Below are 72089 nucleotides of genomic sequence, written 5' to 3' on the forward strand. Positions count from 1 at the left end.
GTCCCCCTTAGGACCTCTTCTAGGGCTGATTTAGTGGTAATGAATTCCTTCAGTTTTTTTTTTTGTTGTTGTTTGGGAAAACCTTTATCTCTCCTTTTATTCTGAATGACAGACTTGTTGGATAAAGGATTTTTGGCTGCATATTTTTCCTGTTCATCACATTGAAAATTTCCTGCCATTCCTTTCCGGCATGCCAAGTTTCAGTAGATAGGTCTGCTACTACCCTTATGCTTCTACCGTTGTGTGTTAAAGACTGTTTATCCCTAGCTTCTTTCAGAATTCTCTCTTTATCCTTGTATTTTGCCAGTTTCAGTATGATAGGTCCTGCAGAAGATCGATTCAAGTTATGTGTGAAGGGAGTTCTTTGTGCCTCTTGGATTTCAATATCTGTTTCCTTCCTCAGATTGGGGAAGTTCTCAGTTATGATTTGTTCAAGTACAACTTCAGCCCCTTTCTCTCTCTTCTTCTTCTTTTGGAACCCTTATGATACAAATATTGTTCCATTTGATTGCATCACTTAGTTCTCTAATTCTCCCTCTTGTTCCTGTATTTTTTTTATCTCTCTTTTACTCAGCTTCCTTTTTCCATAATTTTATCTCCTAATTCACCTATTCTCCCCTCTGCCTCTTCAATCTGCACTGTGGCCACCTCCATTTTATTTTGTACCTCATTCATATAATTTCTTAATTCATCATGACTACTTTTTAGTTCTTTGATCTCTACAGTAATAGATTCTCTTCTGTCTTCCATGCCTTTTTCAAGCTCAGCTATTAATCTTATGACTATTATTCTAAATTCTTGTTCAGTTATATTGCTTATATCTGTTTTGTTCAATTTTTTAGCTGTCATTTCTTTCTAAAATTTCATTTGAGGGGAATTCTTTCATTTCATCATTTTAGCTAGTTTTCTGTCCCTTATGAGTGTTAAAAGTTTGTTATGTGCTCTGCACCTGTGAACACTGCTATATTAAATGAGGGTCATACACTTTCCAGGGCCTGTCCCTTTAGGAGGTGTTTTGTGGAGAGTGTTACTTGCTGTCTGTTGTGACTTTGGTTATTTTATTTGTGTACTCATAGTGATGTTTTGGACGCCTCACTGGGTGTGTTTTGATTTATTCCTTGAAGTAGCCCTGGAAAGGAAAACAAACAGACAAACAAACAGGAAACAATGACACACAAACACACAGACAAATAACGCAGTCAAACACACACACACACTCCAAAAGCAAAACACCAGAAACACCAGCTACAAGTAAAGAGCAGAGTGGAGGCGGTACTGATGGAAGAGCACATACAAAGAGAGAAATGACAGGGGCAGGGACAAAGAGAAAATAAACATTGACTAGGCTTACAGACTAAATGGCTTAATCCGAGGGAGAGGAAGGAAAATAAGGAAAGAGGTGGGAAAAAGGAAACAAAAAGTTACCCAGAGAGAGAAACTGTACATTTTAATTATTCCAGAGACAGAAAGTAAAGTAAAAAAGGAGGTGTAGAACATGTATCAAGAGAATGGATGAAATGTGTCTGCTTAAACAAACCAAAAACCAGAGTAAGCAGTCTAGAGGAGGGAAGAGATAAAAAGGGAGAATATATCTAAATAACAAGAATTGTTCTGGAATTAATCCAGGCTATGCAGCAGCACTGGTCTGAATGATGGAGCCGTCTGGTTCCACAGCATCTATCCCACTCCAGCAGATATACAGTTAGCCGGCAGGGAGGGGCACAGTTTGGTGTAGGCTGGTCCCACCTTCATTATTGGCCCCAGGGAACAATCTCTGAGGTCCCGCCTTGGTGGTGGTGGTGGGGGGGGGGGGGAATGGCAATCCTTCAGTCTCTTTTCCACAGACCCAGTGGACTCCTTTTGAGTTGTCCTCACTGTGTTGCGAGTGCAGACGGGGTGGTCCTTCCCACTCCACTCACTCCCCTGACTCAGCACTTGGCTAGGATTCAAAGTCCTGCTCTGTGAGCTCTGGCACTGGGGAAACACCTCTCTGTGCATCCCAGCTGGCTTTGTCTGTGTCTCAGCTCTTCAGGGAGGACCGCCTATTCCTGCTATGGACTGCTCAGCTGACCTTGCCACTGAGTCCAGGGGTGGCTGACACAGGCGAGTTTTGTCTTGTCCTGTTTGAGAAGTAAATGGAGTAGGCCAAAGACGGCTGATGGAGTTAAAACAGACTCTGGTCTCTAGCTTAGAGACCCCTCCTCCTGGTTCTTCTTCCTTTGCTGTGCACGCAGAAACTCCCACAGATATGGAAGCTGACGACTATAAATTACCCTCCCCACTTGCATTCTGGGCTCAGACCTTTGGAGAAACAGTCTCTTCCGAGCCCGCCAGTGTTAAATAAATCTCCAATCCACCAAGATCTCTGAGTGCCTCTTGGTTTTTCCGCCAGCATTCCAGCCTGGTTCTGTAACAGTCCCACAGCACAGGGAGGGAGACTCTTTCTCCTTACCGAGGACTGCGCTCTCGACACAGCCAGTGAGCCCAGGGGTGGCAGGTGCAGGCAGGCTTTGTTCTATCATGTAGCACTCCAAGGAAAGGACTGTGTTCTCCTACTGTGGACTTGCCCTTGACCTACCATCAAACCAGGGGCTGGCTCCCCTCCTCCCCAGGGGCGTGAATGGGGCAGCTGGCCCCAGTCCAAAGTGAGCCCCACAGTTAGAGATGGGATCCCTTTCAGTCCCAGTCTGAGGTTTATCTCTTGTCCAGATACTTGTCCAGGAGTCTTGCACTTCTCCAGCCTCTTTTTCTCTTCCCTTTATCTCTCTGCAAAAGGGGATCCCTCCCCTCTGTGACTATGCAGCCTGTTTTCTTTCCCCCAGTTCTCAATCACCCACCTATAACCCATCAAGGATATCCCAGTGTCTCCCTTTTAGACTCAGTCTCTTTTCTTCCCAGACTCTTGGGGTTCAAAGTCCTTTGGCTTCAGCACTTCTTTGTTTGAGAGACATGGGAAGTATAGATCCCCCTACTTCTCAGCCATGTTGGCCTGCCTCCAGATCATAATAGAATTGAATGAGACATCAATAACAGAAAGGAAACTGAAAAAGCACAAAATACTCAATGAGTAAACAATATACTTCTAAATAACATATGGCTCAAAGAAGAAATTTCAAGAGAAATTAAAAATATGTAAAACAAAATGAAAATAAAAATACAACTTATCAAAATGTGTGGGATGCGCAGAAGCAATGCTCAAAAGTAAGTTAACAGTGAATACAGGTATTAGGAAAGAAGAAGGACATAAAATCAATAAAAGGTGGAGACATCACCAAGATAATGAAGCAGGAGATTCCATCTTCTATCCTCTCACAGAGATCAACAATTAGACAGCTACTCATAAATAAGGTGGCCTGGGAGAGCTCAGGAGCCCACTTAAGAAACTTCAGAAACACAGTAGGGAAAAACAAAATAAAACAAAATAAAAACAAAACAAAAACAAAAACAAAAACCTTGAGAATAATTTCAAAGAAAGAGAAGAATAAAAAGCTTTATTTTGCCTGGATTCTGTCATCCCCCAAACCGTACTTCTTTGAGCCAAGAAGGAATTTCCCAGCTAGAAAGAGGTGCCCTTGCCAGGGAATGAAGAGCTATGTGAGCATCCAGCTTCCCCAGCGTTTTAGAATGCTTCATAAAAAACCCACTTTGATTTCACCCCTGCCAGAGATGAGTAAACCTGAAATATATAGAGATAGCTCAGAACAAGGAAGAAGAGTCAGAGCTACCAGCATTGGCCACACAGAGTGACAATGGTTCCCAGTGACCTGCTTTTCAGATGACCCCAGGAATTTTTGCCACTGAAGAAACTAAAGGCCAGCATAGTTGACACAAACTCCCTACAGATTTCACTGATTTTCACACCACAGATATTTGTCTTTGAAAGTGCCAGCTGCCTAAGTCCCTCCTTAATCCCTCCTGCCTCCTATCCTTTACTCCACCAGGATTCTGAGATTTGCACTGGCAGTAAGCCCAGGTCTCTGAATCTGTAAAAGTGTAAGGCACCTGTCTGCCCTGTGGCTGACCCCACCATTGTGCATGTATTTGGCACTAACCCCTTCAACTGTGCACTTGCATACTACCAGCCTAACCCTGACCTTCTAATACCATAGACATGAGTGTGGTGAGATCTTACAGCCACAGAAGTGCATGGCAACAGCCAAGATCCCCACAGCTTCTTGTAAGCTCAGATTCTCCTCTGTCTCCTGTCACTGGTCTGTACCACTGGGCTGATATGCAGGTAGCCCTCGAGCTATGCATATGTATGCTCTTGATCCAACCATATCACTGGATTCCACTGCCATATAGTCATAGCAAAATCCTTCAGCCACAAAAGAGCACACTGTGACTAAGGCCACCACAGTTTTTTGCAGGCCCAGTTTTGCCCTGCAACCAATTTTGCCACTACACAGACAAATGTTGCCCGTCTTTACAGTTGAGTGTGTGTAGACCACTGGCTCTGGTCACCACTGCTGTCTATCCTTATCCATAGCCATAGAATCTGGAATACTGCTGAGTACTTCAAAGTTCTTGTAGCCTTTGCAAATCATAAAACTGACAAAGGACAATGCAGTTATCAATGCTGTGGATTCCAGCAACCTGAGCAGAAAAGAAATCACGAGTTTGGACATAGAGATGCTACATGCCCCTGAATTTGGGGCCCTTCACCATTATACCTAGGAACACATAATGCTCCAGTTTACCTCCAACTGCATATACAAATCTTTTCTCACTGAAGTCAGTCCATAAAGTTTGAAAGAAGTGATTGCTACCTCAAATTTGCAGAAACTTCCACAAGGCTACCAGGATCACAATCACAGAAACATGACACTACCAAAGGAACACAGTAAAATTCCAGTGACCTCAAAGAAATGGAAATATATGAATTGCCCAACATGAATTCAAACCAAATTTTCTAAATATGCTATGAGAAGACAATTAAACAATAAAACAAGAAGACAATACAACAACCAAAATAAAAAAATTCAACACAAAGATAGAAACGATTAAAAAGAACCAAATTGAAATTTTGGAGCAGGAGAGTACACTGAACTGAAAAATTCAATAGAGAATATCAACAGCAGACTTGGCCAAGTTAAAAAGAATTAATGATATAGAAGACAGATCAAGCAACATTATCAATTAGAGGAAAGAAAGAAGAAAGAAAGAAAGAAAGAAAGAAAGAAAGAAAGAAAGAAAGAAAGAAAGAAGAAAGAAAGAAAAGGAAGGAGAGAAGGAGGGAGGAAGGAAAAAAGAAAACTAGAGCCAATGTCTTCATGAATATGGATGCAAAAATTCTTAACAAAATACTAGTAAACAAAATTCAACAGCACATTAAAGGGATCATATACCATGGTGAAATGGGATTTATCCCTGGGATGAAAGGATATTTCAATATATGCAACTCAATAAATGTGACACACCACAGTAATAGAATGAAAGACAAAAGTTATGTGACCATCTCAATAGATGTACAAAAAGCATTGACAAAATAAGCATTCCTTTGTAATAAAAAGTTGAGAAATTGGGTGAAAAAGGAAGATACCTTGATATAATAAAAAACATGACATAATAAAAGACATACTCAATGCTGAAAGATTGAGAGTTTTTCTTTTAAGACCAGGCACAAGACATTCTCATTTGTATTCAAAATACCCTGGAAGTCTAGCTGGAACAATTTGGAAAGAAAAATAATTAAAAGGCATCTAAATTGGAAAGGAATAAGTAAAACTGTTTCTGTTGATGACATGATTTTCTGTGTAAAAATTCTAAATCACCCAAAAAACGGTCAGAAGTAAAGTTTCAGGATATAAAATCAACATCCAAAATTTATTTGCAATTCTGTACTCTAACAATAAACCAAGTAAGAATAAATTAAAAATTCCATTTACAACAATATCAAAAAGAATAAAATACTTAGGAACAAAATGAACCAAGGAGGTAAAAATATCTGTATACTAAAATTTTCAGAGGGGTGATTGGGTGGCTCAGTGATAAATGTCTGACTCTTGATCTCAGATCAAAATTTGATATCAGGGGTTGGGCCCCACATTGTGTTCCACGCTGAGCATAGAGCTAGCTTAAATAAATAAATAAATAAATAGACATTGATTTAAAAGTATTGAGAAAAAAAGAAATAAATGCAGAGTTATCCTATGTGCATGAATCAGAAGAGTTAATATTGTTAAAATGTTCATACTATCAAAAGCCAAGTATAGATTCAATGCAATCCCTATCAAAATTCTAACTGCACTTTTCACAAAAATAGAAAATCAATCCTAAAATTTTATGAACTAAAAAAGACCTTGAATAACCACAGCAATCCTGAGAAAGAAGAACAAAGCAGGAGCATCACACTTCCTGATTTTAAACTATACTGCACTATATACGGTAATAAAAACTGAACTGCCATAAAAATGTACACATAAACCAAATGAACACAGTTGAGAGCCCAGAAATAAACCTTCAGATATATGATCTACTAATATTTGACAAGGGACACATGAATATTCAGTGGGGAAATGATAGTCTCTTCAATACATGCTGTTCGGAAAATTTGATAACCACATGCAAAAAGAATGAAGTTGGACCCCGGTATTATACAACTCAAAAACATTAACTCAAAATGAATTAAACCTTAAACATAAGACTCAAATTTTAAAACACCTTGAAGAAAACATAGGAGAAAAGCTGGACATTGGTCTTGGCCATAATTTTTTGGAGGTACAACATGAAAAGCACAGTAAGAAAGCAAAAGTAAGTAAATGGTACTATATCAATCTAGGAACGTGCACACAGCACAAGGAACAATCAACAAAATTAAACAGCAACCTACAGTATGGGAGAAAATATTTACAAAACATATATCGTTTAAGAAGTTAATATTCAAAGTAAATAAGGAATTTTTTTGAGAGAGAGAATGAACAGGGGAGGGGCACAGGGAAAGGGAAAGAGCAAATCTCAAGCAGGCTCCATACCCAGTGCAGAGCCTGACTTGGGGCTTGATCTCACAACCATGAGATCATGACCTGAGCCAAAATCAAGAGTTGGATGCTTAACTAAGCCACACTCTCACCCCATAAAATATATAGGAGTTTATACAACTCAGTAGAGAAAAGAAACAAACAAAATCTGATTAAACAGTAGGTAGAGGAGCTGAATAGACAATTTTCCAAAGACACCATACTAAAAACCAACAGACACAGGGTGGGAAATTTAACATCAGTAATTATCTGGGAACTGCAAATCAAAGCCATAAATATGACATCATCTTACAACTGTTGTTTGGCTATCATCAAAACCACAAGAGAATGAAGTGTTGGAAAGGTTGTGGAGAAGAGGGAAACTTATTCCACACTGGTTGTGGGAATGTAATTTGTATAGCCGTTTTGGAAAACAGTATGTAGGATATCATTTATATGTGGTATCTAAAAATATAAAACTGATGGAACCAGAGAGTGGAATTGAGGTTGTAAGAGGCTGAATGGTGGAAGAAATTGGGAGATATTTTTCAATCAGTAAAAACTTTAAGTTATGATATGATAAAATTCCAAAGATCAAATGTACACTATGATGACTATAGTTAACAATGCTGTATTGTCTATTTGAAAGTTGCTACTGAAGTAGAGCTTTACCATTCTCATCATAACAAGAATAAAATGATAATTATTAGGTGAAGGATGTGTTAGCTAATATAACTGTGCAAACATTTTTCAATATATTGTGTATCTAATTATTTCATTGTATATTTTAAGTTTACATAATATTATATGGTGATTATGTGTCAATATACATGAATTTAAAAATATATCGATGATGTAAGCTTCCACCATAAGAAATTAGAAAAAAATAACAAATTAAAACCAAAGTAAGAAGAAAACATCTATTTGAATAACCAAAATCCAGAACACTGATTGGTGAGGATATGAAGCAATAAGACTTCTAACACTCGTAGGAATGCAAAATGGTACACTACTTTAAAAAATTGGGTTGGTGAGTTTTTACAAATATAGACATATTCTTACTGTACAATTCAGGAATTACACTCCTTGGTAATTATCCAAAGAAGTTGGAAACTTATGTCCACACAAAACCCTGCACATGGATGTTTATAGCAACTTTGTTTATAAATGCCAAAACTTGGAAACAACCAAGATGTCCTTCCTTGGTTGGTGAATTGATAAGTAAACTGTAGTGCATCCAGTGCTGAGAAGAAATGAGCTATCAAGCCATGAAAAAATATTGAAGACACTTAAATGATTATTAAGTAAAATAAGGCAGCCAAGAAAGACTACATACTGGAAACCAATTTGACAATAAATTTCATATATTAAAAAAATAAAAAAATAAAAAAAAAGAAAGACTACATACTGCATAATACCAACTATATGAAAGTCTGGAAAAGGCAAAACTATGAAAACAGTAAAAAGATCCATGGTTGTCAAGAGTTTGGGAGGAGGGAAGATGGATAAATAGGTGAGTATGGATGGTTTACAGGGCAGTAAAAATATTCTGTAAGATACTATAATGGTGGATACATGTCATTACACATTTTCTCATGCATGAATGTGCAACAAAAACAGTAAGTCATGATGTAAACTATGGACTTAGGACGATTATGATGTGTCAGTGTAGATTCATCAATTGCAACAAATGTACCACTCTGGTGGAGGATGTTGATAATAGAAGAGAGTGTGCATGTTTGGGATCAGGAAGTAATGGGAAATATGTACTTCCTCCTCAATTTTACTGAGAACCTAAAACAACTATAAAAACAAGACAGCCTTAAATTTAAAGAAAAAAATAAAGAAAAATAAATGGAAAGAAAATAAATTATCATGAGAATGAGAACACTTAAGCTCTTACATAACAATAAATACATTAGCTATAAATGGTCTAGATACATTAACAGAAAGAAATGGGCAGAATGGATTTTAAAAATCATGGCTCAACTCTATGCCACCTATAGGAAACTCAATTCAAATTAACAATTTAGGTAGGCAGATTGAAATGCAATGAAAGAATATATTATACACACACACACACACACACACACACACACACACATAATAAGTAAACATTCATTAATGAAAAGAAAGCAGAAGTGGGGTGCCTGGGTGGCTGAGTCAATTAAGCGTTGACTTCAACTCAGGTCAGGATCTCATGGTTCATGGGTCTGAGCCCCACATCGGGTTCTGTGCTGACAGCTCAGAGACTGAAGCCTGCTTTGGATTCTGTGTCTCCCTCTGTCTCTCTATGCCCCTCTCCTACTCACATTCTGTCTCCCTCTGTCTCTCAAAAGTGAATAAATGTTAAAAAAATTTTTAAAAAGAAAAGAAAGCAGAAGCAGCTATATTAACATCAGATAAAGTAGACAACAACAACAAATAACAAAGACAAAAAGGAACATTTTGTTCTGATAAAAATGTCAATCCATAAAGAAGATATAACAATCATAAATACATGGAACTAAACAACCAAGATGCAAAATTACAAAAGGCAAAAATTAATAGAATTGGTAATAGAAAAAACAAAAACACAATTATTCTTGGATACTTCAATAATCCTCTCTCAATAATTGATAGACCAACTACAGAAAAACATCAAGAGACTAAAGAAACTCGATAATACCATCAAACAACATGTTCTAAAGACATTTATAGAAAACTCCTACCAACAGCAGCAGAATACATATAGTTTTCAAATACCAAAAAACACACTGAAATAGACCATATTCTGGGCCATAAAACCAATCTTAGCGACTTTAAAAGAACTGAAATCATAGAGTGCATTCAAAGAGCAAACTAGAACTAAGTAACAGTAAGATACCAGAAAATCTCTACACAGTAGGAAACTAAACAGTACATTTGTACATAATCCATTGGTAAAATAACTCTCAAAGGAAAATTATAAGTGCATTAAATTAAATGAAAATGAAAATACAATAAATTAAAACTTGTAGCATACACCCAAGTAGTGCTGAGGGCAATACCTATAACATTAAATGCATGCATTGAAAGGAGAAAAAGTCTCGGCAATCAAAAAGAATGAAATCTTGCCATTTGCAACTACATGGATGGAATTGGACGGTATTATGCTAGGTGAAATTAGTCAGTCAGAGAGACAAATATCATATGACTTCACTCATATGAGGACTTTAAGAGACAAAACAGATGAACATAAGGGAAGGGAAACAAAAATAGTATAAAAACAGGGAGGGAGACAAAACATAAGAGACTCATAAATACTGGAGGGGGTGTGGGGGGGATGGGCTAAATGGGTAAAGGGCATTAAGGAATCTACTCCTGAAATCATTCTTGCACTATATGCTAACTAATTTTGATATAAATCTTAAAAAAAGAAAAAGAAAGAGAAAAGAAAAGAAAAGTATGGTATCACTATATTGTACACCCTAAATTAATACTACACTATATTAATCAACTGGAATTTGAATAAAAAGTTTTAAAAAAGATTAACCCCAATTATACACAATTTATCCTATTGAAAATTGAAAAGAATTAAACTCTTCCTACTGCACTTTATGAAGTCATTAGTACCCTGATACTTAAGTCAGGCAAAGTCAGCACAAACACACACAAAAAGAAAAAGATAAATTTAGAATAATATCACTCATAAATATAGATGTAAAAATCCATAACAAAAATTATAAAATTTAATATAGCAATATATAAAAATAATTATACATCATAACCCAAGATAGCTTATTCCAGGAATGCAAGACTTGTGCAATATTTGAAAAATCAATCAATGCACTTCACTTTAATAACAATTTAAAGAATTGATCACATGATCACACCAATTATTGCAGAAAAAAAATTGACAAAATTTGAAATCCATTCGTAATAAAAACTCCAACATAGTAATAAAGGGGAATTTCTTCAATGTTATAAAGAAAATATGTAACAACAAAAAATTATAGCTAACATAACACTTAATGATGACAGACTGGATGCTTTTCCACTATGATTAGAAGAAAGAGAAGAATTTCTACTCCTAACACTCTTTCAAATTAGTGGTGGAAGTTCTACTCAATGCAATAGGCAAGATAAGAACATAAAAGGCATACGTATTGGAAAGGGAGAAATAAAACTATAAATATATTTATATACACTGACTCTATTTACAGAAGACATGATAGTCTCCATTGAAAGTCCCATGAACTCTGCAGAAAAACCCAAAGAAATGAATTCAGCAAGGTCACAGAATACAAGATAAACCTACAGAAAAAATTATATTTCTACATATAGAAGAACAGTGGACACTGAAATTTAAAATATATTATTTACAACTTCACAAAGTGATTTACTTAAGAACAAATATAATAAAATATATACAGGACTTGTGTGCTAAAAGCTACAAAATGATGGTCTAAATCCAGAAATATACTATGTTTACATATTGTAAGATCAACATAGTAAAGATGCAATTCCCTCAAAATTAATATATAGAGTTAAAACAATTCCTGTCAAAACCCCAGAAATATTTTATTTTGGATATAGACAAGATGATTCTAAAAATATATGAAAAGGTGAAAGAACTAGTATAGCTGTAAAAATTCTGATAAAAAGGAACAAGATAATAAAACATAGTCTACTCAGTTTCAAGGCATGAAGTAACTACTATAATGAATGTGGTTTTGGCAGAGTGACTGACATATAGATCAATGTAAATGAATAGACAAAAGAATCCAGAAATAGAACCACAAGTATGCCCAAATATTTCCTTGTTCAGGTACAAAAGTTATTTAGAATCAAAAAGAATTGGGGCACCTGTGTGGTTCAGTCTGTTGAGTGTCCTCCTAATTTCAGCTCAGGTCATGACCTCAAGATTCATGGGTTTGAGCCCCACTTAGGGCTCTGCACTGACAGTGAGGAGCCTCCTTGGGATTCTCTCTCTCCTTTCTCTCTGCCCCTCTCCCATGCATGTTCTCTCTCTCTCTCTTTTTCTCTCTTCCTCTCTCCATCTCTATCAAAACAAATAAATAAAAATTAAAGACTATAATAAAAAAGAATAAATAGTCTTATGAACAAATAGTTCTGGAGCATTTGGACACACATAGGCAATTATCTTTTAAGATAATCTGACATAAGTTTCATGTCTTATACAAAAATTAATATAAAATATAAGTGTAAAATTGTAAAATGTTGGGAAAAAACAAGAGAAAAACATTAGTATATATGGATAGACATAGAGAGACTTGACACCACAAAACCATAATCAATAAAAAGAAAAATTGATAAACTGGACTTCATCAAAATTAAAATATTTTGCTCTAAGAAAGAACATGTGAAAAGGATAATCAAGCTACAGAATAAGAAAATATATTTACCAACCCCATATCTGAGAAACAGCTATTATTTATAATATAAAAAGAATTTTCAACATTCAACAACATTCAACATTCAACAACTCAACATCCATTGATGAGGATATACAAATGAAAATATGTTCAACATCATCAGCCATAAGGGGAATGCAAATTAAACACACAATGAGCTATCTGGATGCATACCTATATGGATGACTAGAACAAAACAACAAAACAAAACAAAACAAAACAAATCGTAAGAACATTAATTCCTGGTAAGAAAGTAGAGAACCTGGATCACTCATAAATTTCTGGTGGAATGTAAAATGTATAACCACTTGGGAAAACAATTTTGCCAGTCTTTAAAAAAATACAACTATGATATCCCCAGTAATTGCATTCTCTAGGCACTTGCCAAGAATTTTTGCTTACACAGAAACCTATGAACTAATAATTATGGCAGGTTTTATTCATGGGAACCCAAACCTGGAAACAACCCAGATGTCCTTCAACAAATGAATGGTTACATCAACTATGGTAGTATACCATATTATGGAATACTATTCAGCAATTAAGGAATTAAGGAAAAATATAAATATAACAACATGATGAATACCCAGTAAATTATAGTGAATGAAAACACTCAATCCAAAAAGACAACATGCTGTATTATTCCATTTATATTACACTCAATTTAACAAAATATAGAAATGGAGAAGAAAATAGTGGTTTCCAGAGATTACAGAGGTCATGGGGCCCTACAGAATGTGGGTATTGCTATAAGAGTGCAACATTATAACTTCTTGTGGCTGGATGGATGTGTTTTATATTTTGACTGCAGGAATGTCAGTATTCTGATTGTAATATTACATTATAGTTGTGTGGACATTACAACTGGGAGAACCAAATAAAAGAATCATTTTGTGCTATTCCTTAGAACTGGATGTGAATCTATAGTTATATCAAAATTAAATTTTAATTACAGGGCACTTGGGTGGCTCAGTCAGTTGAGTGCTCAACTCTTCATTTTGACTCAGGTCATGATCTCACAGTTCATGAGATCAAGTCCCATGTCAGGCTCCACGCTGAGTGTGGCTCCTGCTTGGGATTCTCTAACTCCCTCTCTCTGTCTCTCTCTCTCTTTCTCAAAATAAATAAATAAGCATTTTAAAATAAAAAAATTACAGAAAACAATAAAGAGATATAGATTTTCTCATACAAACAAAAAAAGATAATTTATTGCCAGTAGATATAGATAAATAAGGATGATGGAGATAGAGATAGAGATGATAGGGATAGAGATAGAGGTAGAGAGGATAGAGGCATAGTGATAGCTAGATAGAGATAGAGATAGAGACAGATAGAGATAATAGAAATAGAGATAGAGATGATAGAGATAGAGATAGATTAAATATAGATATATAGATATAGATATAACAAGAATTTGTTCAGAAGATATATTTTACCAGGCAGAAACTTAGATATAAGTAAAATAATAAAGAATAAATGTTAGTAAAAGTATTTTTTTTCTTATTTTTTGTTGATCTAAAGATAATTGAATGTCTATGTGATATAAAGAATGTTCTCTTAGTATAATGGAATTAAACTAGAAGTCAAAATAGGGAAGATATCTAGAATATCACCAAATATTTTAAAATTAAACAACATATTACTACATAACCTGTGGTTCCAATAGTTTGTCTTAATAAAAATTTTTCTAAAACCCTATTTTGTTTGGAATGTCACTGAAAATATATGTCAAACTTTATGAGATTCAGGCAAAGTAGTATTTAGAGAGAAATTTACAGTTTGATATGTTTTTATTATATAATATGAAAGATCTTGAATGAGTAAGGAAATTTCCCACTTAAAACACCTAGTAAAGGGGAAAGTAATTAAAACTAAAACAAGCTGAGAACAGAAGTATGGTCAACAATCGATAAACTGAAATCAATTAAATTTTCAAAAGATAAAAGACAAATTCAATGAAATAAAAATCTGGTTCTCTGAAAAAGAAATCAACAAAATTGATAAAAATTTAGCCAAGCTAATTAGTGAAAAATGAAATGAGAGAAGACACAAATGACCAGTATCAGAAATAAAAGAGGGACGGGCGCGTGGTTGGCTCAGTTGGGTAAGCATCCGACTTCGGCTCAGGTCATGATCTCATGGTTTGTGAGTTCAAGCCCACGTGGGGCTCTGTGCTAACAGCTCAGAGCCTGGAGCCTCCTTCAGATTCCGTGTCTCCCTCTCTATCCCTCCCCCACTCATACTGTCTCTATCTCTCATAAATAAATAAACTTTAAAAATTTTTTAAAAAGGAATAAAAGAGGAAGCATCACTATACACCACAAAGAAATTAAAAGGATATTATGTATTACTTTATACCCAGAAATTCAACAACTTAAATAAAAAGCATGAAGTCCTTGAAAAGTACAAATTACTAAAACTCAATCAAGAAGGGATAAGTTAAATAGACCTGTATTTCGTAGAGTAAATGAATTTGTAGGTAAAAACATTTCAACAAAGATATCTCCAGAGCCAGATAGTTTCATTGGTGAATTCTACAAGACATTTAAGAAAAGAAAAATATATATAATACCAGCAATACACAGTCTCTTTAGGAGGAAGAAGAAAAGGGAATATTTCCAACTCATTCATCACTTTATACTAAAAACAGACAAACATATTACAAGAAAAAAAGAAACTACAGACTGATATCCTTCATGAACCTAATTACAAAAGTTCTCCACAAAATATTAGCAATTCAAATCTAGTAATACATAGAAACTACCATGAATAATTACCAAGTGGGTTTTATGTGAACAATGGAAGGCTGGTTCAACATTTGAAAACTGATCAGTGTGATTCACCATATTGAAAGACTTTGTTAAAAAACAAACATATGGTCATACAATAAATAAAGCATTTGAAAAAATTTAATATCTACTCATGTTAAATTTTTTTTTTTGCAAATTAGGGATCGAAGGAAAATGTCATGTGATCCTGCAAAGGGGACTGCATCTTACCTCTATCCAGGACCCAACCTACTAGTGCAAGGTAATAATAAAAGACCTAGGTAAGTACACTAAAACCTTGGACTGTGAGTAACTGGTTCTGCAAGTGTTCCACAAGATGAACATTTCTAGTAAATTTTAATTTTATAAATGAGTGATGTCTTGCAATACAAGTAATACCTGGTGCCAAATATCACATGATCACAACCGAGCCAATGGTTCTTGAAATTCACTTTGATATACAAGTGATTTGGATTACAAGCATGTTTCTGGAACAAATTATGCTTGCAAACCAAGGTTTTATTCAGTGATCCAGGAAGAGAGAGGACCTCTGCATTTCTCCCTGGATACCAAGACTCCACGCTTTGCCTATGACCTGAAGTGATACCAGGAACATTGAAAAAAAAAAAATAGAGAACTTTATGAATGTTTCCAATCAACAGGTTTATGACAGCACATGCTACAAAGTTCTACACCCAAATAAGATGTGAGAATAGTAGAATATTTAATTTCCTCAAAGTGGAGATGGAAATTGTTAAGTATCTTGGATAGTCTCTCTCAGTCTTACAGCCTACAAAATAATTCTGAAAGAGTATAAATGTCTCCAGTGAGCACAGAAAGTGGTGGAGGGGGTAGAAAAAGAACCAAAGTCTGAGAATGTTGAACAAGGAGTGATATTGCAGCACAAGACTGGATTCATGACTGAGAACCAGATGGAGCAATGTACATCTTAGTGGGATCAGATACACTGGGGATGTTGTGGGTTATGGGGACCCTGTAACAAATTATCACAAAGTAATAACTGCTTTGAGCACAGCCATGCTAGTAATGTTGAGACTCCATTTATATTGTTACCAAGATTCTGGGTCTTTCTCTCTCCATGTTGTTATGCCAGTTGTCACTGCTTCTTACACCTGTAATATAAGATTTTGCATTCTTGTAGTATTTAAGATGGTGTAATATTGTAGCAAATATATCCAAAATGTATAATAGCTTAAGCACAGTAGAGTTTTATTTCTCACTAATGTTGATAGTCCAAGTGGTTCCAAGTTAGCAAGGCTCTGTTTCACATGGTTCTTTAGGAACCCAGGCAATGGAGGCTCTGCCACCTTGAAGGCATGCATCACCCATCTTATTTGGGTGTAGAACTTTTCCTGGGTAAAGATGCCTATTTGGGGAAACCTCTTATGATCTCATTTAACATTTATTACTTTTTTTGTGACTGGTTATCTTTTTTTATTGTTATTATTTTATTTTTATGGAGGTATAATGGACATTATTAAAATTAGATGTTCAATGTAATGAGTCAACATACTCATGTATATTGTAAAATAATCATCACAATAAGTTCAGTTAATACCCATCATCATACATAGTTACATTTGTGTGTGTGTGTGACGAGAACTTTCAAGATCCACTTTCCTAGCTGTTTTCAAGTATTTTATACAATATTATTAAATATATTTATCATGCTGTATATTATATTCCTATGACTTAATTTTACAACTGGAAGTTTATACCTTTGATCTGTTAATTACTCTTAAAATAACTTTAATTAATTCACCTCAGTTTAGTTGCTCCTTAAAGACCCAGTCTCCAAATACAGTCACACAGAGAATTAAGACTTTGATGTATAAATTTTAGAGGGATGCTGTTCAGTGCATAAGTCCAGTAAAGGGTTAATTTTAGTACTTAGGTATCATCACATCTTTTCCTAAGATCTCTTTACTTGGCTCACCTCTCTGAATCTTCATGTAAGCAATGATTTTGCAAATATTTTGCAGGAAGTCAATTTTGCAAAATATTTTGCCGGAAGTCAATTCCCAAACTAGTTCCATTCAGCTGAGGCCTGGTTTCCTCCTCATTCCTTTTAATAAGATGTAATTCAAAGGAAATGTAAAAAAGATCCATTACCAACTAGAGTTAATAATCAAGATTCACAAGTATGGTGATACTAAGAAACAAATTAATTTCAAGGAGGTCTGTCTCATCTAAATGATGGTCTTTAGCCAATGGTTCTGGACACGTAATTAGAGAAAAGACTACAGGAAGGTGAACAATTGTTAGGACCCTAATGACATGGCCAGAATTTCAGAGTATCTCATTATTATTTGGAAGTTCATGGAATGGAAACCAGAATCTTCCAAATAAAATTTAAGGGGAAAGCTATGGCCTGCTGGGGTCTTGAAGCCCCAGCTTTTCTCTAGCAATTACCAGGATTAGGCAAGTGAACTATTTCTATTCACTGACCTTTAGTTGAGTGAAGCTCTTAACCTAAGGCAAGGCTTCATTTTCATTTTCTTGGAAATTGAATAGATTTAAGTATTTTAAATACAGTTGGCCCTTTTAACAATGTGGCAGTTAGGAGAACTTACCTCCCACACAATAAAAAAATCAATGAAAAAAATCTATGAATAACTATGACTCCCCCAAAACTTCTCTACTAATAGCCTACTGTTGAACAGAAGCCTTACCAATAACATGTTGATTAACACATATTTTGTATGTTATATACACTTGTATTATTATAATATAGAAGAAAGAAAATTTTATTAAGAAAATAATGAGAAAATACTTTTGCAGCTCAGTACTGTATTTATTTTAAAAATCTGGTTTTAAATGGAGTAGCACCATTCAAATCCTTGTTGCTCAAGGGTTCACTGAATTTCTAAATGGATGGGTTAAGGGGCTCAAGACTTGAAATAATTATATCTGCTACTCTATTCTCCAGGGCTCTTGCTTCTCCAGCTACATTAGGATCTGAACAAGAGGATGACATTTGTTTAGTGATAGGATCTGTCCATTTGCCATTCAGCTCTCTTTTAATGTTGCAGCTTTCCTTTATTTAAAAAAAAATAGAAAGCTTTTGTGTTTTAAGCCAGGAAAGGCTTAAGGGAAGCCATTCTCTAATGTATCAGAAATATTTCTTAACCCAAAATCTCTAATGTAGGCAAAGAATATGTACTCTAACTAATCCCTGTTTTCCTGTGTCAGACTCTCCCTCAGGTATTTGAGATGCTTTCTCCTTTGGGTCTGAAGTATGCACTCCTTTTTACTCATAAATTAATTCAGCAAATATTTATTGAATACCTATGATGTGATTAGGGATATAGCAATGAAGAAAAAACAAGACAATTTTTTGTGGATGCTTTCACATTCTCTAGTGTAGGACTACTGACATGCATTGTACACTAGATAGTGGTCAGGAGAAACAATAAGACAGGAAATAGGAATAACAAGTGGCAGGAGAAGACATTTGATTTTGATAAGACCACCTGACATTCTCATAAGACTGCAAGCAGGCCAATGTCACATGAAATGTGGAATATTGCAGTATGAAATCAAAGACGTAATGGAGGACCATATGTCATGGAGGACCCTATCGGCTTTTCTAAGAACTAGAGCTTTCACTGAGGATGTAAAAGGACAACTGTAAAATAACAAGAAATATATACATACTTTCCCTTTTTTCCTGGCACAGGGATCCTAAAACCCTCATTTCCTATATTTCCTGAACTGATAAAAACACCAGGAGCATCTTCTGTTCTAATATTTGATCATTGCCCCTGGTTTCTGACAAAGACCTTTTAAATCCTTTGGAATTTCTAGGGTGATAGGACTGTCTTTTGGACTGTGATAGGACTGTGATTCTGGGTAGTGTCCTGAATGGCTCCTAGATGGGGGCTAGTGAAAGATCAAGACATAATTTTCTCTCACCCCTGTCTTCTCCAGAGAGAGGAGAGAGGCTAGAAATAAAATTATTAATTGATTCTGCCTTCTTGATGAAGCCTCCATATGATACCCAACAGCACAGGATTTGGACAGCTTCCAAGTTGATGAACATATCCATTTGCCAGGAGGGTGGTGTACCCCAACACCATGAGACAGAAGCTCCTGTAACTTTGGATACTTCCAGATTTTTTTCTTTTCATCTAGCTGTTTAACTATATCTTTTATCATATTTTTTTAGTATAATAAACTGGTATACCTAAGTGTTTCCCTGAGTTCTCTGAGTTGTTTGAACAAATGATTGAATCCAAGGTAGGAGCCTCTCATTTGTAGTCAAGTCAGACAGAAGTTGTGGGTAGTCTGGAGACCTACTATTTGTGATTGGCATCTGACGTGGCAGGCAGTATCATGGAAATGTCAGAATTAAATTGGATTCTAGGACACTTAGTTGATGTTGCAGAAAATTGTTTAGTGGGAAAAACTAGTGCCAGAAATGTTGCGGGTTGGATAATTTCTGTATAGATTTTAGATACTAACCCTTTATTAGATATGTCATTTGCAAATATCTTCTACCATTCTGAAGACTGCCTTTTACTTTTGTTGATTATTTCCTTCACTGTGCAGAAGCTTTTTATCTGGATGAAGTCCCAATAGTGCTTTTGTTTCCCTTGCCTCAGTAGATATACCTAGAAAGAAGTTGCTATGGCTGATGTCAAAGAGTTTATTGCCTGTATTCTCCTCTAGGATTTTCATGGTTTCCTGTCTCACATTTAGGTCTTACACCCATTTTGAATTTATTTTCCTGTATGGTGTAAGAAAGTGGTCATTCTTTTGCATGTTGCTGCCTAGTTTTCCCAACACCATTTGTGGAAGAGGCTGCCTTTTCTGCATTGGATATTCTTCCTGCTTTGTTGAAAATTACTTGACTATATAGATGTGGGTCTATTTCTGGGTTCTCTATTCTGGTCCATTGATCTACGTGTCTATTTTTATGCTAATACCATACTGTCTTGATCACTACAACTTTGTAATATAATTTGAATTCCATAACTATGTTGCCTCCGGTTTCGCTTTTATTCTTCATGATTGCTTTGGCTATTCAGCAACTTTTGTGTTTCCATATAAATTTTAGGTTTGATTGTTCTAGCTCTGTGAAACATGCTGATGGTATTTTGATAGCACTGCATTAAATGTGTAGATGGTTTTTGGTAGTATAGACTTTAACAACATTTTTTCTTCCAACCTTGAACGTGGAATATGTTTTCCATTTCTTTGTGTCTTCTCCAATTTTTTTTTCATAAGTGTTCTATAGTTTTCAGAGTACTTGTACCTGTTTGGTTAGGTTTATTCCTAGGTATCTTATGGTTTTTGGTGCAATTGTAAATGGGAGCAACTCTTTGATTTCTCTTTCTGTTGCTTCATTATTGGTGTAAGGAATGCAGTAGATTTCTATAGGTTGAATTTCTATCCTGAAACTTTACTGAATTCATGTATCAGTTCTAGGCATTTTTTGGTGGAATCTTTTCGGTTTTTTGTATATACTCTCATGTCATCTGCAAATAGTGAAAGTTGACTTCTTCTTCACTGACTTGAATGTGTTTAGGGGTGCCTGGATGGCTCAGTAAGTTAAGCATCCAACTCCCTGTTTTGGCTCAGGTCATGATCTCATGGTTTCATGAGTTCAAGCCCTGCATTAGGCAGGGCTCTGCACTGGCAGTGTGGAGCCTGCTTGGGATTCTCTCTCCCTTTCTCTCTGACTGTCCCCTGCTCACACTGTCTCTATCTCCTTCAAAATAAATAAACTTACAAAAATACATAAAATCTTTAAAAATAAATTAATAAATAAAATCTGAATGCCTTTAGTTCTTTTGTTGTCTGGCTGCTGAAGATAGGACTTCCAGTGCTATGCTGAACAACAGTGGTGAAAGTGGACATCCCTGTCTTGTGTTCCTGATCTTGGGCAAATCTTTCAATTTTTCCCCAATGAAGGTGATATTAGCTGAGAGTTTTTTGTATATGGCCTATATGATGCTGAGGTATGTTCCATCTATCCCCACTTTGTTGAAGGTTTTTATCAAGAATGGAAGCTGTATTTTGTCAAATGCTTTTTCTGCATTTATTGACAGGATCATAGGGTTTTTATCCTTTTTTTATTAATGTGATGTATCATGTTGATTGATTTGCAAATATTGAACCACCCTTAGAATGCAGAAATAAATCTCAGTGGATCACAGTGAATGATTTTTTAATGTTCTTTTGGATTCGATTTGCAAGTATTTTGTTGGGAACTTTTGCATCCAAGTTCATCAGGGATATTGGCCTCTAGTACACTTTTTTACTGGGCTCTTTGTCTGGTTTTGGAATGATGGTACTGCTGGCCTTGTAGAATAAGTTTAGAAGTTTTCCTTCCATTTCTATTTTTGGAACAGTTTGAGAAGAGTCGGTATTAACTCTTTTTTAAATGTCTGGTAGGATTCCCTGGGGAAGTCATTTGCCCCTGGACTTCTGTTTGTTGGGAGATTTTTAATTACTGATTCTGTTTTTTTTCTGGTTATCAGTTTGTTCAAGTTTTCTATTTCTTCCTTCTTCAGTTTTGGTAGTTTATATGTTTCTAGGAATTTATTCATTCCTTCCAGATTGTCCAATTTGTTGGCATATAACTTTTCATAACATTCTCTCATAATTGTTTGTATTTCAGTGGTGTTGGTTGTGATCGCTCTGCTCTCATTCATGATTTTATTTATTTGGATCCTTTCCACTTTCTTTTTGGTAAGTTTGGTTAGGGGTTTACTAATTTTATTAATTTTTTCAAAGAACCAGCTCCTGGTTTCACTGATATATTTTACTAGAGTTTTTTGTTTGTATGTATCATTTATTTCTGCTTTAATCTTTATTATTTCCCTTCTTCTTCTGGCTTTGGCTTCATTTGTTGTTCTTTTTCTGGTTCCTTCAGGTGCAAGGTTAGGTTGTGTATTTGAGATTTTCTTGTTTTTTTAGGTAGGCCTGTGTTGCTATATACTTCCCTCTTATGACTGCATCCACTGCATTCCAAAGGTTCTGGTGTTTCCATTTTCATTTGTTTCCATGTACTTTTTTTTTATGTCTTCTTCAATTTCCTGGTTGCCCATTTACTCTTTAGTAAAAAGTTCTTTAACCTGCATGTATTAGTGGTGTGTTTGACTTAATTTTTTCTTGTGCTTGACTTCAAGCTTCATAGTGTTGTTGTTGGAAAGTATGCATGGTATGATCTCATTCTTTTTGTACTTTTGAGGCCTGATTTGTGACCTAGTATGTAATCTATTCTGGAAAATGTCCCATGTGCACTCAAAAAGAGTGTGTATTCTATTGCATTAGGATGAAAAGTTCTGAATACATTTGTTTAGTTCATCTGGACTTGTGTGTCATTCAAAGCTATGGAGTGTAATAGTAATGTGAAAGTAAAGGAGAAAAACACACAGGAGTGCAGTGGGTTTGTTTTTTTTCCCCTACTTATTACAATTGGAAGTTTTTGTTTGTTTGTTCTTTTCTCCCCTAAATGATTTTTCTTACAATGGTAAAATACACATACCAAAGTTACCATTTTATCAATATTAAAATGTATGGTTGGGTGCTATTTTATAAATTTACTACATTTGGCAACCATCACCACTATCTTGTTTCAGAATTTTTAATAGGCAGTTTTTAGAGCTGTTTTAAGTTCATGGTAAAATTGAGAAATAGTGATAGATATCATACATAACCCCTGCCCCACACATGCCTCCTCCTTTAACAACTTCCTCCTCCAGAATGGTACATTGGTTATAACTCATGAACCTATATTGATACAACATCACCCATAGTTCATTGTTTATGTCAGGGTTCACTATTGTTATACAGTGTGTGGATGGACAAATTTTTAATAACATGTGTCTACCATTATAGTATCATACAGAATAGTTTCACTTCCTTCAAAATCCTCTGTGCTTAACTATTCATCTCATTTTCCCCCATAACCCCTGATCACCATTGATCTTTGTAGTTTTGTCTTTCCAGGAATAGCATATATTAGAATCATAAGTGCACAGCATTTTCAGACTGGCCTCTTTCACTTAGCAATATGCATTTAAGTGTCCTTCATGTCTTTTGATAGATTATTTCTTTTTAACATTGAATAATATTCCATTATCTGAATATATCACTATTTATTTGTCCCACTGGAAGTTTTTTTTGTTTTGTTTTTTGCTTTTTTTTTTAAATAGAGGAATAACATGATCTATCTCTTGTTTTAACAGAATAATTTCTGTTTTATGCTGAGAACAGACAAGGGGACAAAGGCAGATGCTGGAACATGAATTGCACAATCCACGCAGGAGAAGGTGGTGGATTGGACCAGAAAGCTAGTACTAGGGTTGATATAAATAATAATATTCTCTATTTTTTACAATAAAGCCAACATGATTTGATAATTAATTAGAACTAAGATGTAAGTAAAACCATTCAACTGAATTGTCCCTAAGTAAAAGTTACTGCTTTCTTCAGTTACTGCTTTTCTTGTAGCTAAAACTGGCTTTTCCTTTTAATAACAAAATTCTATACTTTTGTATACAAGGTGAGCATGTTCTTAGGCTCCATCTAATACCTTTGCTAAAATGGATCTATATCCCATTATCTGAAATTTTAATATTTAGTACATAAATTGTCTTAATGCATACCCATATATTAGTAGGAAAGAATGAAGAAAGAAAGGGTAATACATTATAAGGTAAAATTTATTTGGGTTAGTGGCATAGTCCTACATTGCATTTATCATTGTCTAATCCAACCTGGTCCTCTCTTTTAGCACTTCATTCTTTTTTTTTTAAGTTTATTTATTTATTTTGAGAGAGAGAGAGAGAGAGCATAAGAAAAGAGAGAGGGAGAGAATCCCAAGCAGGATCCACATCATCAGCGCAGAGCCTGACATGGGGCCCAAATTCAGGAACCATGAGAACAAGACCTGAGTTAAAACCAAGAGTCGGATGCTTAACTGAGCTACCCAGGCACTCCAGAAGTTCACTCTTGTAGGCTGGAAAGGTCAGTGAGAGTGTTTGAGTCTAAGTCAGCTATGTGAAGTATGGGCACACTTTAAAAAATCAGTTAACTCTTTTAGGTGTTTATTTCTTTACATTATTAATTCAAGGAATTAAACTCGGTACAATTAAGTTTCATTGATTCTTCTCATGTTTTTGAAAGTGGATTAGAATGCCCCCAACCAGCTCTGAGAGAAGTGACAAAAAAAAATAAGTAAATAAGTAAAAGGAGGAGGGGCGCCTGGGTTGAACGACCAACTTCGGCTCAGATCATGATCTCACAGCTTGTGAGTTCCAGCCCCGCGTCCGGCTCTGTGCTGACAGCTTGGAGCCTGGAGCCTACTTCAGAATCTGTGTCTCCCTCTCTCTCTGCCCCTAACCCACTCACATTCTGTCTCTGTCTCTCTCAAAAATAAATAAACATTAAAAAAATTTAAAAAAATAAAAGTGGGAAATCATAGAATAAGATGTCACTACTGGAGGTAACCTTCTGGCTTATCCAATATAAACTATTCTCTCACAACGTTAAGTACTTTGCCTGGTCTAGCCAGCTCATAGCAGATCCAGGCTTTCTGACTCTGACTTTGGTAACTTTCCAATGCTAGGAAGAATAAGCAAGCTGTCAGATGGAGCTCTGAGAAGTCAGAAATGAGAAAAGAAATCCAGATCATTTTTTCCATCTTAAAAAAATGAATGTACTACCATACTCTGACTTCTCTAACAGAAATCCCTTATGCCATTAATTTGAGCAGTCTTATATAATGCCTTACTATTATGAAATATGAGGTCTTTAAAATTAAATGAGCTGCAGTCTTTGTTAAAATGCGTGTCTCTATGATAATTAGCCTTCATTAGAAATGTAACAAAATAAAACAGTGAGTTCCAACTTCTTTCTTCTTTCTGAATACACAGAAGAGTAAAATTCAAATAGATTTTTAGAATATATCACTAGAAGTTAATCATATTGTATTTTACTTACAAATAAAATCAGGGTGAATCCTATCTACTTTTCACTACCATATTTTTTAAGTTATGCTTTTAAACTGTGTAATCCAAAAGATTTTGTGGGAGAATTAAGCAAAGACACAAATTGATATCCATTTCTCTCATTTTCCATGTGTTTCCTTTGGTTAAATAAATATTCTAAAAATATAATATGCTTCATGTGATATGAAAACTCTCTGAAAGGCATTCATATTGTTTGTACTCAATTATTTCACCAACAGATTTATAGTAGTGACTTCTGAGTTTAAAAATTCTGCCTCAATCCAAAATTACTTGTCAGACTATAATTTGATTATAAAATGGCAATCACAAAAGTAAATTGATAAGAAATTCTTTTACTTAGCAAACATGAGTTTAATGGCAGACATGAATAATCAATTCCTTTAACCCTTATACCTCTGAACATTTCCACAGGAAGTGATGGGGGCAGTGGATGGCTATTTTGCATGGTAGATATTTTCTCAAGTATTGAGACATTTGAATCCCTATTACTGCAATGGGTAAATAAGATACTTAAAAGGAAAAAAATGTAGTGACCTGTAAAAATAATTTTCTTACTCATCTAGCAGCATGCTGCCTTTACTAGTTTTAAGAGTCCAATTTGTACATCACATTGAGACAAATTGCTGTCATTAGAGATTTTTTTATACCACAAATCACCTCTGAAGATGAAATTGTAATCATAGGTATAATCAAATGTATATTTGACCTTTAATAATAAACTCTTTACCCAAATGCATCAATAGAAATATCATACATAACATCCCTTAGTAACAAAACTCTACTCAGCAAGTTAGTTTGGCTATGTTTAATGGATAATGTTCTAATAGCTTACAAGGTATTTAAGATGTTTACTTACATAAATCTCTGAGACACTAGGATTTATTAAAGTTAATTGCTTGGTTATAACCATAGGCATCTTCTAAGATGGTGCCACTGAAATCCAAGTCTGTTGGAGTTTTTTGTGTCCTTATCACCTAAGAAACTGAACTTATAGAATTTAAAATAGTCTCTTTCTTAGATGAACAGGATAATGGCCTTCATCTTGTCTCATTTAATAACCATATGTAAATTCTCTCATTTAGAAGCATTAATTGAGAACTTTCTAAGAGCCAGTTGTTTTAATAGCCCTGGTAACACAAATATATTTCAGCCTTGTTGCAGGAGAGGGAGGGAATAAGGGAGAAAGGTAAACAGAGAGATTAGACAAAGAGAGAAAATGCCTTGCCCTAACACATAGGGGAGAAAATCGATGTCCTGAAAATTATCTTTGTTAATTCTACTTATTTTTAGATGTGGTAATGAAGTAACAGGGAAAACAATAAATAATTTTAATTCATTTACTTAATGAAGACATTAGGATATTTTAAAAAAGGAAACCAGGATAATCAGGTATTTATCTGCCTTTTTAAAATTATAGTCACTTCTTCATGTTTTATATATTTTAATTCAACTTAACAGACAATATATAATTGAACTATTTTTTGTGTTTTTAAAGAAAGCTATTATTAGCTTGTATTATAACAATAATATAATGATAACAATGACAACATCTATCATGTGCTGGCCAATAGACTAAAACACTCTTCTATATTTTCTCAGTTTATTTTCACTGAAATCTTGTGTTCATATAATATATTCTTCATTTATATGGTTGAGAAAAGTGAGAGGGTTATTGGCTGGGAGAGCTAGGGCAAAAACCCAAATCTGCTTGACTCCAAAACCATGCTGGTAATCACTGCACCATAACATCTTTCTATAGTTGTGTAGCATTCTATCTGCAAAGATATTGAGTTCACAGAAAGTGCTTAAGTCTCATAGTGACCTATATTCCAGATTGTAAAGTCAGCAATGACTTTACACTTCATTTAACCTGATCTATTCCAGTTACTACACATATACTCACTTACTTAAGCTAGAAACTTAAGGCTCTTACCCTAATTTTGTTCCTCTCCATCTAATCTATCACCAATCTTGCTAATTTGACCTACAGAATATTTTCCAATCTGCTTATATTTCTTTATTTTCATGTTCATTGCCTTAGTCAAAAGTAACATTGTGATATCCAATCTGAATATTCTAATAGCCATTTAACTTTCTCTTCATTCACTCTCCGTAACTCTGTCACTCAGAATGTGGTTTCTGGACCAAAATCAATGTCACCCAGAAGCTTGTAAAAATGCAGAATCTCAGGTCTCATTTCAAACATGTGGACCTAAAATCTGTATTTTCCTATCCCCAGTTGATACCTCTGCATTTCACAGTTCGTGAGTTCAAGCCCCACATCAGGCTCTGTGCTGACAGTGCAGAGCCTTCTTAGGATTCTCTTTCTCTCTTTTTCACTCTGTCCTTCTCTCTCTCTCTCTCTCTCTCTCAAAATAAATAAACATTAAAAAAATTTTTAATGTCTTTGGACTCTCATACTTCCCTACCTCAAACTCTTCCATTGCATCACATTGTGCTTATTTTTTAAACATTTTCACATGGATCATAAGCTTTTCAGGAATTTATCCTCCTCTCCAGCATTTTTTTTGCATTGTTCTCCTCTCTCACTAACTACTCTCCCAACACAAAGGTCTCTTTTGTTTCCTCAAACTGACCAATATATATACTCCTCTAGCCCTCATCTCCTATACCTCTCTGCCTGTTTTGTCCCCCCTCATATTTCTGTTTAGCCATTACCTCTTGAAAGACAGCTCACTTTGTTGTGTCTTCATCTCTTACCATATATGTAGCTGTTGCTTTGTTTAGATTTTGGCCCCTATGAAAATAGTCTATTTCTGTTTTGTTCATGATTGTATACTGTCATGTAGGTTGTGATTGATCGATCTATTTATTTATCTATTTTTCTTCTAAGAATGGATCCAATCCAATTCCTTCATTTGACAGATGAGAAAACTTAATCCTAGAAGGGTTAAGTTGATTTGGAAAAGGCCACAGTTTTGTTAGCAGTGGAGCTAGATATTCTGACTCTCAATGTAGTAGGCTTTTTGTTACATCTCTACTATATATACATATACATATACATCATATACATATACATATTTTAGGAAATGATCTGGGAGATGTCAATCACATAGTTCATTTTACCACTTTGCTGTAATCATGTGTACTGAACTCCCCCAGCTATCAAAGCCAACAGTGTGAAAATGGCTGTTTTTCAATGATTAAAGCCAGCAGCTCTAAGATAAATAAAGAATGAACACTTTGCACTGACTCATGAATTTACTCCAGCAAAGTTGGTAGAAGTGAAAGGAATATTGGTAAACCAAACTATGACTCACTGGCTACCATGTCTGATTCCTCTTACTGGGGAATATATCCTCTCAGTCTCACTGGGTTCATTTCTCATCAAGTTAAGAGATCCAGGTTGTCACACCCTGTCAACCTCAATTGCCTTCAGTGATGGGTGTGAATGTGGTGCAATTAGGAATGTGCCTCATTCTCCACATGCAAGAGAGACAAATCCAATATAGCAGGAAAATGGGGTTTAAGGGGAAATTCTCTTAAGAACAAAAAATAAAATAATTTTTAAATTCCAAACTGTGGGATGCACTTAATCTTACCTATGCATTTGGAAATCAAATTAAGAAACTTAGTTCTGATAGCATGGTTTAGGTCAGGTCAACATATGTCTATTTCTCCAACAACAAACACCAAGAAAAAAATCAAATGGAATAAGACAGGTACTATGCTCAGTTGTTATAATACCAATCACAACTAAGCATAATCCTAAAAACAGAAAAAATATTCTCATAAAAGAAGCAATTTTATGATTTGGCAAAAGGAGGTAAAAGTTCAGAATAGAACCAGTTATATTGCTAATCTAATTCACCTAGGGCATCTTATGTTCCTCCTGTGTAGAGTTGAAATTTTGGGGGTGGAGTAGAGTGGGGTCTGACTTGGCATTCTAGGGTACAGTGGTTAAGTGGTTGCAGCTGTGAGGGTCAGTACATTGCCACGAACGCAGCAAAGCTGGAAATCACATTAATTGTATATGGTGTACCTCTATTGTTTATCTTCTGTTACTGAAAATTCTGCTCAATTGAATTAGGCAACTACCTTTTCTCTAACCAAAGCATATATGGTAGGCATATCCTCTTCAGCCATGATAATGTCTGTTTATATAATGAGATTGGCCATTAACAAATTGAACACATTCTGGGGGTGCACCTGCACTGAGCATGCCATGGAATCAGAGTTAATTCTGGAATTAATAGAATGATAAACTTTGTTTTCCTCAGCACCTGCATCTAATATTGCAGCAAAATTATGCAACTTATTTAGGGCTACTGAAAACCTAGACCTTTAAGAATTAGTAATAGGGAGCACATAATTGTATATGTTGTATAAATAGCCCTTAATTATAAATCCAAAAAGCCCTTCTTCCTGCTACTGATGCAAAGCTTCACGGTTGTCCAGTATGTGATTTCTGAGGAATTAAAACTGAATCAGGAAAAACTATTACAGCCAATCATGCTCTTCTGATAAAGCTTTGGGTTAGTGAGGGTTAACCCGCCTGTTCACATTTGTACAAACTGTGAGCAGTAGCATTTGTTCCATCAAAGAGAAAACATTATGCTGTGGTCAAAAGAATAGTAGACTCAGCCAAACTCAGTCCACCCCCTACTTCCTATGTGAATTTGGCAAATCACTTGAGCTTTTCATACTTTAGTTTAGCTATCTATAACATCGTTCTTTAGACGGATTGATTATGTTATGCAAAAACTCTCCCATATTTTCAAGAAATTTTTTAGTCCTTTACTTCACTGTCAGTCATAAAGTTTGAGGCAAAGGAATGAAGGCTCTTAAGACTCTCCAAAAGAAAAGGAATCTTTTTTTTTCCATAGTGAGAATGCCACTGAGTGTTAAGTGATGTGTGTATATGTGTGTGTGTATGTGTGTGTCATAGGTGAGAGAAGGTTAAGACAGCTCTTGAAAAATCCCAGCCAAATATATATTGTGGTGTTTCATTTGGAAAGATGACACCATTGATAGAGATGACCAACTAAGCATCTGTGCTGACCAATGCAAGAATGGTAGTTTTCATTACACAGCAAGGAAGTAAAACATGAAATAAAGATTCAATTAAATTTGTTTTCAAAGATATTGAAGCCAAGAAATAAACAATAGTGAGGAGAAGCAGCTTTTCTTGGCACTTTCATGACTGTCACTATCAAGATGGTAAAGAGATGGGATGGGAAGAGTAGCCATGGAAAGTGGTTTCCTAATTGTATATCACGATTATTTATTTTTCCAAATGTCACAGGTTGGAAGAAAGAGATGAAGTATGTGGCTGTGCTTCTAGAGTTGTGAAACATTTTGTGCAAACTGTGAGTTCCATCAAAGAGAAAATACTATTCTGTGGTCAAAAGACTCAGTCCACTCCCTACTTCCTATGTAAATTTGGCAAATCACTTGAGCTTTTTATATTTTTATTTAGCTATCTATAATATCAGGGGCTCAAACCCATGAACCGAGAGAGCATGACCTGAGCAGAAATCAAGAGTCAGCTGCTTAATGGACTAAGCTGCCCCTATGCCCCAGGACATTTTTTAAAGCAATTACCTTGAATTAACATTGGCAGCTAAAGCCTAAAGATAGCTAAAGGCTCTCTTTCAACCATATTCAATAAACACATAACACCTACTCTTTCTAAATTAATCCAATATCTAAACTGAGTCACCATTCCTTGTGTCTTTGGTTTTAAATCTTACAACAGCATCTAGAAATCTTAAATAATTTTTGAACTTCTATACTCAGACAATCTTTCCAATACACACATAAACTAATTTGTTTACTGACTTATCTGTTAATTCATTATATATGATATATATACAATGTATATCACATATAATGCATATATTGTTTTTTCCTTACTGTGTGCTAGGCATTATTCCAGGAGCTAGGTGACTCAGAAGAGCACAAAACAAAGTTTATTAGAATTAAGCTTTCTTTCTGGTGGTTGGGGATAGGGAATGTTGGGAAAAGAGATTATATACATAACAATATGTGTAATTTTTATATAGAAATAGGTATATATATTTCATATATATGTATGCTTACATATTTGTGTGTATATATGTGTCTATGTATGGATGTGTCTACCTATATCTACCTAACTTCAGATTTGTAGCTACTGCTAGGCCTTTTTTGGTGTTTTTTAAAGGTTCCCATTTTCAGCAAAAAAAAAAAAAAACTTTAAAAAGGTGTTCTTCCTCTGGGTGACTTATCATGGAGCTAGAGAATAGGGCTTGGCCAACAGAACAGGAGCAGGCCTTAGTCCTGGCTTGCTTCCCATCTGTTAGGCACAACTGGCACCACCAAATATGGTAGTCTTGCTGAGAATAATCTACAAAAAGTACTATTTAATTAATATAGTGTGGTCAGGAAAGGGCTCTTCAACAAGGTGACATTTAAGAAGAGACCTAACTGGTATGAGGAGGCAGGCCTTGTACATATTTGGAGGGGATGCATTTGAGGCCTAGGAAGAGGTGTTCTTGGAAGAACAAGGAAGCCAGCAAGTCTGGGTCAGACTGAGTGAGAGCAGAAAATTCAAGACATTAAGAGACATTGAAAAGTCTTTGGATTTTATTTTATGTGAAATGGAAAAAAATGACAAGTTTGGGGCAGAGAAATTATATACTTTCTGACTTTTTTACAGCCTCTATTTGAATGGATATGCCTCTTACTATGCTGTGTCTTTTTAAGTCTGACCTCATCTGCAAGAAAACAGATGGCCTAACATGGACTCAATAACATGGACCTATATAACCTCCAGCCTTGCAGAGATGTTATTTATGCTATAATATAAGTAAAATGCATTGCACATTACTACAGTGTCTCAATAAGTGGTGTATATAATTTTGTGACTATGTACATACAATTATATTGACTCCTTTAATATTTTTATGAATCTCATCTGATTTACCCATTTTTACTATAACATATCATATAATAGGATCTATGGGCATATTATGTAATTGAATGAAATTACTCACATGTTGTTAGAAGAATTAAAAATGAATAACTAAAAGAGAGACTATTTTGAAGTAAGAAAATATATTTTTTTGAAACAGCAACGTGGCAAATTTTGAAGACTCACCAATTTGAAAAATTTCACATTATATCCTCCCCCAAAATAAATAAATAAATAGTACAAGTAAAAGCATTCTAAAAATTAATCTTCTTAAGGCTTTTGCAGAAATAGTAGCCAAACTTGCATTTTTTTTAATTAGTAAGAACACACACACACACACACACAGTACAGCAAACTCTAGATGGTTAAAAACTACATTTTGTCAAATTAAAAAGAAAAGCAAAATTGGAAGCTAAATATTATTTTTCCTAAATGACTGGTAAAATGAATTTTCCTTCCTCAAATAAGAAAAACAAGGTAATTCTAGTAAATTTTCTTTTATAGTATATCAAGACATTTATACTGACCTTCAAAAAAAGCCAGACTTAAAATAACCTAAACCCAAGTGCATTTTCCTCAGAGCTATGCTACTCTATTACCTTAACCACCATACATCATGTATGTCAAACAGTTTATGGAGAGAGAACATAAATTCTTACCCCAAGTCAGGAATGCTATCAATGAGTTTGGAAGTTTACATTCCGCTGGTGTAAGGTCACCATTTGCTGTCACTGTTGATCAATGAGCCAGCAAGTGTCTGTAGCCTTGGGCTGTCTTACTGGGTTTAGCAAGTTTCCTAGTTTTAACAGGTCTACTTACAGAGCCTAGAAAATGATTTTCTATTGAAATTCACCAAGATGAACTTTGGTGATTTAAAATAACAATGTATCTTAAAAAGCAGTAGTAATCTAAATTGTCATTCAAATGGTTAGTGTTTTAGAAACAGTGATTGATGAAACACAGGAGAAAGGATTATTTCTATAAATAAACAGAGGTTTAAAACCTTTTAGCAAGATAATTTATATCACTCAGTTTAATCTCTTATGAAATAGTTCTAGTCTCCTAGCAATTTCACAATCTCTTTCAGTAATTATGAAGTTATCACTTTCCTCCCTGTATTAATACATGAAGAACTGGGGGGTAGTATCGTTGATATTTTACTGACTTGTTAAAAAGTAGTAGTTTTTTTCTCTGTGTCTGTGGGCACTGACATTTTAACCCACTTGTCTCTGATTTATTCAAGTTCTTGACAGTGCCGAAAGAATGGTGCATTTTGCCTGAAAGATCTACAGTTAAGACAATTTGACATATGCTTTTCTTCTCTCTGAAGGGGGTATTTCTTAAAGTGCATTTATTTGTTTTGAGAGAGAGAGCAGGGGAGGGGCAGAGAAACAGGGAGAGAGAATCTCAAGCAGACTGCACTGTGCAGAGCCTGACACAGGGCTTGATCTCACAATGAGGTCATGACCTGAGCTGAAATCAAGAGTCAGACTCAAATGACTAAGCCACTCAGGTGCCCCAGTCATCAATATTATTTCTTAGATGAAGTTTTTTATCACCAGGATTTTGAAAATCTATAGAAAAATTAAAATGACATTTTACATTAAATTCCAAATTTTATGGAAAAACACTCAAATACTTTAACCTACAATTATAGAGATTATCCAAAGGATAAATTGGGGGGAAATGCCCAACACATGATAAGGTAAATACAATAACTAAGATGCTTATAAATATTAATCTTTTTGTCAATGCATTTCTCCTATTGATTGAATTTCTTCTATAAATTGCAAGTATAAGAATGGATACTACCAAGGAATTTCTTATCTTTTTGTAAGAAATAAAGTACTAATTCATGATTACATGGCTTATATGAATTTATGAACTCATGATTTACATGATTAACCTAGATATCCCTCCATTAAAGGGTGATAGATTTTTCCTCTCTCACTCTCCTATTTGGTCATCAGAGTAGTATCCCACAAGGGCAAACTGTTGCATGTAATCTTACTGAAGAGTGGTGGACTTTGTTCTCAAATAGGAATTACAGATATTCTAATAGAAATTTAGTACCAAACTGTTGCATGATACTGTGTAGTTCAATTTGCTATGCATAGGCACATGTTCAACAGCTCTTTGGAAAATGTGCGCCGTAGTTCATAAAGAGACAGGGCAGGTTATCAAAGGTCTGGGGTAAATTCATCATTGATGCTAGAAAAACAACAGAAAGACCAAACCTTATTGACAAGAGAGTTAGCACCATCAATTTTGTGCATGAAAGGACCAGTCTATGGTAATCTTAGTCTCTGAGTTATCCTTAGGAGGTGTTTTTAAAAGTTCCTAACAGCTAGTATCCAAAATCTATAAAGAGCTCACCAAACTCCACACCCGAAAAACAAACAACCCAGTGAAGAAATGGGCAGAAAACATGAATAGACACTTCTCTAAAGAAGACCTCCGGATGGCCAACAGGCACATGAAAAGATGCTCAACGTCGCTCCTTATCAGGGAAATACAAATCAAAACCACACTCAGATATCACCTCACACCAGTCCAAGTGGCCAAAATGAACAAATCAGGAAACTATAGATGCTGGAGAGGATGTGGAGAAACAGGAACCCTCTTGCACTGTTGGTGGGAATACAAATTGGTGCAGCCACTCTGGAAAGCAGTGGGGAGGTTCCTCAGAAAATTAAAAATAGACCTACCCTATGACCCAGCAGTAGCACTGCTAGGAATTTATCCAAGGGATACAGGAGTACTGATGCATAGGGGCACTTGTACCCCAATGTTTATAGCAGCACTCTCAATAGTAGCCAAATTATGGAAAGAGCCTAAATGTCCATCAACTGATGAAAGGATAAAGAAATCGTGGTTTATATACACAATGGAGTACCACATGGCAATGAGAAAGAACAAAATATGGCCCTTTGTAGCAACGTGGATGGAACTGGAGAGTGTGATGCTAAGTGAAATAAGCCATACAGAGAAAGACAGATACCATATGGTTTCACTCTTATGTGGATCCTGAGAAACTTAACAGAAACCCATGGGGGAGGGGAAGGAAAAAAAAAAAGAGGTTAGAGTGGGAGAGAGCCAAAGCATAAGAGACTCTTAAAAACTGAGAACAAACTGAGGATTGATGGGGGATAGGAGGGAGGGGAGGGTGGGTGATGGGTACTGAGGAGGGCACCTTTTGGGATGAGCACTGGGTGTTGTATGGAAACCAATGTGACAATAAATTTCATATATTGAAAAATAAAATAAAATAAAATAAAATAAAATAAAATAAAAGTTCCTAACATGATTTTTTACAACCTCACCTGGCAAATGAATGGAACATGCTAAGGGTTTAAACAAATAGATTTTTTTTTTTGCATCAGCTTATTCATTTGATTTATAATGAGGAGAATTACAAATACAATGTTTTGTCTATTTTATTCATCACCTTCAGGACCTTCAGGAAATATCACATGGCTGAATTGTTTTTCTTTTGAATTGTGATACTAAAATGAATTGACTACATATAGTCACTTTACACACATACTAAAATAAATGTTTTAATACATACAGAAGATGTGTATCCACCGCCTGATGTTATTGACTAATTTCAATACTGATACTGCATCTTGATCAACTCATAGTGGCAATTATTTTAATTGCCATTTTACAAGCCATAGTTACTACATAATTATTTATAAAATTTAAAAAATTTACTTGAAAATTATAAGACATTACTTGAACTTTGATTTGACTGTCTTAAAAATAAAGCTATTTCCTACACAATAAGACATCTCTAAGTGTAAGAAAATTATCTTGAGGAACACTGCAAAAATAAAATCTAGGAAATATTTCAAGTAGTAGCAATACTACTATAATTGCAAAACCTTTCTAAATGGTTAATTTAAAAAGAAAAATTTTATTTGAATGTGTAAATTCTACTACATTTGTTGAAAACCAAGTTCTATATTCCTATAAACCACCCTACATTTTCAGAGTGGGACGTCCCCAATATAGATGCAAAACCTACAGCTTTTCAAAAGGTGACATACATGCCACTTGTAAACATAAAGCATGTAAATATGAATGGACGAGAGATTTTCCCAGAAACCACTAAGACTACACTTATTATCAATATCATTTCTACTTGCAAGTAAGACATACCTTCTCTTACTCTTCCTACTTGCCTGGAGTGAGTCAACCACTCACTCGCTCACCAAAACACCTTTTGTTTCTATGGAATAACACATGTTTTTAAGGGGCTGGTCTCTTCACCAACTAAAATCCAAAGTTTTTTCTTCTTGTATCCCCACATGGTATGAACATATGGTCATGAGTTTGGGTTCACATGGCTTTGATTGTATTGAAGCAGATGTTGGAGGGAGGTAAATAAGAAGTAATGTGAATGTAACTCATTCAGTAATGAAAACTGTGAGGAGGCTAACAGATGTGTAGGACAAGAAAAAGGTCAAAGTGTTCTCTGTATTATAGGGCTTGTCTACACTGGCTCACCGTTATTTTTCTCCATCTCATTTGTGATTAAAAAATAATACATAAAAAGTGAGTTGTTTTTTATCTCCCCACTATCAATACCACTTTCCAATAATTTGTGTTTTTTTATTTGATACAAACTAGGAAATCTAAGAGTTCCCAGCCATTCTCATTATATATCACTGCCCCTTTTCTGCCTATTTCATCACAATACTTTTCACAATAACCTTTTCATAGACCTCAAAGAAAATCAAGGTTTCATTAAATGTTAGTGTCCTTTTCTTTTCAAAATATAACATTGGAGTCCATGAAAATTACTTATTTTAATCCCTAATACATATAATCATTTTCAATACACCAGAAGTGGGGGGTGGGTGGGGGGGAACCTTCATTCAATACTCTTTTGAGTGAATTGTGAGGGAAGAAATGAGAAGGAAGATTAGAAAGAAAGTGTTTATATCCCCATCTATTTTATCTCTATATTATGTTTGACTCCTTGGTTAAAATATAATTAGTTTAAGTCATTACAAATTAAGTTATATTCTAAAGAAAGAAATGGTATTGATCTTTTTTTATCATAATATACACGTACATTTATTTTTTCTTTTAAACCAGATTTATTTGACACATTTATTTTTCAGGAAAAAATAATACCTTTTTATTAATTCATAGTCATGAAAACTCAATCTGGAATTTTTAATTTCCTTATTCTAACTTAATTTTTAAATCTCTGATATTGGTGAATCATAATCATTTAGTTAATACAAATGGAAATATTTTCTCATATTTTCTAATATTTTGATATTTTTAAAAATGAGTTTATCTTTTAAAAATATTTTATACTTTGTAAAAGTCTTAACTATTTTATTTTTGTATTTTATTTTATTTTACTTTATTTTATCTTATTATTTTATTTTATTATTTTATAGTTCAGGGATAGGTGATGGCCCAGTAGGTAACATAATAACTATTTACCTCTGACTAGCTATCCTCAAATACTATTGGTCACTACAGAAAGTGAGTGTAATGACCTTTTCTAGATATTATTTTATCACATCACACTTGAACTTCTGCCTTCTGCAATCAAGCTTGTTAGAATAAAGGTTTATTTTAAAGGGCTACTGATTGCAACATCTAATGAATTACATTTACAGGAAGGCAGGAACAACACTTTGTGAAGAGTAATTGAACATAAAACTGGACAAAACCCTACACACCTGAACAGGTGCCTCTGCCAGCTCATAAGAGAGAGCCAGAACCAGAGCTGGAATGTATATCTTGACCTTACTAGAAACTATTCACTAGAAACTATATATTTATAAAAATTATCAAATGTCTATCTGTGCTGGGCAATGTTCTTGGCACTGGTAATGCAAACAAATGAAAGCAAATAATCTCTAAGAAACACCAAGAAAATGAGATAGATACAAAAGACAAGAGAGAAGAAATTAACAAGGATAAGGGATAAGTCATTTCCATGAGCAAAGTGGAGACATTGAGTGAGATAAGCTTCAAGAAGTGTATGTGGGATTTGAAAATAAGAAGGTGACCTCGACAAGCAGATTTAGTATAGTACGTAGAAGGGAACTTAGATTGTAGGTAGGTTGAAAAATGTATAATTAGCTCCTAAAAAATAAAAGCATGAGGAAGAGGGACCAACATGGTAGGGAAGTAGGGGGACCCAAACTTCCCTCGTCTCTCAAACAAAGAAGTGTTGAAGCCAAAAAACTTTGAACCCCAAGAGTCCAGGAGGAAAAGAGACAGTCATTCTTCCAGGGACCCACCTGGACACCCTGATGGGCCATAGGTGTCTGATTGCTAACTGGGAGAGATAAAACGAATGGAGGGGAGGGATCCTCTTATGCAGGCAAAGGGAAGAGAAAGAGCTGATGGGGAAGCATAGGACTGTATCTGAACAGAAGAAAAACCTCAGACCAGGACAGAGAAAGATCCAATCTGTAACTGAGGGGCATTTTCTGGACTGGGGTTGGCTGCCTGAATGGCACACCTGGGGAGGAAGAGAGCCAGCCCCAGGCTTGATGGCTAGGTCAAGGGTGCAGTCCGCAGTAAGAGAAACTGATCCCCTCCATGAAGTGCTGTGGGACATGACAAAGCCTGCCTGCGTTCACCAGCCAGAGATCACTTATCGGTGGTAGGGAGTGGTGATTTCCCTATACTGGGGCACGCAGAGTGAGAGTCTGTATCCCAGGCAAGTGCTAGGCATGGGAGTCAGTGGAGCGAGAAAAACCACCTCATTTGCTCCCAAGGCATAGTGAGGATGGCTTAAACAGAGTGGTTTGGGAGCCTGGGTCTGTAAAGGAGAAACTAGTGGGGGGGGGGGGGTCGCCATTTTTCTCCCTACCACCACCAAGCATTGGACAGCAGGGTCCACAGTGGAGGCAGGACCCACCTACACCAAACCACACCCCTCTGTGCCTGGTAATTGCATATCTACAGGAACCAGATTGATGCTGATGAACCAGACTCCAGACCAGCACTACTGCATTGCCTGATTTAATTCTCAGATAGTTCTTATTATATAGCTATATTCTTCCTTCTTTTTTTCCTTCTTATCTCTTCCCTCCTCTATTCTGGTTACCCTGGTTGTTGGTTTGTTTAAGCAGACACAGTTAATCCATTCTCTTGATACATGTTCCACACCTCCTTTATTCTCCATTCTTTCTCTCTGGATTAAGCTGTATAGTTTCTCTGTATGGATAACTTTATTTTCCTTTTCCCCTGCCACCTTCTTTATTTTCCTTTCTCTCTCTCTGGATTAGTTTCTCTGGTCAATATTTATTCTTCTTTTTCCCCATGCCTGTCATTTCTCTCTTTGTATGTGATAAGGCCTCTTCCATCAGCACCACCTCCACCCTGTTGTTTACATGCAGCTGGTGGTCCTGGTTTTTTGGTTTTGGTTTTGGTTTGTGTGTGTGTGTTTGCATGTTTTTGTTTTTGCTTGTTTTTTGTCCATTGTCTGTTTGTTTTCCTTTCCGGGGCTATGTCAAGGAACATTCAAAACACACCTCGTGGAGGGTCCAAACCATCATTATGAGTAGGGAGATAAAGTAACCAAAGTCACAACAATGGAGAACAAGTAACACTCTCCAAAAAACACTTCCAGAAGGGCTAGGCCCTGGACAGTGTATGACCTCTCTTTAATAAAGTAGTGCTCGTAGCTGCAGGGCACATAACAAGCTTTAAAAACACATAAGGAACAGAAAACTAGCCAAAATGATTAAACGGAAGAATTCTCCTCAAAAAAAAAATCTAGAAAGAAATGAAAGCTAAGGAATTGATCAAAACAGATATAAATAATATAGCTGAACAAGAATTTAGAATAATAGTCATAAGATTAATCTCTGAGCTTGAAAAAAGCGTGGAAGACAGCAGGGAATTTATTGTTGCGGAGATCAAGGATCTAACACATATTAATGATGAATTTAAAAATGCTATAAATGAGGTGCAAAATAAGCTAGATGTGGTCACAGCAAGTATTGAAGGAACAGAGGGGAAAATAAGTGAAATAGAAGACAAAATTATGGAAAAAGAGGAAGCTGAGATCTCCTGCACAACATATCATAGTGAAACTGGCAAAATACAAAGAATTCTGAAAGCAGCTAAGGATAAAGGGGACTTAACATACAAGGGTAGACGCAGAAGGGTAGTAGCAGATCTATCTACTGAAACCTGGCAGGCCAGAAAGAAGTGACAGGAAATTTTCAATGTGATGAACAGGAAAAATATGCAGCCAAGAATCCTTTATTCAGCAAGCTTGCCATTAAGAATAGGAGAGATAAAGGTTTTCCCAAACAAACAGAAATTGAAGGAATTCATCACCAATAAACCAGCCCTACAAGAGATCCTATGGGGGATTCTGTGAGTGAAATGTTGCAAAGACCGCAAAAGACAAGAGATATCACTGCAAGCATCAAACCTACAGATAACACAATGACTCTAAACCCATATTTTTCAATAATAACACTGAATGTAAATGGACTAAATGTTGTAATGAAACGACATAGGGTATCAGAAGGGATTAAAAAACAAGACCCATCTATTTGCTGTCTACAAGAGACCCATTTTAGACCTGAGGACACCTTCAGATTTTTAAAAATTTTTTTAACATTTATTTATTTTTGAGAGACAGAACACAGCATGAATGGGGAAGGGGCAGAGAGAGAGAAGGAGACAGAATCTGAAGCAGGCTGCAGGCTCTGAGCAAGCTGTCAGCACAAAGCCTGATGCGGGATTTGAACCCACAAACTGTGAGATCATGACCTGAGCCGAAGTTGGAGCTCAACCGACTGAGCCACCCAGGTGCCCCAGGACACCTTCAGATTTAAAGTGAGGGGATGGAGAACTATCTGTCATGCTACTGGAAGTCAAAATAAAGCTGGAGTAGCCATACTTATTTTAGACAAACTAGATTTTAAACTAAAGGTTGTAACAAGAGATGAAGAAGAGATGAAGAATATAATAATTACACAGTCTATCCATCAAGAAGAGCTAACAATTAGAAATATCTATGCACCAAATTCAGAATCAAACAAATACATAAAACAATTAATCACAAACATAAGCAACCTTATTGATAAGAATGTGGTAATTGCAGGGGACTTTGGTCCATATAGAGCAATGGACAGATCATCTAGACAGAAAAGCAATAAACAATGGCTTTGAATGATACACTTGACCAGATGGACTTGACAGACATATTTAGAACTTTTCATCCAAAAGCAACACAATATACATTCTTCTTTATGCATAAGTGCACACAGACATTCTCCAAGATAGATCACATACTGAGTCACAAAACAACCCTCAATAAATATAAAAGAATTGAGATCTTACCATGCACACTTTCAGATCACAATGCTATGAAACTTGAAATCAACCACAGGAAAAAGTTTGGAAAACTTCCAAATGCATGGAGGTTAAAGAACATCCTACTAAAGAATGAATGGGTCAACCAGGCAATTAGAGACGAAATTGAAAAATATATGGAAACAAATGGAAATGAAAACACAACAATCAAAAACTTTTGGGATGAAGCAAAGGCAGTCCTGAGAATAAAATACATTGCAATCCAGGTCTATCTCAAGAAACAAGAAAAATCCCAAATATAAAATCTAACAGCACACCTAAAGGAACTAGAAGCAGAACAGCAAAGACACCCCAAACCCACCAGAAGAAGAGAAATAATGATCAGAGCAGAATTAAACAATATAGAATCCAAAAAAACAAAAAACAGTAGAGGAGATAACTGAAACCAAGAGTTGTTTTGTTTGGTTTTTTTTTTTAATTGATAGACCTCTAGCCAGGCTTCTCAAAAAGAAAAGGGAGAGGACCCAAATAGATAAAATCACGAATGAAATTGGACATATCACAACTAACCCTCATAAATATAAGCAATTATCAGGGAATACTATGAAAAATTATATGCCAACAAACTGGACAACATGGAAGAAATGGACAAATTCCTAAACACCCACACACTACCATAACTCAAATGGTAAGAAATAGAAAATTTTAACAGAACCATAACTAGTAAAGAAATTGAATCAGTTATGAAAACTCTCCCAACAAATAAGGGTCCTGGATCAGATGGCTTGCCTGAGGAATTCTACCAGACATTTAAAGCAGAGTTAATACTTATCCTTCTGAAGCTGTTTCAAAAAATAGAAATGGAAGGAAAACTCTGGACTCAATCTATGAAGCCAGCATTACTTTGATTTCCAAACCAGAAAGACACCCAGAAAAGGGCAGAACTATAGGCCAATATACTTGGTGAACATGGATGGAAAAATTCTCAACAAGACACTAGCAAATCGAATTCAACAACATAAAAAAAAAGAATTATTCACGATGATCAACTGGGATTCATTCCTGGACTTCAGGGCTCGGTCAATATTTGCAGATAAACCAATGTGATACATCACATTAATAAAAGAAAGGATAAGAACTATACGATCCTGCCATAGATGAAGAAAAAGCATTTGACAAAATATAGCATCCTTTCTTAATAAAAACCCTCCAGAAAGACGGGATAAAAGGAATATACTTAAACATCATAAAAGCCATTTATGAAAAGCCCACAGCTAATATCATCCTCAATGGGGAAAAACAGAGCTTTCCGCCTGAGATCAGGAACATGACAGGGATGTCCACTCTCACCACCGTTGTTTAACACAGTGTGGAATGTCCTAGCTTCAGCAATCAGACAACAAAATGAAATAAAAGGCATCAAAATTGGCAAAGAAGAAGTTTAACTTTCACTTTTCCAGACAGCATGATACTCTACAGAGAAAACCCAAATGACTCCACCAAAGACTGCTAGAACTGATAACATGAATTCAGCAAAGTCACAGGGTATAAAATCAATGTACATAAATCAGTTGCATTTCTATACACCAATAAAGAAGCAGCAGAAAGAGAAATAAAGAAACTTATCACATTTAAAATTGCATCAAAAACCATAAAGTACCTAGGAATGAACCTAACCAAAGATGTAAAAGATTTGTATGCTAGAAAACTTATGAAGGAAATTGAAGAAGATACAAAGAAATGGAAAAACATTCTATGCTCATGGACTGGGAGAATAAATATTGTTAAAATGTCAAAACTACCCAAAGCTATCTACACATTCAGTGCAATCCCAATCACCAGCACTCTTCTCGAAGCTAGAACAAGCAATCCTAAAATTTGTATGGAACCACAAAAGACCCCGAATAGCCAAAGTAATATTGAAGAAGACCAAAGCATGAGGCATCACAATCCCAGATTTTAGCCTCTACTACAAAACTATAATCATTAAGACAGCATGGTATTGGCACAAAAACAGACACATAGACCAATGGAATAGAATAGAGACTCCAGAATTGGACCAACAAAAGTATGGCCAACTGATCTTTGACAAAGCAGGAAAGAATATCCAATGGAAAAAAAGACAGTGTCTTTAACAAATGGTGCTGGCAGAATGGACAGCAACATGCAGAAGAATGAAACTAGATTCTTACACCATACACAAAAATAAACTCAAAATGGATAAAGGACCTGAATGTGAGACAGGAAACCATCAAAACCCTAGAGGAGAAAGCAGGAAAAAAACCTCTTTGACCTTGGCCTCAGCAATATCTTATTTGACACATCTCCAAAGGCAAGGGAATTAAAAGTAAAAATTAACTATTGGGACCTCATCAAGATAAAAATCTTCTTCACTGCAAAGAAACAATCAACAAAACTAAAGGCAACCGATGGAATGGGAAAAGATATTTGCAAATGACATATCAGATAAAGGGCTAGTATCTAAAACCTATAAAGAACTCACCAAACTCCACACCTGAAAAATAAATAATCCAGTGAAGAATTGGGCAGAACACATGAATAGACACTTCTCCAAAGAAGACATCCAGATGGCCAACAGACACATGAAAAGATGTTCAACGTCACTCATCATCAGGGAAATACAAATCAAAACCACACTCAGATATCACCTCACGCTGGGCAGAGTGGCTAAAATGAACAACTCAGGAGGCTATCGATGCTGGCAAGGATGTGGAGAAATGGGAACCCACTTGCACTGTTGGTGGGAATGCAAACTGGTGCAGCTGCTCTGGAAAACAGTGTGGAGTTTCCTCAAAACATTAAAAATAGAACTACCCTATGACCCAGCAATAGCACTGGTAGGAATTTACCCAAGGGATACAGGAGTGCTGATGCATAGGGGCACATGTACCCCAATGTTTATAGCAGCACTTTCAACAATAGCCAAATTATGGAAAGAGCCTAAATGTCCATCAACTGACGACTGGATAAAGAAGAATGGAATACTGCATGGCAATGAGAAAGAATGAAATCCGGCCATTTGCAGCAACATGGATGGAACTGGAGATTATTATGCTAAGCGAAATAAGTCAGTCAGACAAAGTCAGATATCATATGTTTTCACTCATATGTGGGTCTTGAGAAACTTAACAGAAGACCATGGGGGAGGGGAAGGGGAAAAAATTACAGAGAGGGAAAAAGGCAAACCATAAGAGACTCTTAAACTGAGGGCTGATGGGGGGTGTGGGAGAAGGGAAAGTGTGTGATGGGTATGGAGGAGGACACTTGTTGGGATGAGCACTGGGCATTGTATGTAAGCCAATTTGACAATAAATTATATTTTTAAAAAGTTAAAAAATTAAAAACATGAAACAAACCAATAGAAAAATTAACAACACATATAACTAGGCAATTTTACAAATGAAGCCCAAAATACCTATTTAAAAATGAAATATGGTTCATCCTCAGTTATTAATGACACACAAATGAAAATAATGAAATACCACATTATTTCCATTAGCTGTAGTAGTTGGGAGCAGGGAGGGCAGTATCTGACAACTGATATTGGGAGAACATGGAGAAATAAAAAATTCTCCTAAATGTAGTAGGAGGAGGGGCGCCTGGGTGGCTTGGTCGGTTAAGCATCTGACTTCGGCTCAGGTCATGATCTCACGGTCCGTGAGTTCGAGCCCCGCGTCGGGCTCTGTGCTGACAGCTCAGAGCCTGGAGCCTGTTTCAGATTCTGTGTCTCCCTCTCTCTCTGCCCCTCCCCTGTTTACGCTCTGTCTCTCTCTGTCTCAAAAATAAATAAACGTTAAAAAAAAATTTTTTTAATTAAATAAAATAAATGTAGTAGGAGGAGCTTAAATTGCTACAATTTTAAAACCAATGTGACAATGCCTAGAAAAATGTGTCTTGTCCCCACAACCCAGCAATTTTTCTGCTAGCTATATTCCCTACAGAAATTCTTGCACAAATGCACCTGGATGCATGTATAAAGATGTTTGCTGAAGCACTGTAATAACACACATTAAACAGCAATCTTTGGGATAACAGATATTTATAGTGTCACTGCCTGATTCTGGTCCGAAACTCAGGAAGGCAGACACTTCAGCGCTTTAACCAGTTTTTTGCTTTGGATTAATTTCTTTGCAATGGAGATATTTGCCTTTCATTGGAGTGTGCTTATATCCTTTCCATTCTCTATTTCTATATTGTATTCAATGTTGCTAGTTTTTATCTCTATTTTGAAGCACCAAAGCTCTATTTTAAATATGTATTTCCAGGGGCACCTGGGTGGCTCAATCGGTTAAGCATCCGACTTCAGCTCAGTTCATGATCTCATGGTTCATGGGTTCAAGCCCCAGGCTGGGGTCTGTGCTGACAGCTCAGAGCCTGGAGTCTGCTTCATATTCTGTGTCTCCTTTTTTTCTGCCCCTCCTCTGCTCATGCTCTGTCTCTCTGTCTCTAAAAAATAAATAAACATTAAAACATTTTAATAAATATATAAATAAATAAATAAATAAATAGTTCCATTCAAAAATTGGGTAAGCATCTCTGTGGACTAGAAACGGAATTGAAAAACCCAGCAGAAAGGAGGTTGAAGATACAGATACTATACTGCAGGTCTAGAAATAGGAACACATGGCCTGGAACTCAGTTTTTGTGGGAATGTATGACTGTGTATACCTCACATATCCTGTATGTTTAAAACCTGGCTCGCTGTGTGAAATTGTAGTTTAAAGAAAAAACACCCCAACAATAAATGGAGTTTAAAAATTTTGCTCAGGCTGGGACCAGCAAAGACCTTGTCCCTGGTAAAATAAAAAGAAACATAAACATGTACATACATGTACACATGAATGAATAGTTAGAATTTAGTCTAATGTGACAAGACTGTGTTCAGAGATTCAGAAGTGAAGAAAAGAATATCACTTTTCAGAAATTTCAAAGTCTTTGCTGGACGCAAATATAGAGTTTATAATGGGCATAAATTGATGGCTTTAAATTAAAATGGGTCTTAAATATAACTTATTTTTATCTTAGTGACCTAGTTAGCTTTAGCTGCCATAACAGAATATCATAAGCTGAGTGGCTTAAACAACAAATTTATTTTTCATAGTGTGGAAGCTGGGAGGCTCTGGTGAAAACTCTCCTTGTAGCTTGTAAATCATGCCCTTCTCACTGTGTTCTCACACAGGGGAAAGAGAGTGTAGATTCTTTGGTGTCTTTTTATAAACACACCAATCACACCATATCAGGGACCTACTATTATAATTCATATAACCCTAATCACTTCCCAAAGGCCCTATCTCCAAATATCATCACAGTGGTGGTTAGAACATCAACATACAAATATTAGAGGGACACAAATATTCACTTCATAACACCGAGTTTGATTTTATTTTATATCTCAATTCTGTAATATAGTGGGAGTTTAATTTCAATCAATTTTAGGTAATTTCTGCCTACTCATGGTATATACCCCTTGTTCTCTATGATGGGTCTAAATACCAAGGACTAACAGAACACCAGGGCATTAGAGAGGTGAGCAGATCTCTCTCTATATATATATTCCTCCTCCCTCCCTCTCACCCCTATTCTGCTCAGTAACATCTACTTCCTCTTTACTATACATCATCATCTGGCTACTCTCCATTTAATGTTAGATATAAAGAACAGTAACACCCTTCCAGGCCTTTCTGCCTGGACACTCCCTGCAGTCATCTCTGCACTACCACTCTCAATGTTTTGGGCTTCTTGTAATTTTCTGAAGTTTGCCTCCATCTGGAGACCATCTCAGGAATCAAGTTCCCTGACTCATATTTTTTAGGACCGGCTGCACAATTTGTAAAAGCCCAGCTCAAAATTAAAATGCAGTCTTGCTTTTTAAAAATTATTAGAAATTTCAAGACAGCAAAAACAATTCATTAAATTAACTGTGGAGTCCTGAAAGCATGGCCCTGTGCTACTGCATGCCTGTAAAGACAGGAAGATGCCAAAAAAATCAGAGAAACAAGAAACAGAACAAACAGAAAACAAAAATTAAAATGTGAAATTTGAGCATTAAAATATCACTAATCACATAATTACATAAATGTAAAAAATTTAAATGGTCTAAATATAGCAATTAAAATACATAATTTGTCATAGTAGTTAAAAGTATGAGTGAACTAAAACAAAAGTGACTGAACTGTTTACTGCTTAAAAGAAACATTTTTTTCAAAAGTAATGGTAAAGGCAGATAGAAAATAAAAGAATAAAAAAAGACTTATGCAAAAATTAATAAAAAATTCAAGGTAGTTATATTCATATCATATAAGATATTAATAAACTAGGGTAAATAAACTTACTAGAGACAGAGGAGATTATATAAAGATAAAATGGTCAATATGCAAGGAAGACATAGCAATCTTAAACATGTATGCACCAAATAAAAATATACATGAAATATATGAAGAAAAAAACTGATAGACAAAAAGGAAAAATAGACAAATTCACAATTATACTTGGAGGCTTCAGTACCCTATTTCCAACAATTGCTAAAATAGCTACACAGAAAGTCATCAAGAATATAACAAAAGTCAACAACTCCATCAATAAACAGGATCTAATCAAAGTTTATTGAACACATCAACTGACAACAAAAACACTCATGAAATAGTAGTAAGATAAACCAGCATATTTACAAAGATGTGCATTTATCACCATAATCAATGTTATAATATTTTTATTACTACCCAAAAAACCTGCACCCCTCAACCATTAAACAACACTCCCAAATCCTCATCTCCTCTGTCTCTATGTATTTACTTTTAACATTTCATGTAAATGTAATAATACAATATATTGTCTTTTGTGACTATATATGAGTCACTTAGCATATTGTATTCAAGTCTCATCTATTTAGTAGTAGAACTTAATATTTCATTTTTATGGCTTAATAATATTTCATTGTATAAATATATCACAACTTTTTCCAATTGTATTGAGAAAAAATTTACAAGCATGATTGTGTAAGTTTAAGGCATGCAGTATGGTGGTTTGACATACATATACTATGAAATGATACCACGATGGATTTACCCAGTATTCATCTTTTTTAGATACAATAAAAAAAAAAAACGAAGCAAAGAAGAAAAAGAAATCTCCTTGTGATGACAGCTCCTAGGATTTACTGTCTTAACAATTTTCCAGTATGTTACACAGCAGTGTCAGCTATAGTTATCATGTTGTACATAGCATCCCTACTACTTATTTACCTTGAAGTCTGTATGTTTTGAGTAGCTTCCTTGAATTCTTTCTACCATCCATCTCTGATAGTCACAGGTCTGATCTCTTTTTGTATGAGTTTGTGGGTTTCTTTGATTATATTTGTTTATTTTTAGATTCCACATATAAAGTGAGGTAAAATAGTATTTTTCTTTCTCTGTCTTATTTCACTTATAACGCATCTAGGATTCATCCGTAGTCACAAATGGTAGGATTTCCTAAGTTTTTATTGCTAGATAAGATCCCATTCTTTATGCATACTACAACTTCTTTATCCATTCACCCATTAATAGACAAATAGGTTTTTCCATATTTTGGGCATTGTAAATAATGCTGCTATAAACATGGGTGTGCAGCTATCGTCTCAAATTAGTGGTTCCTTTTCCTTTGGATATATTCCCAAAAGTCTAATTCCTGGATAGGTGTTACTTCTATTTTTTTTGAGGGTCCTCCATTTTATTTTCCATAGTGGTTTTACCAATTAACAATCCCACCAACAATGCAGACACGTTTCCTTTTCTTGACATCCAGCCAGAATTTGCTGTCTCTTAATTTTTTGGTGATGGCAATTCTAATGGTGTGAGATCATATCTCATTGCAGTTTGAATTTTCATTTCCCTAATGGCTAGTAATATTGAACATTTATCATATACTTATTGGCCTTTTGTATATCTTCTTTGGAGAAATATCTATTTAGATCAGCCACTTTTAAATTGGGTTATTTGGAAAATTTTTGCTAAGTTATATGAGTTCTTTGTATATTTTGGATATTAACCATTATCAGATATGGGGTTTGCAATATTTTTTCTAATTATTTAGGTTGTCTTTTCACTTTTTTTATTTTTCCATTTGCTATACAGAAGCTTTTTTGTTTTTATTTATTAAAATGCTCATTTATTTTATGGAGGGGAGGGGCAGATAGAGGGAGAGAGAGAATCCCAAGCAGTCTCTGTGCTGTCAGCAGAGAGCCCTATGTGGGGCTTGATCTAAGGAACCTGAGCTGAAATCAAGAGTTGGATGCTTAACTGACTGAGCCACGCAGGCACCCCTGGAAGCATTTTAATTTGATAGTTCCACCTGATTCTTTTGTATTATGTTGTTTGTGCTTTAGGAGTCATCCAAAAAAAATCATGACCAAGGCACATGTTATAGTTATTATGTTTTCTTTCAGATGTTTCACATTTTCATTTCAAATGTCTTACATTTAAGTCTTTAAATCCACTTTGAATTAATTTTCATGAGTGGAGTAAGATACAGGCTCATTTCATTTATTTGCATGTAAATATCCAAAACTATACATTCAGAGATCATTTCTATAGTTTGTTACATGTACATATCCAATTATCCCAGCACCATTTATTAAAGAGACTATCTTTTCTCCATTGAATGTACAAGTACTTGTATGTGCACTCTCTCTCTCTCTCTCTCTCTAAAATAATAATAATAGTAATAAAGAATTAGAAATGAAGAAGATGAGGCAGAGGAAGAGAAAGAATCTTAAGCAGACTCCACACTCAGCATGAAGTCCAAGGCAGGGCTCAGTCCCAGGACCCTGGGATCATGACCTGAGTCAAAATCAAGTCAGTCACTCAACCAACCGAGTTACCCAGGTGCCTCAACATAGTTGAAACCCCCTTCCTTTCCAATTCTGATATTTTTAAATTATTTTTCTTATGCAATTGCTCTAGCTAGGACTTCTAGTACTATGTGGGAATCCTTGTCTTGTTCCTGATCTTAGAGGAAATGCTTTCAATCTTTACCATTGAGAGTAATATTAGCTGTGGGTTTGTCTTACATGGCCTTTATTATGTTTTTGTCATGAATAGATGTTGAATACTGTCAAAAGTATTTTTTTACATTTATTGAGAAAATAATGATTCTTTTCTTGCATTCTATTAATGTGATATGTCACATTGATTTGCATATGTTGAACCATCCCTGAATACTTGGGATAAATCCCACTTGATCATAGTGAATGATCCTGTTCTGCTTGCTTTGCTGCCAAATTTGTTTGTCAGCATTTTTTTGAGAATTTTTGCATCTATATTCAACAGAGATATTGGCTGTAGTTTGTTTGTTTTTGTTTTGTTTGTTTTTGTTTTGTTTGTTTTGTTTTTCCTTTAGTAGTATCCTCTTTGAATATCAGGATAATGCTAGCCTGGTAAATTAAGACTGGGAGGGTTTCTTATCCTTCAAAAATTTTTAGAAGAGTTTGAAAAAGATTATTGTTAATTCTTCCTTAAGTGTTTGGTTAAGTCCACCAGTGAAGCCATCAAGTCCCATGCTTTGCGTCATTGGGATATTTTTGTTAACTGATTCAGACTCCTTACTAATAATCAGCCTATTCAGATTTTCTATTTCTTCCTGATTCAGTCTTGGTGACTTGTAGGTTTCCAAGATTTTTTCCATTTCTTCTCAGTTGTCTAATTTGTTGGTGTACATTTGTTCATAATAGCCTCTTATGATCCTTCAAATTTCTGTGGTATTAGTTGTAATGTGTCTTTTTCATTTATAGTTTTGTTGATTTGGGTCTTTTCTTGGTTGATCTCCATAAGGGTTTGCCAATTTTGTTTACCTTTTCATAGAATCAACTCCTACATTAGTTAAGATTTTTCTTTGTTTTTCTGTTCATTATTTCACTTTTTTCGTTTCTTTTATTATTTACTTTCTTCTTCTAACTTGGGGATTAGTTTGTTTCTCTTTTTGTAGGTCCTTAAGGCATAGAGTTAAGATTGCTAATTTGGGATCTGTTTTTGCTTTTTAATGTAGGCTTTTATTGCTATAAACATTCCTCTTAAAACTTTTTACTTCATCTCATAAGTTCTGGTAATATTGTGTTTCTACTTTTTTTAATAAAAAAATTTCCTTTAATTTTCCTTTGATTTATTGATTATTCAGGAAAGTATTGTTTAATTTCATGTACTTGTAATTTTTTTTAAGTTTGCTCTTAATTATTTCTAGTTTCATGTGATTGTGAGCAGAGAACATATTTGGTATGGTTTCAATCTTCCGAATTTACTGATTTGATTTGTGGTATAACATATGATGTATCCTAGAAAATGTTCCATGTGAGCTTGAGAAAAACTGAATTCTACTCTCACTGGACAGAATGTTTTGCATATGTTGAGGCACCTGGGTGGCTCAGTCATTTGGGCATCTATCGATTTTGGCTCAGGTCATGATCTCACAGTTTGTGAGATTGAGCCCCATGTCGGAGTCTGTGTTGACAGTGTGGAGCCTGCTTGGGATCCTCTCTCTCCCTCTCTCAATTCTCCTACTCCATTCACTCTCTTTATCTCTCTCTCTCAAAATAAATAAGTAAACATTAAAAAAAAAAAAAGTATGTTCTACATATGTCTACAGGTCCATTTTGTCTACAGTGCTGTCCAAATTTCTGTTTTCATATTGATTATCTGACTGAATGATCTATCCATTGCTGAGAGTTCTCCTTTCAGTTGTTATTTTTTGCTCTATATATTTAACTGCTCTAATGTTGGTTGCAAAAATATTTATAAATGCTATATTTTCTTGATATTTTGTCTCTTTTATTATTACATCGTGACCTTTTTGGTTCCTCTTTTTTTTTTCCATTTTTAGTTTACAGTCTATTTTGTCTGACATAGGTATAACTATCCCTGTTTTTTCGGTGTGTTTTTGTTTTTGTTGTTACCATTTGTTTGAAATATCCTTTTCAGTCCCTTTATTCTCAGTCTATGTGTGTTTTTAAGGCTAAGTAAATCTCTTGTAGATAGCATATTGTCAGATCTTTTTTTTTTAAATCTATTAAGCCATTCTTTGCCTTTCCGTAGCAAAGTTAATCCATTTATGTTTAAAGCTATTATTGATAAAGACCTACTATTGTCATTTTGTTAATTGTTTCTTAGTTGTGTTGTAGACCCATTGATCCTTGTTTCTGTTCCTGCTGGGTTATTATGTATGTTTTGATGTCTTTAGTATTAGTATGCTTTGATTCCTTTATCATTTTTTCTTTTTTTGTAATTAGTATAGGATTTTCCTTTTGTTGACCATGAAGCTTTCATAAAATATCTTAAAATTATCCTATTTTTTATTGATAAAAACTTTACTTCAATAGAATTTGTAAACTTTACACCTTACTCTCCACATTTTAGACTATTGCTTTTACAATTTATGTGTTTTTTTGTATTGTGTAACTTAATAGATCATTGTAGTTATGACTCTTTTCATTATTTTTTTTCCTTTTTTTTTTTGTTTTTACTTTTGAACTAATTTTAAGTGAATTACACACCTTATTACAATGTTGTAGAATCTAACCATGTCTATATATTTACCATTACCAGTTTGATTGGTGCTACCTCTTTATGTTTTTATGTTAATTAGTGTTCTTTTACTTCCAAAGAACTCTGTTTAGCACTTATTATAAGGCAGACCTAGTGGCAATAAACTCCTTCAGTTTTGTTTTTTTTTTTATTGGAAGATTTATCCCTTCTTTTGTTTCTCAAAGACAGCTTCACCAGGTGTAGAACACTTGGGTGAGTTATTTTCTTTCAATGTTTTGATTATGTCATTCCATTCTTTCTTGATCTGAAAAGATTCTGTCGAGAAATCCACCAACAGTCTTATGACAGTTCTTTTGTATGTAATGTCTCTTTTTTCTCTTGTTGCTCTTCAAATTATTTTTAATTTTTATTTTTTTTACATTTACAGTCTTTAATTGAACACATAAAACTATACTATTTAATATATTTTTCCAGAACTTTTTGTGAAATTCAGATCACAGTGTATCATTTACAAATACCTTGTCTTTTTTTTTTTTTTTATCATCTACAACTGGTGCACAGTTCTTGAAAATAACATCTTCATCCTACCTTATTTTACCTTTGAAGTTGGCCTGAGGCGATTAAGGAGAGGGTTTCCATTCAAAATGTTCTCCATATGTATTCTTCCTTCTTCAGGTTTCTGTTCTTGTTCCTCTGTAGACTGCTTTTCAGCTCTTTCTTCTATAACGTTTTCTAGTTTTGCAAGAAGTACTGCAGAATCATCATCATCACTCTTCCCTTCAAAATCTTCATCTTCATCTCCTCATCAGTTAGAGAATCATCTGCATCAAGGTTGGCAGCAGGAATCTGGTCTAACCAAGGCTTCTTTGATACTGAGAAGGAGGTGGTATGTTCTCGTATTGGACAATCTCTATTTTTTTTTTCTCTCTCGCAGCAGCTCACTCTCTTTTTCAGCTCTCTCCTGAAGTCATGGTTCCACACTTCTTCAGGGGCATCCTGAATAGTTTGTCTATATTTTCTCCTTGGATGAAAAAGTAGGTCTCTACTTGAATATTGTCTTGAGAGTTGGCTCAAATCACCTCTCCTTTTCATCTCTCACTTCTCACAAGTTAAAGAGTTGACCTAGCAATTGCTGCCATGTATTATGCAACCAGAAACTTCTGTGCCTGTTTTTAACTTTTGACAATTTAATTATAATGTGCCTTTGGGTATCCTTGCTCAAGTGCCACCTATTTGAGGTCTTTTGGGTCTCATCAATCTAGATGACCATGTCACTCCCCATGATTTGAGAAGTTTTCAACTCTTATTGCTTTAAATATATTTTCTTTTACTTTCTCTTTCTCTTCTCCTTCTGAAATTCCTATAATGTGAATACTGTTTCTTTACATTGTGTCTCATAATTCCCATAGGCTTTCTTCACTCTTTAATACTTTCTTCTTTTTTCTCTTCTGATTGGGTAATTTCCAATGTTCTATCCTCAATGGCACTGGCTCTTTATCTTCTGTATGGTCAAGTCTATTTTGAAACTCTGCTGAATTCTTCAGTTCAGCTATTGTATTTTTCAACTATGGGATTCTATGTTTGTTTGTTTAATGGTTGCTATTTCCTTTTTGAACTTCTCATTTTGTTCATGCATTATTTTCTTAGTTTTTTTTAGTTGTCTATGTTTTCTTATAGTTCACTAGACTTTTTAAAGATTATTATTCTGAATACTTTGTCTGACTTTTCATATATATCCACTTTTTATGGTCAGGTATTAGCACTTTTAAATTTTCCTTTGGTGGTGTAATATTCCCTTGATTTTTCATAATCTTTAATTCCTTGAATTGGTATCTTCTCATTTGAATAATCAGACTCATCTTCTAGAGTTTACAGGTTTGTTTTGACAGAGAGGCTCTTTACCAGTCAGCTCAGTTTGGGTCTCTGGATGTGTCTGCTAGTTATGTCCTTGCACATTTGAGCCCAGCTCTCATTATATATATTTGAGTAAAGCATCTGTTTGGGCTCTGAAGATAATAAAGATAATAATAAGTGGCTCTGCTGTACCACTAAAAACAACTGGATAGGATTGCTGACTAGCTTTCCTACTAGTGAAGCTGCAGGATGGGCTCCATGTCTGTCTAGATTCTCTGATTAGGCTTACTAGATGGTTGGGATTAGGTACTACATTCAGTAATATATGGGGCTATGAGACAGCTTCCTTGCCCTGGCCAGGAAGTAGGATGTGTCCCAGGGTCTACATGGTTCATTATTTGTGGATGCAAAGCAAGCCAGAGTATGTACTCTGTTCCCTAGTCAACTGAAGTTACTGGTTTTGCTCTACAAATGAGGAAAGTCATGTGCTGTGCTCTCTCTCTCTCTCCCCCTCTCTCTCTCTCTCCCTCTCTCTCTCTCTCTCTGTTCAAGTGCCACTGTATATAGATTGGTTGAACAGCTTCCTATGTGCTCTAGGTAGTCTCTCTGAGTGGACATGCTGATAGCTGTATTCAGTGAAAAACCTGCCTACGGATTAGATTTCTTGCCTGTGTACAGTAAGATAAGCAACTCTAATGCTGACAAAGCTCTTTGCTGTCTCAATTCAAGCTGACCTACACTCCAAATATTCTGGTCAAACAGGACCATTGGCTTTGTTTTGTAAACTATCTGCTCCACCTGCCCTTCTCTAGGCTTGAGCACTGCTAGACCACACAACTTACAGCAGTTTTTACCAGCCTTCTGGTTACGAATTTGGAAGACTCTTTTCACAGAAGATGAGGCTAGGTTTCAGTTTCTTTGTCAGAGTTGGAGGGGAAGAAACCCCTCTAGGTCACTCTCAATTTCCAAAACAGATTCTCTACTTGGGAGGAGCCAGTAGCTACCATCATCACTGGTTATGAATTATTCTACCATGGTGGATTGCCTGCCTCTACATAGTATAAGAACGCACTATGTCCTGTACTGGCTTTCCTCTGGGTGAAATTAATTCTGCCTGACCACCTCTTGGTGGAAATGTTACTGGGTTGTTCAGCTTCCAGGAGTTGTTGTCACCTCTTTTGGTCTGTGAGGTCAGAAGACACTGTCACAGCAAGTGAGTTCTGTGACTAATAAAAGACATCCAAATTGGCAAGAAGGGAGTCAAACTTTCACTCTTCACAGACAACATGATACTCTATGTAGAAAACTCAAAAGACTCCACCAAAAACTGCTAGAACTGATCCATGAATTCAGCAGGGTCACAGGATATAAAATCAATGTACAGAAATAAGTTACATTTCTATATACCAATAATGAAGCAGCAGAGGGAGTAATCAAGGAATCAATCCCATTTACAACTGCACCAAAACCATAAAATACTTAGGGATAAACCTAACCAAAGAGATAAAAAATCTATATACTGAAAACTATAGAAAGCTTATGAAAGAAATTTAAGAGGACAGTTTAAAAAATGGAAAACATTCCATGTTCATGGATTGGAAGAACAAATTGTTAAAATGTCAACACTTCACAAAGCAATCAACATATTCAATGCAATCCCTATCAAAAAAAACACCAGCAGTCTTCACAGAGCTAGAACAATCCTAAAATTTGTATGGAACCAGAAAAGACCCCGAATAGCCAAAGCAATCATGAAAAAGAAAACCAAAGCTGTAAACATCACAATTCTGGGCTTCAAGCTTCATTAAAAAGCTGTAAACATCAAGACATTATGGTACTGGCACAAAAACAGACACATAGATCTGTGGAACACAATAGAGTACCTAGAAGTGGACGTACAAACATATGACCAACTAATGTTTGAAAAAGCAATAAAGAATACCAAATGGAAAAAAAAACATTCTCCTTAACAAATGGTATTGGGAAAACTGAACGGCAACATGCAGAAGAATGAACCTAGACCACTTTTTTACACCATACACAGAAATAAACTCAAAATGGATGAAAGACGTAAATGTAAGATAGCAAGCCATCAAAATCCTAGAGGGGAAAACAGGCAACAACCTCTTTGATCTCAGGCATGGCAACTTCTTACTTGATGTGTCTCTGGAGGCAAGGGAAACAAAAGTAAAAATGAACTATTGGGACCTCATCAAGATAAAAAGCTTCTTCACAGTGAAGGATACAATCAGCAAAACTAAAAGGCAACTGATTGAAGGGAGGGGATATTTGCAAATGAAATATCAAATAAAAAGTTAGTATCCAAAATCTATTAAGAACTTATCAAACTCAACACCCCAAAAAACAAATAATCCAGTGAAGAAATGGGCAAAAGAATAGACATCTTTCCAAAGAAGATATCCAGATGGCTGATAGACACATGAAAAGATGCTCAATATCACTTATCATCAGGGAAATACAAATCAAAACCACAATGAGATACCACCTCACCCCTGTCCGAATGGCTAAAATTAACAACTCAGGCAACAACAGATGTTGGTAAGGATATGGAGAAAAAGGAACACTTTTGCCCTGCTGGTGGAAATGAAAACTGGTGCAGCCACTCTGGAAAACAGTATAGAAGTCTCTCAAAAAATTAAAAATAGAACTACCCTATGACCCAGCAATTGTACTACTAGGTAATTATCCAAAGGATACGGGAGTGCTGTTTCAAAGTGACACTTGCACCGCAATGTTTATAACAGCACTATCAACAATAGCCAAAATGTAGACAGCCCAAATATCCATCTATTAATGAATGGATAAAGAAGATGTGGTACATATATACAATGGAATATTAGTTAAAAAAAAAGAATGAATTTTGCCATTTGCAACAACATGGATGGAACTAGAATGTATTATGCTAAGTGAAATAAGTCAGTCAGAGAAAGACAAATATCATATGGCTTCACTCATATGTGGAACTTAAAATAAAAAACAGATGAGCATAATGGAGGGCAAGAAAATATAAACACAGGGAGGAAGACAAACCGTAAGAGACTGTTAAATACAAAGAAGAAACTGAGGGTTGCTGGAGGGGTTTGGGTGAGGGATGGGTTACATGGACAAGGGGAATTAAGTAAGACACTTGTTGGGATGAGCACTGGATGTTATATGTAAGTGATAAATCACTGAATTCTATTCCTGAAACCATTATTACACTACGTGTTAACTAATTTGGATGTAATTTTTTTAAAAAATTAAAAAATTAAAAAAAATCCACTCTGGCAGATCTGCACTCTGCCAAGTTTTCTGGTCAGAATGTGCCCCCCTGACTTAGTTCTCCAGATTAATAAAACCACTAGTTGGGATTACTATTTGGGCACTGCAGGTATGAACTCAGGTTACCAAGATCCACATCCTAGTTGTTTCAATTCCACTCCCCCTTCTCTGTCACAGTCAAATTCTCAGTGGTTGTGAGGTTTCCCTACAATCACTTTAGAGCTAGAGCAGAATAGGGACCCCCACAAAGTGACCCCATTGCTGGAGCACCAGGGAAATTGTCCCCTCTTTATTCTCCTTTCCCACTGTAAAAACAAGATTCAGGGGATACTTCTTGATATAGTGGTTCACTGTCCTGGAGAGAGGCATTGTGGTCAATGTGTAGTTGCTTCTGTTAACATCTAAAGCAGTCTATATTGAGGGAGGGTGCCTCAGCCTCAACCCCATGATCCACAATTTTCTCAGTGTTGTTTTGTCTTGAATAGTTGTTAGTTGTTCCTCTTATGAGGGGGAGAACTTTCAGGAACAATCTTTTTCATTATATTGTTAATATCCATATAATACTCTTTGAATGACAAGTTTAGTATTTTTAAAACTATATTTGTACCTACTAATTATATTTAAAAAGTCAAGGTTTCAAGAAAATAGTTTGGGAAACTTGAGACCAGGTAAGGTAAAAGGAAGCAAAGGGAAAAAATATACACCACTACAGAAATTCTTATGCAAGTCACAGTACTAATACCTGGGCTCAACAATACTATTTCATTTATTATAGAAAATTTATAATTACTTCATAATAATTATTGTTTATTATAATTAATTTGTTATAAAATTATTGAATAATCTTCCTCTCTCCACCTTGCCAGTATAACAACAAAGCTCCATAGTGGATTATAGCTGGAAGAACAATAAAATGCAGACTGTTTCTGAGTAAGCATATTTAGGGTATCTTAAGGACAAGAGGAGAGACAAAATGGACACAAGAATTTGAAGCCTCTTGTATCAACAGCCTCAGCAAATACTAAGTGCAACCCAACTCCCAGCCAAATTAATATTTATCTTTATGCTAAGTACCTATATACCTTTATGCTAAATACCTATGTATTACCAAATACAAAATGTCTGGATGTTGACAACAACAACAAAATTATAAGACATGCCCACAGTCAAGAAAAAACGCATTCTGAATAGATAAATTAATCATCAGAACCAGACTCCAAACTCAGATATGACACAGATGTTAGAATTATCAGACAACAAATTTAAACTATAATAATAAAATGTCTTAAGTCTATAATGAAAAAAGAAAACGTGTGTGTGTGTGTGTGTGTGTGTGTGTGTATAATGAAAGCATAGAGATGGAAACTCTAAGAATAAATTAAAAATTTTAACAATTAAGGGCGCCTGGGTGGCTTAATTCGTTTAGTCAACTCTTGATTTCAGCTGAGGTCATCTCAGGGTTCCGTGAGTTTGAGCCCCACATGGGCTCTGTGCTGACTGCATGGATCCTGCTTGAGATTCTCCCTCTTTCTCTGTCCCTTCCCTGTTTGTATTCTCTCTGCCTCTATCAAAATAAATGAATAAACTTTAAAACAATATATGAAAACTTATACACAAAAATTTTTAAAATAATATGTTGATGGGTTTGTCAGTAGGCTATACACAGCCAAAGCAATAATAAGTGTTCTTGAAGAAAGATCAATAGAAACTTCCCAAACTGAAATCCAAACAGAAAGTAGAATAAAAATAACAGCAGAGCAATAAGTATCATGGATTGTTAGTTTCTAAAGGTATTATATATGCATAATTGGAATATCAAGATATGAAAGACAGAATAGAGTAGAATAAATATTTGAAGTGACAATGACAGAGAACTTTATAAAATCAATGAAAGCAGATTACAAACCTGGAAATCCAAAGAACACCAAAAAATGACTACACTCCCACACCCTCCCTCCTGAAAGAAGAAAGAAAGAAAGAAAGAAAGAAAGAAAGAAAGAAGAAAGAAAGAAGAAAGAAAAAAGAAAGAAAGAAGAAAGAAAGAAAGAAGAAAGAAAGAAGGAAAGAAAGAAAGAAAGAAAGAAAGAAGAAAGAAAGAAAGAATATATAGGCATATTATAGTCCACTTGCAAAGAAAAGTTTGAAAGAAAGCAAAGCAAATAAAACAGGTACATATAGAGGAACACAGATAAAACTGATAGGTTTCTCATCAGAAGCAACGAAAAGGATAGTGTAGTGAAATATTTCAAGTGTTTTGAAAAAACCCACAAATTAAAAATTGTATATCCAGTGAAGTTGCCCTTAAAAAGTAAAGAGGGGCGCCTGGGTAGCTCAGTTGGTTAAGCATCAGACTGGCTCAGGTCATGATCTCGTGAGTTCAAGCCTTGCGTTGGCTCTGTGCTGACATCTCAGAGCCTGGAACCTGCTTCAGATTCTCTGTCTCCCTCTCTCTCTGCCCTTTCCCCACTCATTCTCTGTCTCTCTCTCAAAAGTATTATTTTTTTAAAAAGGTGAAATAAAGATTGTCTCAGCAAAAGAAGGGCAGAGATTCAGGGCCAGCATTTGTGCTCTGCAAGAAATGTTAAAAGAAATTCTTCAAGTAGAAGAAAAATAAACTTGGATGTAACCTAAGGAAGGGAAGTGCATCAGACAAGTAATAAATGAAACTAAAACAAAATCACTAATACTTCTGATTTCTTAATTGATTTAAAATATAACTAATGCAATAATAGTAATAGTATATTGGGTGATGATAACATATGCATAAGTAAAATCAATAACAAGAATTTCACAAAGGACAAAAGGGGGAAATTGGAGATATTTAGTTATAAGGTAATTATACTAAGCATACAAATCCCACAATGTTATTTGAAGATAGACTTCAATTAGTTCAGTGTATGTTGTAACCTCTGGGGCAAGCAATAAAGAGTTTTTTATCAATAATTGTAATTAATATTCTGAGGAAAATAAAATAGAATACTATAAGAAAGTTCAATTACCATATTATTTCACTCATGGAATTTGAGAAACACAACAAATGAACAAAGTGAAAGAGAGAGACAGGCAAACCAAGAAACAGACTCTTAACTATAGAGAACTTACTATAAAGAACAAACTGATGGTTGCCAGAGCGGAGGTCTATGGGGAGATGGTTTCAATAGGTGAAGGGGATTAAGAAGTGCCCTTGTGATGAGCACTGAGTGTTGTATGGAAGTGTTGAATTTGTACACCTGGAGCTAATATTACACTGTATGTTAGCTAACACAAATTTAAATAAAAACTTCTTAAAAATTCTATTAAAACCATAGAAATGCAGCAAAAAGAATAGTTATACACATGTTAAATATTAATCTAACTTCATAACCAACTAATTTTAAAGCGCATGGTCTAAATACACAAATTAGAAAACAAACTGTCTGAATAAAAAGACTAAAGGAATTGAAAAAGATACCATACACTAACACTCATCAAAAGAAAGTTGGGGTACCCATACCAATTTCAGGAAAAGCAATCTTTAGAGAAGGACATTATTAGGGATAAAGAAAGGTATTACATAATAATAAAAGAGTCAATTCTTCAAGAAGATGTAGCAATCTTAATCATGTATGTATAAACAACCGAACATCAAAATACATAAAGCATAAATAAGTAAAAACTGAAAGAATTGGTAGAAGTAAAAATATTACACTCCTGTAGTTGGAGATTTCAGTAACTCCTTCAATGATTGATAGATCAAGCAACCAGAGAATCAATAGTGACATATTTGATATGAATAGAGATATTTGTCAATTTGATCTTATTGACGTTATACAATACTGTATCCAACAACCAGATAATACATATTCTTTCCAGATCCTATGGAATATTCATTTTTAGCCATAGAATACTCGTTAGAAAATTTAAAATAATAGAAATAATACAAGGTGTATTATTAGACCACATGAAATTAAACTACAAATCATTAACAGAAAGATAGCTGATAATACCTGGAATAATTAGAATTTAATATTTGGAAACTAACACACTTTTAAATAATTCACCAGCCAGATACTTCTTAGGTTAAATTTTAAAAATTGGAACTAATTGAAAAACTAAAATATAACATTAAAATTTGTAAGATATATAATATTTCAGTCAAAATCTACTCCTCCATAGGGAAGAGTGGTAATTTAAAAATGAAAAAAAATGGTAGCCCATATTAAATAACAAAATTGTATTCAGGAACAAGGATACAGGTCAATGTACTTAAGAAAGAGGTAGAAAGAAATTATAGACATTATTTCTCTTTAAAAGCTAGGGGAAATTTTTTTTTATTCTTCTGTATTGTAATGTAGTAAATATATTTTCACCTCAAGAATTTTATGTTCATTTGAGTTTTCTGATAACTTTTTGTGTGGTAAAGCATTTTTTTCTTTTACTTTTCTGTTTTTATTTGTTACTCTTTTCCAGCTTTATTAAAGTATAATTGACAAATAAAATTGTAAGACATTTATTGTGTACACCATGATGATTTGATATATGTATATATTGTGAATGGTGAAGTGTTCTTGATGAAGATTAAACAGTGTAATCAGTTTTACTGAATCATCTTTAGTTTCATCCCTGTTTTCACTCTACCTTTTCATTCAGGTCTATTTTTAGTTGACTCAGGAGTCTCATGACTCATGACTTTTCAGAATTCTCATGACTCTAAAATATTATCTACAAAAAGTTTCTAAATTCAAAACTTTTACAAAGCTATTGCATTTTGTTATTATGTATTTACTTTCAGCTTAATTTAATATAGCCATTTAAAAGTAATTATACCTTCTAATGAACTTACTGATTAATGAAGCTTCATATAATTCTCATATCATAACGTTTGGGAATTGAATTGAATGTTGTACTGCTAGTGAAATAAACTCAATTTCAGGATATCCATTCTCTTTAAGGGATAAGAGATCCATACACCTTTGTGACTGCTAAATAATTTTAAGCTACATACTCAAAGGTAAATGTGGAATATTTTAGTCTACTGAGCTTATTTATATTAATGAATAAAGAAAGAAAAAGAAGAATCATTTATACTTCTCTTTCAGGAAAAGAAGCAATGGGAATTAGGATACCAAGAATGTGCATAAATACCGATGGCGAACAAAAATTAAATCAATATATTTGCATTAAGTACCAGGGATTTAAAATCTAAAACAGGTAAGAAAGAGGGTATGCAAAAATAATTTATAGTGACTGTACAATTCATAGTTTTCAGTAAAGCACAATTTACTGTATGTTTTATATCAAAATGAATTTCCTCTGGAAAAAAGCACCCTCTGGCTTTCTACAACACAATATATAAAAGAATCATTTTAATTTTGACTCCTCTTCAATGACAGTGACCCCTCTGCCCTCTCTATTTTATAAATTATTGACAAAGCATCAGGAAGATTCCAATTGTACAACAGCTAATTGGCCCCTCTGGTCATTTCTCAACAGCCCTGAAAGTTCATTGGTTTTAGATAAAGTCTTTCTGGGAATTTCAGGCTCAAAGATTCTGAGAGTTTGAACAAGTTTGTGTTCTCTATTTTTTTTTTAAATACAGTATTTTGAGGTCAAGGCTTGACAAAGAATTAGGGGGTTGACATATTTGTTTGCAAAGGAAAAAATGAGAATGAGAATTAGTATTTTATATGGAATTAAATTTGAAATGCATATTTTAAAGCAAAAGTAGACTTCAACTAATTTTAAAATTGGGGAAAGATAAATGTTGACATGAAATCATTGATATAAAATGAATAGTGGCAAAACTATTATGAGAAAAGATGCAAAGATAAGAATATTTATATAAATATTGTCATCTTCAAGGTATTGTCATACCTTAAAATGATTTTTAGAAGCCTTAAACTAGTATCAAGACTTTGGCTCTCAAAATGTATTATTTTTGTCTATGCAATAAAAAATGACTTTTTACTGTGAAGTGGTTGGATATAAGATAAAAATGCTTATAGCTTATATTTGAAAGACTTGTGGAATATTTTCCAATCTCTTTTTGGAATTTTATTTTGTTGAGAATTGCTATGTCAGACAAACTCTTTGGACTTATGTCTACATTTCTATTATACTGTGACCTCTAAAATATGCCAAGTGCATCTCTGTAGCTTTGATATTAGCTCGTCATACACAATAGCATTTAATCCAAGTAGGTAGGTATTTTAGTCCACATATTGGATTTATGTCATAACATGCATAATAGAAACACTTAAACACTTAAAGGAATATATATATATATATTATATATATATATATATACATATATACATATATATACATATATACATATATACATATATACATATACATATGTATATATACATATATATGTATATATATATTTATATACATATATATATATGTACACATATGGTATGGTATATTATGGTCATCCATATCTATGACTAAAACAGAAATGCAATTATTTGCCAGGAGCTTATTTTCACATACATCGTTTTTCTTTTGTAGTGTGATTACTAAATTATAGTCTCTGGGATGTCTGTGTATGTGTGAGTGTATGCATGCACAGATGTAAATGTGTGTGCAAAAAAAATGAGTAGAGGTGATGGAAGCAATTTTTCCTTATTGCTTAACTGAAAATTTTATTTTTAAGGATATTATTTTAGTTGTTTATATCAATAAGGTCTCAGAAGCTATATCAAACACTTTATTTTAATAAGACATGTCCAAGAAACTTTTGCTTATCTCAGTATAATGTATGTTCTGGGATGTAACTATTTTTTTTCTATTTATTATCTTTAAAACAACTAAAATCAACATTTTGTTTTGACTACCTCTTAAGTTTCTGTAACTGATGGAATTCATACAGATGGAAAGGAATACAAATGGGACATCTGGAGAAAAAATGAAAAATCGAAAAAAGGAAAAAAAAGGATGAGAGGACAAATATTAAATTTTTAAATACTTTGGCTTCGTCATGATCTCATGATTGGTGAGTTTGAGCCCCTAGTTGGCCTCTGTGCTGACAGCTCAGAGCCTGGAGCCTGCTTCCAATTCTTTGTCTCCATCTCTCTGCCCTTCCACTCACAAGCTGTTTGTCTTTCTCTCTCAAAAATAAATATTTAAAATTTTTTTAATTAATAAAATTATATTTCCATTCAGATCCACAAATGTTTTAAAAGCTAGTGTTTCTCAAACATTCTTCCAGGCAGTCAATTTTCAAAGCAATCCTTTTTCAGACAAGAGGAAAATAAAGGGGTATATTTTATACCAAATCAATCCCAATTCAAATAAAGATTTATTTCCTTTTAATTTTTTGAAATTCTAAATAAGAATGTAAACATATCAAATTATGTTCAGAATGTATATCAAGAAAAATCAAACAGAGGCACTGCTCAGTCTAATTAAGAGTTAAAAATAGATGCATTTCAGAAACAAAGGTAATTATCCAGTGATAATCTAGATCTCAAACTGTCACTTGAGTAGCTTCCCCCATCTTCCTTTATGATCACATAACTTTTGAAGACAATAGATATCAAGTACATACAATCATTACTTTTGACGTCTGGCTACCAGAACACATAGAACAAATCTCCAACCACCAGATTTTATAGTGATTATATGAGTAATGTTTGGATATGTGGGTGAACTTGTACATAGAATCATTACTTTTGACCTCTGGCTACCAGAACACATAGAACAAATCTCCAACCACCAGATTTTATAGTGATTATATGAGTAATGTTTGGATATGTGGGTGAACTTGCTTGATATCTATTGTCCTCATAAGTTATGTGATCACAAAGGAAGATGGTCCATAAGAGAAATTGAATAGAGTACTACACATATATGTACATAACTGCATGGACCTGTAGAACCCTTCTTTCTAGTGGCAGTGAATGCACATCGGTCATGTGCAAAACAGGCTATTGTGTCAATGAGTACAGGACCCACACCTTACACCAATCAAACATTGTTTTTCTTTGCACCTATTTATATAATTTTTAATATTGAGAAATCACATCTATCATTCACAAAACAAAAAACAAATCACCCGTTAATTTTGCTACATAACTGTGCAAAAAATAGCAGTGAGGTTATTATTAGCCAGAAAATAGAAAGAAAGCATAAATTTAAAAAATCATTTAATTATATCTTAAATTGCACTGTAGCATTGATTACTATAAAGCAAAGTTGTCATTATAGTAAAACAGCAATCAATGTATATCTGTACTCTGGAAACAGGAAGAGTATAAAAATACATAACAAAGTGGAAAAATAAATGTGAACTCAAAAACATAGTATTTTTCCATCTCTGTCAGCAGCAGGAGGAGAATTTCTAACCAATGCCACTTTTTATGTACAACACTAACACCAAGATATCAATTCTAATACTATACTCCATTAATAAAAAAATCAGACTCCTTGAAGCTAGTTAATTCCATGTTTTGGAGTAAAAAAAAAAAAAGATACCCTAAATCTAAGACATTTTGTTATAAAACATCAAAGGAATTTTGCAGATTTTAGGGGAATTATAGAAAAGTGTCAATAAAAACTATCCTACTAGTCAATTTCCCCCTGCATGAGCAGGGGGAAGGTCAGAGAGAGAGAGAGAGAGAGGGAGACATAGAATCTGAAACAGGCTCCAAGCTCTGAGCTGTCAGCATAGAGCCCGACACGGGGATTGAAACCATGAACGGTGAGATCATGACCCAAGCCAAAGTCAGACACTCAACCTACTGACTTCTACTAGTCAATTTTTTAACAGTCTGAAAATAAAATAAACAGCAATATTTCTATTTTGCTTTATTTGATAATAGCATAGTATTTTGTTTTTATATAATAATAACTATATAAAAATATATAATATATATAATATATATAATAATATATAATAATAACTACATTTTATTAGGAAGTTTGAATTTTTTTTAATTTTTTTTCAACGTTTATTTATTTTTGGGACAGAGAGAGACAGAGCATGAACGGGGGAGGGGCAGAGAGGGAGACACAGAGTCAGAAACAGGCTCCAGGCTCTGAGCCATCAGCCCAGAGCCCGACGCAGGGCTCGAACTCACGGACCGTGAGATCGTGACCTGGCTGAAGTCGGACGCTTAACTGACTGTGCCACCCAGGCGCCCCAGGAAGTTTGAATTTTTAAAAGAGCATGCATTCATAATAATCCCCAAGAAAAATGTTAGTAAAAATTGTTCACAAAAAGAGCTATAATGTAAAAGAAGAGTAGATAAAATAGAAACATAAATTGGGATATTCATTTGTTGGGGATTTTATTTCTTCTGTAAATTGAGTATATGTTTATAATGAAGCATATCAATATAATTACAAGAAAAATGGGCAATGATAAAAGTACATCATTTAGGGGTAAAGCATGGATTGCATACAACCAAAGTTAATGTGAAGGCTTGGATCTAAAATATTATTGATTTGGCACAATTTAAGTTTAATAATAAATTAGAAGTTTAGCACGATGATCAGTGATGTGTATTTAAATAATTTGATGTGCGGGGCACCTGGTTGGCTCCATCAGTTGGGCGTCTGGCTTTGGCTCAGGTCATGATCTCACAATTTGTAGGTTCAAGCCCCACATCAGCCCTGTGCTGTCTCCCTCTCTCTCTCTGCCCCTCCTCCGCTCACACTGTTTCCTCTCTGTCTCAAAAATAAATAAACATTAAAAAAATTTTTAAATAATTTGATGTACTCACCAGGGCTTACCTTGTGCCTTGAAAATGAATCATTAATAACCCAGAGCCTTAGCTATTGACTTGTCTAAGACACCTTTTTTTAAATTATTAAGGTTATTAAGACTATATGATGATGATGAATTTGGAAAGGAATAAAAACAATGATGATGAAGATACAAATTTAAATAAGTGGTAGTTATAAATAACGTTTATAAACAGTATTTTAATTTAACTTTTTAAATGTTTATGTATTTTTGAGAGGGGGGTAGCGAGGGCAGGGTCAGAGAGAGAGACACACACACAGAATCCAAAGTAGACTCCAGGCTCTCAGCTGTCAGCACAGAGCCCAATGCAGGGCTTGAACTCACAAGCCGTGGGATTATGACCTGAATAGGCTGAAGTCAGACGTTTAACCAACTGAACCACCCAGGTGCCCCTATAAATAGTATTTTTAACTATGTTATGGGAAATATTCCCATCAGTTTTATAATTTTTATGACTTGTCTGCCTGTAAGATATTAAAGCATTTAAGAGAATATGTGTTCAAATCATAATTTTAATTAAAGTTAAAGTGATTATAGTCACAGTAAATGTGTAAATGTTAGGGAATGTTTAACCTTTTGGATCCATACAGATTTATATGATATTTTTTACTAATGTGTAACTATTTTAGCGTTTGATCATGTAATCTTTAAAATATGCTAGTTGATTGACAAATCAACAAAATTGGACACTATCCAAAGTATTGTTTTCACCAAAATCTTTTAGCAATTAAATATTCTATTAACAAACTGCAGTCCAAAAGTAAAAACACAAAAAGATACTAAATGCAAAATCCCTATCATAGGGATATCATAGAAGGATATCATAAAATCCTTCAGGAAAAAAAAATCAAACTCTCAAATTGTATCATCAATAGGCTGCCTGGGTGCTCATTTGGTTGAGTGTCTGACTCTTGATTTTGGCTCAGGTGATGCAATCAGGGTCATGGGATGGAGCCCCATATTGGGCTCCTTACCTAAGATTCTCTTGCCTAAGATTCTCTCTCTCTCTCTCTCTCTCTCCCCGGCCTGTCCCTCTCCCCTGCTAATGTGTGCTCTCTCTTTCTCTATAAATAAGTAAATAAATAAATAAATAAACAAACAAACAAATAAATAAAAATTGTATCATTAGCAATTAAAGAATTAAATATTTAAAACTGTCCTCCTTTCACTAATAAGTCCCCCATCTATAGTTTATTTATGAACACTGAATATAGCTCAGTTTTGCTTTAGCATTTCCTGTTCTTTATATTTAAGCACTCAGAATATTAAATGGTATTTTAGCCACCTGATTACAATTAAGTCAACAGGTAATGCCCAGATCTGTACATGGGGTTGGAGGGTAGCTAAGAAATAATTTTTTTTGTTTTTCTTTTATAAAATTGATGATAGGTTTAAGGCAACAGTGAAAAACTATTTCTCCCTTGAGATAGAAAAGCTGCTACTATGCTTATATTTGTTGTTGTTGAAAGTATTACCCAAAGGATAGAAATAAAATGTAATTTGATTAATTCTACATATTGTACCTCTTATCATGAACTAAAATCACTATAGGGAAAACATTATAGGTTACATAAAAACAATTTAGCTTTTAAGTTTATAAAATAGATTTCTGCATATGTCAATCCAAAAATGTCTGGAGATATATACTTTTATATATACCCCTATATTCCCACAAAAGAAGTTTTAAAATACTGAATAAAACTAATAAAATAAGTAAAAATTCTTGACCTTTGTCTAATTCTATACCAGTACATAACAGACACTTTTTCTAACAATGTTTTAGATCCCATGTGCTAAAATGATTGGGACTTTGTTAATTGAAGATGTTCATGGTTAAGGTGGTGTCATGATTCAAATGCCTGAATATGATAGGGGATTCAGGCAATTCTCTATTCTATTCTTGACAATCCTCAATGCTACAAAGAAACAAGCATTACCCCAGGATCCACAGATAAGGTGGTTATGGCTTTCTCCTAGCCCTGTTTGATTAGGGTTTTCATAAGAGGCATGGATTATTTAACTTAAAATAGTTAAGTACTAATTTTTAAATTGTGATAATAAACAAAGGGATTTTTAGGCATTAAAGATAACCTCACTCATGTTTATTTCAATTTCAGATACTACTAATCTGTAGCGTTGAAATCATTTCAATAGCAGTAGCTTCAGTTGATATCTAGCTAGTCTTATTTTTATAAGCTCATGAAGGTCTTTGTTACAGTGTTTTCTTCAATGGCACATGATTTATGAAAAAAATGGGTTCTGAAGATCATTATAGTAGGAAGCTACAGTTCCCATACTTAAGGCAAATATGGAAAAAAAAGCCTAATAAGGTAACATGAGTTTTCTATTAAGATTTTTAAGAGACATAATGCATTTCAAAGAAATATGCAAATATGTCATGCTGTGTGCCATTTAGCACACCTTATTTTCTCACAGCTTAGTGCAATTTAGTGTTTTGAGCAGTGAAAACCTCTGCCAGAGTTATTAAAAGCATGAGGCATCTGTAGTCAGAATGCTAACATTAGCAGCCTACAAAAGAAAAAAAACTATAACCATAAGTTAGAGAAATTACTATGGAGGTTCTTTCAGAGCAAGGCAAAGATTTAATGAGACACAGATGTTCCTGATGTTTTCTCATATGCATAATTTCATAGCTGTACATTCTTATATTTTGAAGATTTTTCTTTCCATTCGTTTGGGGGCTAACACCTTTAATACTTTTCCAGTCAACAGGTAGAGATGACCATACCTGATATAAATTGTTCCAAATGTGATACTAAAAATGTGTGTTTGCTCACTTTAATCAACAGCTCCATGCTTACAAAATGTAAAATTGAAATGCAGTAGATAGTGGCATTAAAAAGAAATATAAATAGTTATGCTTTTGCAAATATGTGATATATCTTGTACCTTTTCAATGAATTACAATTAAAAAATAATGAGAGGACTGGACGGTAAATGAAATTAAGACTAAGTGAAATTAGTGAAATTAGAGAAAGACAAAAATCATATGACTTCACTCATATGAGGACTTTAAGAGACAAAACAGATGAACGTAAGGGAAGGGAAACAAAAATAATATAAAAACAGGGAGGAGGACAAAACAGAAGAGACTCATAAATATGGAGAACAAACTGAGGGTTGCTGGAGGGGTTGTGGGAGGGGGGATGGGCTAAATGGGTAAGGGGCATTAAGGAATCTACTCCTGAAATCATTGTTTCACTATATGCTAACTAATTTGGATGTAAATTTTAAAAAATAAGAAATAAAATTTTAAAAAAAGAATGAAAGGAAAGAAAGTTAAAATAGATATATTTAGTTTGTTTATAAATTTTTCCTGAGTCTAGTGAATAGGGCCAGGGGCAAGGGATGCAACTTGTGCTGTTGCATAGGACCCCACATTTAAAAGTCCTCTGCACTAAGTTAAGCTCCATTGGTGTTAATAATTTTTAAACAACGGGTTCCTTATGTTAAATTGTCAGTGGACTCCACGAATTTAAAATTGGTCCTACCAGTGAAGTTTAGATACTATGAACCCTGTGGAAGTCTGTTTCAGAAACAATGAAGATTTGACAGCAGGGAAAAAGAGAACTGAAGAAAGATGAACTGATATTCAATATCTTTTTTCCTTAACATTTGCTAATTTTTTGTATAGGGCAAAAAGCTGAGAATTGTTATTGAAAGCTGCTTCTAATAAGGCAAAAACTTATCAGAGATTCATCAACCTGACCTTTCTTAAAAGAAAAAAGAGTTGGATAGCAGAACTGTCAAGGTAGACACATGTTGCTTTTTCTTTGGGTCTACTTATAGCTCTGGGCTCAGGTTCTGGGGTTAGTCCAAGCAGAGACTGATCCTGAGGAACTAGCAAAGCTGTTGGCAATCGTGATGGACTAGTAATAAAATTTTGGAGACTCAATGTCCTCAACATATGGCTAATTTTCTCCTCTCACAACTTCTGAAGTCTGAAACTTGAGGGGCTAAAGGATAAATAGTTAATTAAAAAAAAAAAACACTGCAAAACATAGTGTAATTTCTCAAAGCCTAAAGATGCAAATGAAATAGATTCACTAGGTAGAAGAATAACTAAAGAGGCACAGACAATAATTGAAAGTCCTAGAGGGAATTGTGATCTTACATCACTAAGTTAATTAATATAACTTTGAAAAACTCTTTGGCCATAATTACTAAAGCTGAACATTAGTATACCTTATGACACAGCATTCCCACTATTGGACATATGCCAGAAATACATACATATATTTCCAAAGGTCCTGTACAAGGATGTTCATAGCAGCAACTCTACCAAACTGTAAACCACCCAATATATA

The 72089-nt window shown here is 34.7% G+C and overlaps 1 pseudogene; it reads right to left on the reverse strand.

Annotated features, from left to right (window-relative positions):
- Positions 1-4205: 4205 nt before the first annotated feature.
- Positions 4206-54197, reverse strand: LOC106968462 (spliceosome-associated protein CWC15 homolog; annotated as a pseudogene).
- Between the last annotated feature and the right edge of the window lie 17892 nt (positions 54198-72089).

This window comes from Acinonyx jubatus, chromosome B4 (genome assembly GCF_027475565.1).
Source record: "Acinonyx jubatus isolate Ajub_Pintada_27869175 chromosome B4, VMU_Ajub_asm_v1.0, whole genome shotgun sequence".
NCBI classification, from domain to species: Eukaryota; Metazoa; Chordata; class Mammalia; order Carnivora; family Felidae; genus Acinonyx; species Acinonyx jubatus.